Source organism: Somniosus microcephalus, chromosome 8 (assembly GCF_052327205.1).
Source record: "Somniosus microcephalus isolate GS21.2 chromosome 8, FLI_Smic_1.0, whole genome shotgun sequence".
NCBI classification, from domain to species: Eukaryota; Metazoa; Chordata; class Chondrichthyes; order Squaliformes; family Somniosidae; genus Somniosus; species Somniosus microcephalus.
The window spans coordinates 41,937,975-42,010,063 of NC_140994.1; the positions used below are offsets into that span (position 1 = coordinate 41,937,975).

At 47.9% G+C, this 72,089-nt stretch overlaps 1 long non-coding RNA gene across 1 annotated transcript; it reads right to left on the bottom strand.

The window, feature by feature from the left end:
* Positions 1-36,393: 36,393 nt before the first annotated feature.
* LOC147113480 (uncharacterized) lies at positions 36,394-59,418 on the bottom strand. Its single transcript, XR_015079218.1, has 3 exons — positions 59,331-59,418; positions 43,386-43,438; positions 36,394-39,010 (listed from the first exon to the last, which is right to left on the bottom strand). It is a non-coding gene; the product is annotated as an uncharacterized LOC147113480 (long non-coding RNA).
* Positions 59,419-72,089: the final 12,671 nt, after the last annotated feature.

The window sequence follows — 72,089 nt, forward strand, 5'->3', positions numbered from 1 at the left end:
AGATTAACGTCGTGGTCCTGCTGGTCGTGGCCGCAGATGGTGACGTTATCCAAATAGGGGAAGGTTGCCCGCAGCGCGTTCTGGTCAACCATTCGGTCCATCTCCCTTTGGAAGACCGAAACCCCGTTGGTGACGCCGAAGGGGACCCTAAGGAAGTGGTAGAGGCGGCCGTTTGCCTCGAAGGCAGTATACTGGCGGTCCTCATGGCGGATGGGCAGCTGGTGGTACGCTGACTTAAGGTCGATGGTGGAGAATACTTTGTATTGCGCAATCTGATTGACCATATCAGATATGCGAGGGAGGGGGTACGCGTCCAGCTGGGTGTACCGGTTTATGGTTTGGCTGTAGTCGATTACCATGCGGCGTTTTGCAGTGGTTTTAACGACTACAACCTGGGCTCGCCAGGGGCTAGTGCTACCTTCGATAATGCCCTCCTTCAAGAGCCGCTCCACCTCAGAGCTGATAAAAGCTCTGTCCCCGGCACTGTACCGCCTGCTTTTGGTAGCGATGGGTTTACAGTCGCGGGTGAGGTTAGCGAACAGGGGAGGGGGGGGGACTTTTAATGTGGAAAGGCTGCAGGTGGTTTGCAGCGGGCGATTTAAAAGTTGTTGGTTGCAGACTGTGAGTGGGGGGAGGGGTCCACCGTATGCTAGTGTGACACTCTTAAGGTGGCACTGAAAATCCAACCCTAGCAGGACGGCAGCGCAAAGACGGGGCAGGACTAGCAGTTTAAATTTTTGATATTCAGTGCCCCCTACTGACAGGGTCACCACACAGTAGCCGCTGATGTCCATTGACTGGGACTTGGACGCCATAGAAATGCGATGGTGCGTTGGCAGAATCGTGAGGGAGTGGCTACGTACCGTGTCGGGGTGGACGAAACTCTCTGTGCTCCCGCTGTCGATCAGGCAACTGGTGGCGCGGCCGTTTACCGCGATATCCATCATGGAGCTGGATAGATGGTGAGGGTGGCCTTGATCCAGCGTCACGGAGGCCAGTATGTGGCTTAGTGAGTCACTATAGTCATCCGCCGAGACGGTGGTCGGTTCCGGTGACGAAATGGCGGTTGAGTGCGTTGGATACGATGGCGGCGGATGCCATGCGGCCGGGGGTACACAAAATGGCGGATAAGATGGCTGCTCCCACGGCCCGCACGCTGCGCTGCTGGCTGGCTTCCCCTTGCAGGCGTTAGCGTAATGGCCTTTCTTCCCGCAGCCCGAGCAGGTAGCTGTCTTAGCTGGGCAGTGCGCTCTGGGATGTTTTAACTGGCCACAGAAATAGCATTTTTGGGCCTGGTTACTGGGCATCGAAGCAGTTCTTACCGGAGGCTGCTGTCTTGGTTGGGTCGCTGCAGCGGTTGGTGCCGGGGGCGGCGGTCCCGTGTCCCACGGTTTCGATTGCCATGTCTCGGCGCCGTTACGGGGGTATGCCTCGAGGTTTCGGTGGGCCTCCTCTAACGAGAGCGCAAGGGCAATGGTCGTCTTCAGGTCGGGTTCCTTGCTTTCTAGCAGTCTCTGCCGGGTGTGGTCTGACTGGAGGCCCCTGACGAAGGCATCACAGGCGAGTCCCTGCGCGTGCTCCACAGCCGTTACCGCTTTACAATCGCAGTCTCTGCAGAGTGCCAGTAGCGCCCGTGCAAATGCCCCTACCGATTCTCCCGGTTGCTGCCTGCGGGATCCCAAGAGGTGTCGGGCGTAAATTGTGTTCACTGGGCGCGTATATTGCCCTTTTAGTAGCTCGAGGGCCGCCACGTACGTATTAGAGTCCCGGATTAGCATATATACTTGATGGCTCACCTGGGCGGTCAAAATTTTCAGTTTGTGATCCTCCTCTGTAACCTGTGAGATTGCGAGGAAGGATTCAAAGCAGCTCAGCCAGTGTTCAAACTTGGCTGATGCACCCACATCTTGAGGGTCGAGGTCCAGGCGTGGTGGTCTGAGGGCTCTCAGCAATGTCTGCTGTATCCGTTGCTGTTGTTGCTCCTCAGGTGTCGCCATTTAACTTTTAGCTAATAAAATTGATACGCTTATCAATTACTTCATAAAAGGTGATGAGTCGAAGAAGAGATGATGAGTCGAAAGAAGAGATGAATAAGGCTTTTATTAGCTAAGAAGAGACCATGCTTCTTCGTGAGTGACTGAACAAGTCTGAACGAAACCCACACAGTGGTGGGTGGAGTCAGCTGAGGCATGCCTCCATACACAGCGCCACCCAGAGGTGGCAATATACAATACAGTGGTTTACCACACCCCTCTGCTTATTATTGAACATAAAAGCAACTGAACGCTGGTCAGTAAGCAGGGTAAATCGTTTTCCAGCCAGGTAGTGCCGCCAGTGGCGCACCGCCTCCACAATGGCCTGGGCCTCCTTTTCCACAGAGGAGTGTCTGAGTTCGGAGCCCTGGAGGGTTCGTGAAAAGAAGGCCACGGGTCTTCCCGCCTGGTTAAGGGTAGCGGCCAGGGCAAAGTCGGATGCATCGCTCTCCACCTGGAAGGGGATGGACTCGTCCACCGAGTGCATGGTGGCCTTGGCAATGTCATCTTTTATACGGTGAAAGGCTGAGCGGGCCTCCGCCGTCAGGGGAAAGGAAGTGGACTTGATAAGTGGACGGGCTTTGTCCGCATAATGAGGGACCCACTGGGCGTAATAGGAAAAGAAGCCCAGGCACCTTTTGAGGGCCTTGAGACAGTGGGGCAGGGGAAGTTCCATCAGGGGGCGCATCCGTTCAGGGTCAGGACCGATGACTCCGTGTTCCACCATGCAGCCAAGGATAGCGAGGCGGGTTGTGCGGAATATGCACTTTTCCTTGTTGTACGTGAGGTTTAGGAGTTGGGCCGTGCGAAGGAACTTATCAAGGTTGGCGTCATGGTCCTGCAGGTCATGGCCGCAGATGGTCATGTTGTCCAGGTAGGGAAACGTGGCCTGTAACGCATTCTCGTCGACCATCCAGTCCATCTCCCTCTGGAAGACGGAGACACCGTTGGTGACGCCGAAAGGAACCCTGAGGAAGTGAAAAAGACGGCCGTTTGCTTCGAAAGCTGTGTACTGGCGGTCCTCAGGGCGGATAGGGATTTGGTGGTATGCTGCCTTGAGGTCAATGGTCGAGAAAACGCGATATTGCGCTATCTTATTAACCATGTCGGCTATGCGGGGGACAGGGTATGCGTCCAACTGGGCGTACTTGTTGATTGTCTGGCTGTAGTCGATGATCAGGCGCTGCTTGTTGCCGGTCTTAACGACTACCACCTGAGCTCGCCAGGGGCTGGTACTACCCTCAATAATCCCCTCCTTCAGGAGTCGTGTCACCTCAGATCTTATAAAGGATCTGTCCCCGGTGCTGTATCGCCTGCTCTTTGTGGCGATAGGCTTGCAGTCGCAGGTGAGGTTAGTGAACAGCGGGGGGGGGGTGATTTTGAGGGTGGAGAGACTACAGGTGGGGCGCGGTGGGCAATTTAAAAACTGCTGGTTGCAGACAGTGAGTGGGGGAAAAGGTCCACCATATGTCAAGGTGACACTCTTAAAGTGACAATGAAAGTCCAACCCCAGCAGAACGGCAGCGCAGAGATGTGGCAGGACGAAGAGCTTTACATTTTTATAAACGGAGCCCCTCACCGAAAGGGTCACTACGCAGTAGCCGCCGACGTCTGCTGAGTGAGATTTTGAGGCCATGGAGATCCGATGGCGCGCTGGCAGGACCGAGAGGGAATAATGCCGTACCGTATCAGGGTGTATGAAGCTCTCCGTGCTCCCGGAATCAAAAAGGCAAGTTGTGGCACGGCCATTTACCTGGATGTCCATCGTGGACCTGGCTAGCTGATGGGGTCTGGATTGATCAAGCGTAATGGAGGCCGCTGTGGAGTCGGGAGCGTCGCTGTAAAACCCCGGTGAGGCGGTGGGTGAGTCGGGGGCCCGTTGGCAAAATGGCAGACAAAATGGCGGCGTCGGAGAAGAAGGATAAAATGGCGGCGCACATGACGATCCCGATCCCCACGAGGCTGGAGGAAGGCAAGATGGCCGCTCCCACGAATCGCAAGCGGCGCTGCTGAAGGTAGGGGTCTTCTGACTTCTGCAGACGCCAGCGTAGTGTCCCTTCTTACCGCAGGCAGAGCAGACAGCGTTTTTCGCTGGGCAGCGCGCCCTGGGGTGTTTGGTTTGGCCACAGAAATAACATTTCTGGCTCGGGCGGGACATCGCTGCAGCAGTTGGGGCCGGGGCCCGGGGCGGCGCCACATCCCAAGATGGCGGCGGCCGCGACATCCACGAGGCGGCCGCGCGGTCCGGGGAATAGGCCTCCATGTTCCGATGGGCTACGTCCAACGAAAGGGTGAGTGAAATCGCCTTCTTCAGGTCGAGCTCGCTACTTTCCAGCAGTCGCTGCCGTGTGTGAGTGGACCTGAGGCCCGCAACGAGGGCGTCCCGGATGAGCTCCTCCGTATGTTCCGTGGCTGATACTTGCTTGCATTCGCAGGCTCGGCCGAGTTCCTTCAGCGCCCGTATGTATGCTTCTGTGGGTTCCCCGGGCTGTTGTTTGCGGGACCCCAGGAGATGTCTTGCGTAAACATAGTTGACCGGGCGTGCATATTGTTCCTTTAAAATGTCGATAGCCCCCTGGTAGCTCGTAGCGTCCCGGATAAGGGCAAAAGCTCGGTGGTTTACTTTCGAATTCAGCACCCTGAGCTTGTCGGCGTCGGTGGCGACGGTCTCGCCGGATGCAGCCAGAAAAGACTCAAAACAGTTCAACCAGTGTGAGAACTTAGCAGGCGAGTCCGGTTCTTGCGGGTCGAGTTCCAGGCACTTGATCTTAAGTATCTGCAGCATCGTTATTTTTTTTTTTGTCAGTAGTTAATAAAATTGATGCGCTATCGATTCTAATAAAAGGCCGAGTAGAGTTCAGAACAACAGGCTTTTATTAACTACTGAATGCAACTACAAACAGATCAGGACTATGCCTCTAGTGGACGACCGAATGGCAGAGAGCTGCCGTGCAGCCGTCCTTATACCAGGTAGCCAAGGGCGGAGTTAGCTGAGGCATAGTCAGGTATAACAGTGAAACAAGAGTGAACGACAACAACAACAACAATAGTGAACACAGTGAACGACAGTGGTTTACCACAAGGATACAATAAAGTGGGACTCAAATTGATCATCAAAAAAGGAATCTGGGAACAGTCAGTGAAACTGAGACGTGAGGTTACCATGGTGTGGTGGGTTCACATTTACAGAATTTGCCAGAGTACTTGCACCCAGTCTCTGAATAAGTGCATCCATAGCTGGCGTGAGACAATCAGTTTCTAGAGGGCGGGAGTTCTGCATTCATGGGGGCCGATAGTATTGGTGCTCAGGCGCATTGAAATTATGCTGAACCTTTATAAAGCGCTGGTTAGGCCACAACTGGAGTATTGCATCCAGTTCTGGCCACCACACTTTAGGAAGGATGTGAAGGCCCTTGAGCGGGTGCACAGGAGATTTACTAGAATGGTTCCGGGGATGGGGGATCTTAGCTACAGGGACAGGTTGGATAAGCTGGATTTGTTTTCCTTAGGAGGTTGAGGGGTGATTTGATAGAGGTGTACAAGATCATGACGGGTTTGGATAGGCTAGATGGGGAAAGCCTGTTCCTACTACTTGATGGTCAAGGACCAGGGGACACAGATTTAAGGTTTTGGGCAAGAGATGCAGGGGGGACGTGAGGAAAAACTTTTTTACGCAACGAGTGGTGAGGACCTGGAACTTGCTGCCGACGGAAGTGGTGGAAGCGGACACACTTAGGGGGAAAAATTCAGTTGGTTGCGCCACCCATTAGCACCTTAAGAGGGCGCTAAGTAGGGCGCAAATCAACTAGCACCCGGGCGCGGCACTGCCCACACCTCCCGTGAAATTCAGCGGGAGGTTAGTGGTGGCGCTAACCATTGGCGCTGCGCCGCTGGCGATGACGTCATCGGTGTGCGCAGCGCCCCGCTCACGCCCCGGCCGTGATCTTCAGGAGTGCCCCCAGATTTACCGCTGGTCACTATGTCCAACAGGGTCAGGGTGGCGTACCTGTGGCCGGGGAGGCGCAAATTAAAGGCGAGGTGCGGGGCGGCCATTTTTGTTGTTGGCCGCCTGCCAGCACCTGCCTGCGCTCCCATCCCCGGCCTCCGGAACACCCACCCCCCCCCCCCCCGTGGCATGCCGGCTGCGCTCCAAGAGCCCGACACTTCTCTTGGGTGCCTGGCTCTTTCGCCTGCACTCCCGATCCCCGGGGGCCCAGCTGGGCCCCAGATCGCGTTGCACAAGGCCCCTCCCCTTTAAGAAGGGGAGGAAGGCCTGCAATACCGCAGCGCGACATGCCGCAGCGTGTGGCGCTGCGGCACGTTGCGCCACAATATTCACTCGCAGCGCCCCAAGAGGGATGTGGGGCGCCTCCAGTAGCGCCGCACTTCCCTTTGGGGCGCAACCACTCAATTTCTGGTGCGGGGGCGCGAATGTTTCCGGGGCACTACTTTTAGCGCCCTGGCAAGGCTGGCGCCTCAATTGGGGCGCTACTCAATTTTTAGCCCTATGACTTCCTGGAAATTGGGATTTTCGTATTAGTCCTTAGCATCAAAACAAGAGGCAGAAAAAATAAAAAGGGGTCTTTGTAACAAGATGGATTATTGGAAATAAGGTAGGAAAATGTGTTTTAGTTCCAGACGTATTAAGTAACTGACAGTCTTGGAGCTGAAAACAGATTTGAAAAGTTGAAGTGAAAGACAATAGAGCACCAGGAGTACTGGCACAAGTATGGAGGGTATCCAAAAGGAAAATCAAACTTTAATATAATGCAGAGATTGAATACATGATAAATAACACACATAGATGGATCGTCTCCTCACAAGGATGATGAATGTGAAGCAAACCCCAGAAGGATATAAGGGATAATGAATGCCAAAACCTTGAGCTTCAGGCTTCTTCTTCCATAACTCAGATCACAACACTTAAACAAAAAGGTTAAAAAACAATTACCCATTTCCTTAATCTGCTGCTCTATCTATTGGCACAAGTCAAAATATAATATTCAAAGTCTATCCCAGATCATTGTTGTCTAATACTTTGGTTATAAGTTAATAGTTTACATGTTGTTCCCACTGCAGACCCCCAAAAGATTGACATTTCTGTTCACAGTGCAGATATGAATTGGTTGCTATTCATTCAAAACAACATTAACTTCAGGATTAAGCTGAGCATTACAAATGCAGAATGTCTGCTATTATTTATAGTTTGGCTGTTTCTGCATTCTTCAAACATTAAACTGATGCAAAAATTAGGTTAGATGCTGGGGTTATATTACCATGTGTGCTCCCTGGCATAAAGCTCCACCTGGATGGTGCACAGAATGGAAGATCGGGGGTGAAGGATCGCACGGCCAAGGCCACGCTTCTCCAAAATAGAATTTTTCACACTGATTAAAAAAAAGTAAATAAAAAGACAAGAAACATTCCGAAGAAGTTAATCAAGTTATTTTGTTGTTGAAAGTATAGTGCGTCACTGTTAAAAAGACAATTGATATTCAGGAATGCAGAGCGCTATTGCAAGTCAAATGTGAAGAGTTGCTAAAACTGAACTGGCACACAACAGAAAAGTGTTGCATAAGAAAGCATTAGACCACTAAGGAAACGCCTCACACAATCCAAGGGCCACTGACAACGCCAACTCCCATCAGCCTGTTGCTGAATCTGCAAGTGATTAATAACATTCGCCGTCTTTTGTAATTATAAATACAAAAATATTAGAGCAATGTTTATGCAGCAATAATGTGCAGTAAAGTCTTGTAAATGCTCAGTTAATGGTGTCCTCCGTCCATAATTCTTTCCTCTACTACAAGAAAAATAAATGAAGTAATGGCACTCTGAGGGTGATTTCCCGACCAGGAACTCCTGGCAAGAAGCAGCTCTTGCAGGGAACACTGATCGGAAAAATGGGCCCACAGCTCTTTATTTCCCATCCACTAATCAAGGACCACTCCTCATCAGGAGTTCCTCATTGGGGAATCGGCCTTTCTCTCTTTACAACGATCAAAATATGGTTTTATGAGGTGAGATTTTATGAATTTGCACTTCTGTAGCCCAGCTTCAGGTTTCGAGAACAGATACCAAGAGTTGGGGTGTATGATTTTCCAGCCATTAATTAACAGGAAATTCATTTATTTTGACAATCAATCTGCTTATTTGACTACCTGACTTATATACATTACTTATTAACCGGTATCTTCTTTACTCTTCAGGCCATTCCTTTATTCTGATCACAAATACATTTTGTAACTTTGCAGTATGGCACCTCTTCCTCTTCAAGACAGAAATATGAAAACCTCGGGAATATTCTACAAGATGTGGTGCTCTTTAAGCCTTTGGGTCCTCTGGGTCCTTTCATGCTTACGGTAGTTTTCCTTTTGTCATGTCAAAATTAATTTTGTTTCATATGTTAAAAAAAAATGCTGCCAAAGCATATGTTCCTTTGGAGAAAGCTGCAGAAATGTTTATATTTCATAAAACTTGTTAAGAATCATTGATATTGTTTCATGGTGCAACATAATGGATCCATAAAGTAGAAAAACTTTGGCAGGAGTCCAGCTGAACACCTGGAGTGCCAGGTCCCAACCTTCCCCAGAGCTTCTTCTTTGGTGTTTTGGAAACACCGTATCCGCAGCCCTTCTGCTTCCCCCCCCACCCACCCCCCCCCCCACCACCGCCCCCCCCACCATCCTAAACATGGCCATGATTGTAAGAGGGCACAGGAGCTCTAAATATCAAACTTCCTGCACTTCAGGCTGTTAAATCTGTGAGTTGTTCAAGTAATTAATACTCAGACTTAATCAGTAACAATAAAACAGGTCTTTACTGGTTAGAGGTAGGGACTATACATAGGTCTTTACTTCATGCCCACAGGCGGGAACTGAGGGGAGATCAGTACCCACAGTACTATTTATACCCCTATGGCCAGGAGTGGTACTGCGTATCACTACGCCCAACAAGTAGTGCAGTCCTGTCCATAGGTTCAAAGTAGCACACATATTACATACACAACATTCCTCCCTTCCTAGCTTTACAGTCATCTCCCCATTTAACATAACGTAATAACATATATACATATATAACTTCAGGTTTACATAACAGAATAACATAGATACATAGATAACTTCATGTCAAAACAGATCACAGATTCAGTCTCTGCGGAAAACAGTTCACAGATTCAATCTCTGTGGTGGAGTCGGTTCACGTTGCTGGAGTGACTCATTCAATAGTCCTTCCATGGATTTAACAGTTTGAACTTCCGAACTGAATTGGCTCCGTTCGGAGGGACCACGTGTGTGATCTGGTAGAGGTAATAATGGTTCAGATGGGCCATCTTCTGTTTCGACTTTTCCTTTTCTGCTTCTTGGAGACTCTCTGGGCTCCACTGTCAGCTGCCAGCTGCATGCGCAGTTCCTCCTTCTCTCCCTCCTTTTTCCGTAGTAGAGCCACCTTCTCCCGATGTTCCGTAGACTTTCGGTGCTCCTCCATGATTTCTGTATGGTGGGAGTCGAAGTTACAAGTTGGGCAGGACAGGACATAGTAATATTCGGTGTCGTCCTGATCTAGGCCAGCGAGAGGGTCTTCTATTTCCTCCATACCCAGCTGGGCGTTAGCCAGCTTTTGTTCCAAGTCCAGACATCTTTCCTGAAGAGACTTCTTCATGCGTACCTCTTCATCCAGCTTTTTCTGGGCTTTCAGCAAGTCGTTTACTAATGACCTCATTTGAGATTTTACTACTTCAACTTCTTTTGGAGATTGATTGATCGGACTATTCAATCCCTCTACCGGAGCAGCTGTTTCAGCGGTCTGTTGTTCTACGTTGACGTGAGTCAGCGTACTTTTGGCATCCAAGGGCTGCTCTGTTGCAGTCATCTCAGTCTGTGTTGCCACCTCAGCTCTTCCAATAACCTTTGAGAGCTCCGAACCCCTTTCGTTTGAATATTGAAGTTCGTGTTCAAGTTTTCCCATTTCAGAGTCCTGTCCTTCAGCATATGCAGGAGTTGGCTGACCGTTAACTCCTCTGACATCAGACGTTTTGTGTGCTCCTGCTCCATTTTCTCCATCAGCTGCTTCTGTTGTCTTTCCAGATTCTCCAACTCTATATCAAAGAACTCTTTCGTTGCATTCAACTCTTGCTCACAACGGCGAAGCATTTGTTCTAATTGCTGTTGTAGTTTGAAATGGAGTTGAGTTCGAGCCCGGTGTCCCTCAGAAATGGGCACATCAGTAGACTTGCCAGACTCAGAATCCACAGTTAAACTATGTTGTTGTTGCTCAGTGGAATTCTGTGCTGAAACTTTGTCTTTTGCACCTGAGTTGGGCTTACCATCATCCGTTCCAGAGTCTGGGCCGACTATCTTCACCGAGTTCTCACTCGTTATTGTTTGTAGGAAATGCCAGTCCATATTCATTTTCCTAATCCACTCCCGTCCTAGTAGTGGAGGACCTCCTTCAGATATCACATATAAGTCCATTATTTGACTGTCTTCGCCCTTGTGGACCACTGCAACCTCTATTTTCCCGATGGGGTACACTCTTTGCCCCGTGTATGTTTCCAATATAATCCCCGTATCCTGTAGGGGAATATGTTGGAATAACTTTCCGTAATCTTTCTTATTTATGACCGTCAATGCCGATCCAGTGTCCAATTCCAGTTTTACTTGGACTCCTTCTATCTGAAGAGTGACCCAAATTGTCTGGAGGTCTGCACCCTTACCAGCATTGAGTACTCTTAAGCTAGCCAGTTCATTACTGCTAGCGTCTGAATCGGACTCCTGTTCGGTCACCTTGTGTACCTTTGCGTATTTTCCTTGCGGTGACTTCTTGTTGCTGGTCTTCTTCGCTGACCTGCATACTCTAGCTATATGTCCAAGCCTACCACAAGTTCTACATTCTTGGTTTTTAAACCAACACTGGTTCTGATCATGCGTTGTCTTTCCACAACGATAACATTTGCCAGAACTCACACCCAATTTGTGTGCACTGAGCTCCGGTGACCGTAGCTGCATTACTGCCGTGCCTCTCGCTGCGGCTTCGTGTGCTGCTGCCATAGTGACCGCCTTCTCAAGCGTCAGCTCATTCTCCTCGAGCAGTCGCTTTTGTGTATCCTGTTTAAATAAACCACACACAAATTTGTCTCGAAGTGCCTCTGTCAGTCCCGTTCCAAACTGGCAATATTTCGCTAATTTACGCAATTCCAGCAAATAATCAGCATTGCTTTCATGCTGTAGCTGCCTTCTGTCGTAAAATTTAAATCGTTCCGCTAGCATCAGCGGCGTGGGGTTTAGATGATCTTTCAGGACAGTAACAATCTCATCGAACGTCTTATCCGCCGGTTCATCTGGTGATAACAGGTGTTTCAATTGCCCGTATGTCTTCGCACCCATTAAATTTAATAATGTTAGTGCTTTATCAGCCTCATGAATTTTATTGGCCTTACAATAATTTTTAACTCGTTCAACATATATGGCCCAATCTTCGATGTCACTATCAAAGTTGCTAATATTCCCGTGTTTAGGCATTGTAGTACTTTATCAGATTTGCAATTTCTCAGATTTTTTTTTTTTTTTTACTGCTATCCAAGATGGCGGCTTCCCGCTCTTGCCGTCGTCCTCCGCCCACAAAATGGCGGTTTTCCCGCGCTTGGCGGTCTTCACCCGTCCCCCAACGCCGTCTCCCTTCAGCCCCCGAGTGCGGCCCTTATCTTCGCCGCGATCGCCCGAGTGCGGCCCTTATCAGCGGATGCGATCGCTGGATCGCGAAGCGGCTCTCGGCTCTTATCAGGAGATGCGATCGCTCTGTTGAAACGCCTCCCGCTCGAAGCGGCTCTCGCGCCCTATTCCTCCAGCTCCCCCAGCCCCGTTCGTGCGGCCAACGCGGTCGACTGCCTGTCGCGTCGCTGCCCGGCTCAGACAACGGCTTACCCACCACCAAGCTGGAGAAGAAGCTGACGGTCGCCGATGGAGGCTCCGAGGTCAGGATGTCTTCCAGTGGGGTGGAGAGGGTGGAAACCTCTCTGCAACGTCCTGGCTGTGGACGAAGCTGCCGTGGAGTGACTGCCGCAGGGTCCGAATCAGACTCGTCGCCAGTGTTAAATCTGTGAGTTGTTCAAGTAATTAATACTCAGACTTAATCAGTAACAATAAAACAGGTCTTTACTGGTTAGAGGTAGGGACTATACATAGGTCTTTACTTCATGCCCACAGGCGGGAACTGAGGGGAGATCAGTACCCACAGTACTATTTATACCCCTATGGCCAGGAGTGGTACTGCGTATCACTACGCCCAACAAGTAGTGCAGTCCTGTCCATAGGTTCAAAGTAGCACACATATTACATACACAACACAGGCCTTCCTAGGTTTATAGTCAGCGGAGGTCAGACCAGAGATAACTCACTCACCAAAGTGGAATTGGGGCCCACCTAGAGGTCCAAGCCAGAATCAAGGCCTGGACCCTCAAAAGGATAAAATAAAAAAATTATATTTCAACATAGCCCCTTGCCAAGGAGGCCGCTTGGGTTATACTAAAGTTGTTTCCAGCAGATTTCCCCTGGCCCCCCAAGGCAGGCTCTGTCTACCGTATTTTTCAGCATTGCCAATATGGCAGGTGGCCCTAGTGATGCGGGCATCCACCACCGGCAAGCTATTTAGTCAGCCTTTCCTGAACCTGGAAATTCCATCATTGTGGGGATCGCTGGCCCATGAATTTGTGAATCTACTCATTTTATGTGGGATATTCTGCCTAATGTTGAACTAAAAACTCATTAAGGGCCTGACATTCTTGTCTTCACTAATTTTAGTGAAAAGTAGAATTGAATGATAAGTGGTGTAATATCGGTAGACAGCATTAACGGACTAAGCACCCATGTTTATCGTTGCTCTAAGGATTCTTACCTTTCCAGAAGAGGAATAATAAAGGGTAGTGAAAAGTGAGGAAAATTAAGGTAGCTTTTGCTTGTGAAGCTCTAACAGCTTTTTAATGTTATTGATGATGAATTTGTACCATTTACTTAGGTGCAGCGTCAAATAAAAGTGTGAATATTTTACTCTAGGTCAGAGGTGGAGGTGGTGAGCTTAATTAAAGGGAAGCATTGGAAATATCAGCAGCTCAGTGAAAGAAATGAACAGTATCAAGGAGTTAACTGCCTGCGAGAATGGGTGTAGAAGTCATTAGTGAGTATATCAAAGTGGAGCAGGAAGAGAGGGTGGCTTAGGAATGCAGTGGGCATAGGAAGCATACAATTCACAGCGGGTACTACCCCATTCATCAGAGTCAGCTACCTGGGCATGACAGGAGATAGCTTAGGATCATCAGAGAGAATGTAACTGAGCTTTGCACCAATCCAATAAGACATGCTGGAATATCAATCATTGGCAATACATTACTAGTAATAGTGAAAGTTTCCACTGGGCTCACCTTTTATGCCGTTTGGATCTTTAATGTACTAACAGGGGATATCTCAATAGTCAGACAACAACAACTTGCATTGTTATAGCGTCTTCATGTAAAAAAAAATCCCAAGACCCTTCACAGAAGTGTAAGGAAAAAATAGATGCGAAGACACTTGCAGTTGGTTCAATTAGCATTTTTCATCCACTTGCTGTAACTGTAAACTGAACTGAGCTAGTATTAGAAAAACCTTGGCTTGTCAGTAACACTTTAACATCAAGAGTGATATTTCTAGTTGATAGTAAGTACTGGTATAAAAAGTACTGGCACTCTATATTCCTACCTGTTATAGAGTCATCAGAGGTTTCATGGCTTGATGGCAAGTTCCCCATAATCAAATGCTGAACAATGTTTTAGTTGGCTATAATCAGCTTACTCTATTCTGTGATCACTCAAATGAATGATCAGCAATAAACTGACCACACCTTGGACTACTAGGTCACTTTGACTTGGCTGACCAGAGCCTTCAAACTGGAAGCCAAATAAAAGCCACTGAACGTATTATCTAAATCAACAATACAGATGAATACCTGCTTCATTCCAAGTAATGCCCCAGACCATAATTGAAATTTCATGCAAAACAAAGAAGACTGCCACTTTTCAATAAATATGAATACAAAGTTTTTTATAACCAGCCAAATTCACAGAGTTCACTGGTTACACCTAGTACCATTAGTCATAGAGTCATACAGCACAGAAGGAGGCCTTTAGGCCCATCGAGTCTGTGCCGGCTCTCTGTACAGCAATCCAGTCAGTCCCATTCCCCCGCTCTATCCCCGTAGCTGTTGTGTATGTACCTTTAAGAGAATAACTGGTCTCAGACTGCAGTACCGGCAGTGACCACCCCTGTATAAAAGGCGCTAGAGAGCCTCTGTTGTTTAGTTTCGATATTGACTTCCACCAGTAAAGATCTGTTTGTTTTCACTCCTGCTGGTCCGTGTCTCAATCATTCACGGACTTAACACTGGCGTCGAGTAAGAAACGTACTTACCTGCAACTCGGCAGCAGCTCCGACGACGTTGTTGAAGGTCGGAGCCAGAAGAAAGAAAAAAAAAATTAGAGTCCATTGAAACTCGAGAAACGGGCGTCGACCGTCAATCATCGGGTTAAAAACTTGCAGGAGCGACTTTCCAGAGCCAGGCTGGGTTCCTCGGTCCATGGTTTCCCAGCTAATTGGGCTGGTGGCAGGTAGTGCTCTGATCCTTCCTGGGCTGCGACGGGCTGAAGCTCGATCGGGTGGCTTTTCAACGGGGCCGGGCAGCGAGTCAGGAAGCAAAGAGAGAGAGAGAGGGTGGAGCACACAGGGGGCGGCCGGTGTTTCGAAGCCGGGCAGTGTTCGGACCTCAGAAGAGGGAGGGAAGTGTCCCAGAGGGTCCGCTCCACGACGGGAAAATAATAAAAGAAAAAGATACGCGCAAGAAACCGTGGAAAGCAGCGCTAACAACAGCGGGGAAGAAGGCAAAGCGCGGGAGGCGCCATTTTGTTAAATCGGGGAAGAAGGCAAAGCGCGGGAGGCGCCATTTTAGATTTGCAAGATGCCGAAGACTGGCTGTATCACTGCTTTTGATAATACATTAGAGGACTGGACCATGTATGTGGAAAGAGTCGAGGTATATTTCGAGGCAAACGATAGAGCGGAGGGGAAAAAGGCATCGATATTGCTAAACTTAATGGGCGCTAGAACGCACGGCCTATTGCGGGACCTGATTACTCCAGCCAAACCGAAGGCGAAGAGTTTTAACGAAATTGTTGCTGTCCTACAGGAACACTTAAACCCTGCACCGCTGTTGATAGCAGAAAGATTTAAATTCCACAGGAGAACCCAGCACAAAGATGAGAGCAATGCTGAGTATCTTACGGAACTACGCAAGCTATCAAAGCACTGCCAGTTCGGAGCAGGACTGGCAGATACACTACGGGACAAATTTGTCTGTGGACTCCTGAGTGAAGGAACACAGAAGAAGTTACTCTCAGAAAAAGAGCAGACGCTAGATAAGGCTTTCAGCGTGGCAGTAACGTATGAAGCAGCAGCCAGGGGAGCTGCAGAAATTCAACAAAAACCACAGGAATACGGCACCCACGAAATGACACGGGGATTTGCAAAATGTTATCGCTGCGGCAGAACTAACCATGACCAGAAGGACTGCTGGTCCAAAGACAAAATATGCAGACAATGCGGGAAGATTGGACACATTACACGAGTTTGTAGGTCTGGGAAGAAGACCAGCGACAACAAAAAGGCTACTAAGGAACCGTACAAGAAAGTACAAAAGATGACGGACAGTAGTTCCGAAGACCAGATGAGCGATAGTGAATCCGGAAACAGGAGACTAAGCTGTCTCAAACTTCACAATGTAATCGCAAAAGAGGATCACCGAACCATTTGGGTCACTCTCACGATAGCAGGGTCCCAAGTTAAAATGGAATTGGATACAGGATCAGCGCTAACCGTCATGAATCGACGAGACTACGAGTGGCTATTTTCACACATACCCTTGAGAGAGACATCCATCATCTTGACGACGTATACGGGGCAAAAAGTATACCCCAGAGGAAAAATAAGGGTGCCTGTCGAATACAACGGCAAGAAAATACGGAAATTGTATCTCTACATACTGCCAAATGGTGGACCACCGTTATTGGGACGGGAATGGATCAGGAAGATAAACTTAGATTGGCACTCCATTCATGCAATGACGGTGGACGGTAAAAAAGATGAAGACGTCACTCCTGGACGATTGTCAACAATCTTAGCTAACGCCAAAGAGGTATTTCAACAAGAACTGGGCACGCTTAAAGGCGTAACCGCCTCGATAAAAATAGAAGAGAATGCAGTTCCCAAGTTTTTCAAAGCAAGACCGGTACCATATGCAATTCACCCAGCCGTCGAGGCAGAGTTGGAGAATCTGGAGAAGGCGGGCGTGTTGTCTAAGGTCGACTGGAGTGAGTGGGCGACACCCATCGTTCCTGTCATGAAGAAAACGTTAAGCAATAAGTCCGGAGAGCCAAGGAAGATTCGCATCTGTGGGGATTTCAAGGTGACGGTGAACCCTGTCCTTCACACAGTACAATATCCTCTTCCAAGGATAGAAGACATCTTCGCCTCACTGTCTGGAGGGAAGCGTTTTACAAAAATTGACCTAGCACAAGCATATTTGCAGATGGAGGTTGAAGAGTCCTCTAGGAAGTATCTCACGATAAACACTCACAAAGGTCTTTACCGGTATCATCGATTGGTATTCGGAGTAGCATCGGCTCCAGCGATATGGCAAAGAGCGATGGAACAAGTCCTGCAAGGGATTCCGGGGACTCAGTGTTACTTGGACGACATCCTTGTAACAGGTGAAGATGACAGTGAACACCTTAACAACCTAGAACAGGTGCTCACTAGACTACGGGAACATGGGCTGCGAGCCAACCGCCCCAAGTGTGAATTTTTTAAGAAACAGATATCGTATTGTGGCCACGTGATTGATGAAGGGGGGTTACATAAGTCCCCTGACAAAATTGAAGCGGTTGTTAAGGCCCCAGCGCCTGAAAATGTGTCGCAACTGAGGTCATTCCTCGGATTGGTGAATTACTATCATAAGTTTTTGCCGAATTTGTCGACAATTCTGCACCCACTGAACGCCCTGCTACGAACGGGGGTAGCATGGAAATGGAGCGATGATTGTAAGTGGGCCTTTCAGAAGAGTAAGGACTTAATCACTTCAAAGGAAGTATTGGCTCACTACAACCCAGCACTGCCAATCAGGCTGGCGTGTGATGCGTCTCCCTACGGCATTGGGGCGGTACTGTCACATAAATTCCTTGATGGTTTGGAGAGGCCGATAGCTTTTGCGTCACGCTCGTTAACTTCTGCCGAGCGTAACTACGCCCAGATTGACAGAGAGGCCCTCAGCCTAGTGTGGGGGGTGACGAAGTTCAATCACTATCTGCACGGTCAAAAATTTACTCTACTAACCGATCATCAACCTTTTGTCTCCATTTTCAACCCTCAGAAGGGCGTACTGATAATGACAGCACAACGGCTGCAGAGATGGTCCCTTTTCCTAGGGGCACACCAATATGACATCGAGTACAAAGGAACTAAACAGCATGGAAATGCTGATGGATTGTCACGTCTACCGTTGCCGACGGCGGAAGAAGAAGATCTTGCAGTGGATCCAATGGAGTTATTCCACTCGACCATAGTCGAATGTCTCCCTGTGACGAATGCAAACATAGAAAAGGAAACACGGAATGACCCGACACTATCACGGATCTATGATTTAACGGTGAAGGGATGGCCAGCACATGGCGAACCACTGCTGCCAGCATTCTCGCCGAGAAGAGAACAGCTGTCAGCGTGCAGAGGAACCTTGATGTGTGGATCCAGAGTAGTAATTCCACCTAAGTTGATGGATAGAGTGCTCAATGAGCTTCATGAGGGTCATCTGGGTGGGGTAAAAATGAAGAGCTTAGCCAGAGCATTTGTGTGGTGGCCGGGAATCGATAGAGAAATCGAAGAGATGACCAAAAGCTGTGCAGGATGCCAGAAGGTCCAAAACGCCCCACCACAAGCTCCTCTGCATCCATGGGAGTGGCCCTCATCTCCATGGCAAAGGGTGCACATTGATTTTGCTGGTCCCTTCATGGACTCGATGTTTTTAATTGCGGTGGATGCACATTCAAAGTGGCCAGAGGTAATAAAAATGTCCTCAACCACCACGGAAAAAACTATCACAGTTTTACGAACCATATTCGCCAGGAATGGGCTGCCTGAACAGATTTGCTCTGACAATGGACCACAGTTTGTGTCTGAAGAGTTCCGGAGGTTCTTAAAGACCAATGGTGTTAAGCATTACACATCTGCCCCATATCATCCAGCCACTAATGGATTGGCCGAGAGGTTTGTCCAAACATTCAAGAAGGCTATCAAGGCAATGTGTAATGAAGATATACCCCCACAACGCAAGGTGGACAACTTCTTGTTTGCCTACCGGAATGCGACACATGCGGTTACCAACCAAACTCCAGCCATGATGTTCTTCAATCGAAGACTACGATGCCGCTTGGATTTGGTTAAGCCAAACGTCCGAAGAGATGTGGAGAACAGGCAGTTTCAGAATATGAATGAAAGGCCGACCAGGAGTTTTAAGATAGGTCAACCAGTTTTGGCCCGGGACTACCGCACTGAGAAATGGCAGCCAGGAACGATTTGTACAGGACAAGGACCTCTCATGTATACCGTGGACGTTGGGGAGAGCATTGTAAGACGCCATGCTGACCAGATTCTAGAGTCACTGGAAAACGTCAACTCCACACCACGATCTGATACACCTGGTAATGAAATCGACATTCCAATTGCAGCTACCGCAGAACCGCTAATATTGGAAGCAGATGAACCAAACAACGACATTGATTCCGACTCAACATTGCCAGAAGAACCTGATACCCCAAAGAGGCGTTATCCAGACAGAATCAGGAAGCCTCCTCAAAGACTGAACTTATAATTGCTTAAACTTAACCAATGTACCTAGCAACAGTAATTGTGATTGTAATTCGTTATCATTAGTTGTTAAATGAATGTTATGTACTGTTTATCTAAAAGGGGAGGAATTGTTGTGTATGTACCTTTAAGAGAATAACTGGTCTCAGACTGCAGTACCGGCAGTGACCACCCCTGTATAAAAGGCGCTGTTGTTTAGTTTCGTTTTTGACTTCCACCAGTAAAGATCTGTTTGTTTTCACTCCTGCTGGTCCGTGTCTCAATCATTCACGGACTTAACAGTAGCCCTGCAAGTTTATTTCCCTCAAGTGTGTAGGGGGTGGCGGGTGGCGTGTGCGCCCAGTCAGTTATGCCCCTGACCACCTGTGAGCGGTTCAAATCGCTCCCACGCCCCTGGGTTCTAGACACCGGATTTAGGTACAGGCGGCGATACAGAAAACTCGAGTAGACAGGTGGTTTGGTGTAAGAAAACCAAGATTTTATTAAAACAGAAACAAAAACACAGTCTTATGAGAAAATTACTGGTAGAGAACAATTACAGGCATATAACAATGATTATATACTTATACAGGGAATGGGGAACGCACAGCACATCGAGGGAAAAACAACTACTTTAACAATCCCCTTATCCTTATCCCACCCCTATACCTAACTAGATTAAGTTATGAGGGGCCAGGAATTAATGCTCACCAATCCCAAGCAAAGCCTGTTGTTTTGGCAATTGCGATTTTGAGGTCTGGTCTCCTGTCCTTTGGGGTGCTCCGTCACCACGTGGTCTCAGGGCCCGATGCTGGAGCTGTTGCTGCGACACACCTTTCTTCTCCTCAGCTACCGTCGTCGTCTCGTCACGATGGGTTCTCTTCTTCTTCTCCCTCGGGCGGTCGGCGGCGGTAACGTTGCATCAGCGAGACGGTTGGCAGTCTTCACTGCTTAGATTTTACTACCCAAGCGTCAAACGTCGGTATACCTGCATTTAATGCCAGCTCATTCGCAGTGTTTAACTGGCCAACTTAGTCTCACTGTCCATATATTTTCTTCCCCCAAGTGCCAGCTTATAACTAGGCGCTCGGTCTTAATTAATGCGTCTTCTGCTGCCCTTCTCTGCTCTTGTCGGGTCTTTACCTTCTTCTTCATCTCGCCTTATCTCGTCTCATTTCATCTGCCCCTTTTGGTGGCCCGTGTGTCCTGTATGACTTTGGACTGGGGTCTCGTCCCCACCCGCGATTGGTATGGATGTCCTTGGTTGTGAAAACCCAATGCGGGGAGCGAGAAGAGAAACTGCCATGAGGCCAGGGCACGAGCACGAGCGGCAGCAGCCCAAGAGGCCGGAGCCACGAGAGCAGAGCAGGAGTAAGGGGCAAGAGAGAGAGATTGCTACAGAGGGCCTATAATTTTACCCGTTTCTTCAACTCCTTATCTGCGCGCCAAATCAGGTCAGTCCATTGTTTGATTTTTGGCGGGCTGTGATAAATGATTATACCAATCTAAACTAACTAGCTTTAGATGGCCATTTATCGCACCTAATGGCCCGATGTCCGGGCTGTATTGTCATTAATGCATTTTAATCGGCCTGTGCAGCCTTGATGGTTTCCATAAGCTGTTTCCGATTATTTATGCGGACAAATTAATGGCCTTGTGCTTAGGCCTAACTGGGTTGATCTGTTTTGATCTGACGTAATGTATATTCAATGTTTGCCTAGCTGTCTGGGTTTTCAAACACAAAAGTCCTTTTCACAGAAATGCATTTTAAGTTTCGATTTCCCAAAGCTGCTTGTTCTGTGCTGCAGAGTCCAAGCTTGTACAATCTTACAGGCTTTTGGTCACGAGGTGCGGACGGCAACTTTTGGGTACCCTTTTAAATTGTCCATTTTGCGAATCCTACAATTGACTATTCAGTCTCCCCTTGAAAACATTGAGTGTCTCCGCTTCCACCACTTCCATTGGCAGCGAATTCCAGGTCCTCACCACTCACTGCGTAAAAAGGTTTTCCCTCACGTCCCCCCTGTATCTCTTGCCCAAAACCTTAAATCTGTGTCCCCTAGTCTTTGTACCATCAACTAGTGGGAACAGCATTTCCCCGTCTAGCCTAGTCTGTATTCCAATATCCATGTCATTTATATATCAAAAAAAGCAGTGGTCCCAGCACTGACCCTTGAGGAACACCACTGTCTACCATCCTTCAGTCTGATAAACAGCCATTTACCACAACTGTTTTCTGTCCTTAAGCCAATTCCTTATCCAAGCTGCCACTGACCCACCTATTCCATGAGCCTCAATTTTGTTAACCAGCCTTCTATGTGGTACTTTGTCAAATGCCTTCCAAAAATCCATGTAGACAACATCCATTACATTCCCTTCATCAATCCTCCCTGTTACTTCATCAAAAAATTCAATTAGATTAGTCAAACACAATCTGCCTTTTACAAATCCATGTTGGCTCTCCTTAATTGGCTTAAACCTCACCAAGTGCCCCCAATTTTTTCCTTGATTATTGTTTCTAAAACTTTACCCACCACTGATGTTAAACTGACCAGCCGGTAGTTACTAGGATTGTCCTTACACCCTTTCTTGAACAATGGTGTCACATTTGCCACTTTCCAATCCTCAGGCACCTCCCCCGCATCTAGGGAAGATTGGAAAATTATGGCAAGCCCTTCCACTATCTCCTCCCTCAATTCCCTTAGCAACCTGGGATGCAAGCTATCTGGACCAGGCGACTTGTCCACTCTAAGCATACCCAGCCTTTCTAGTACATCCTGTCTATCAATTTTCACCCCTTCCATTGCTTCTACCTTTTCCACTTCTACGATATTTTGTCACCATCCACCGCCTTAGTAAACACCAATACAAAGTACTCATTGTGTATTGTAGCCTTGCCTTGTGCCTCTAAATATATATCACATTCTTTGTCCCTAATAGGCCCCACCCCGCCTCTTACTACCCGCTTACTGTTTACATGCCGGTAGAAGATTTCTGGGTTCCATTTTATGTTAACCGCCATTCTACTCTCATATTATCTCTTTGCCAATCTTATTTTCATCTTCACTTCCCCTCTCAACTGATTGTATTATCCTATGTCTGGCATTGATCAGTAAAAAGGATGGATGCCAATTATAAAAAGTTACTAATATGGAAAAAACTTCAAAATGAAAACAAGTGCAACTCATATTCCGTGCAGTTGTTCCTGGAGGACATTTTCTATTTTGGCAATATCTTCTCTCACTAAATCTTCTGAACCCAAGAGAAATCTGAAAGTGGACCTGCTACTGGCACTACATCTCACTTCTCATAGACAGAAACTCAATTTGAAATGAAGCCACTGTTTTCATGCATAACAGAAAAAGAACAGAAAACAGCTTGGATTTTCTGATCGAATCGAGTGTGGTTTGTGTCCGCCCAATATCATGAGCACTGACACTGCCGTCATTTTCAGGGTCAGTCTCATTCAAATATTATTACAAACCACCCGCCTGGAGAGAGCTGCTGCGGGATTTAAGGGCCTGCAGCAGTTTAAATTGCCAGACATTAGCAGATTCATTTTTGCTGTTCTAAAGCAAGTTCCCTTCCAAAAGGTGCAAGACAGATGGCCCCCGTCTTCTTGGATACACTTTTGGAAACTGTAAAAGATCAGGCAAAGGAGGAATGCTCTGTTTGACACAAGAGCTTCAGGCCTACAGGATAGCAGCAGAAGAAGTTGCATTTATATAGCGTACTTCACGTCCTTAAGATGTTCCAAAGAGTTACACAGCCAATTAATTTAACTTTGAAGCGTAGTCAATATTTTACTTGGGTAAACAACATATACCAACAAAAAGCTGCCCATGGGCAGTGGAAGCAAGAGGTTAGGGCCGTGACTAATAACTGCAACACTCCACGCATGCCCACATAAAATGTACAATGGCCTTACCAGGTCAGGTAAGCTAAGAAAAGCCAGCCACACCTTGCAATAATGCAGTATACTAAGCATGTGCACCATTTACAATGACTTCCCCCTCACACCGTATTAAAGTGCTTGAATTGCCCAGGAGTTGGCACCATGCCCTTTAATTCCAAGTCTTCACCTGCACGTGTCTTCCTCACGTCCTTATACGCTTTTATCCCACAAAAAGCTTTGTACAATATGTCATTACTTGTTGCACGCACCTGTCATCACCCTGGCTATGGGTAGCTGGCTGACACTGTAGGGGGTGGTGGTGGGTTTGGCGCGTGCGCCCAGTCAGTTATGCCCCTGACTGTTTGTGAGCGGTTCGAATCGCTCCCACGCCCCTGGGTTCTAGGCACCGGACTTAGGTACAGGCGGCGATACAGAAAAGATTCGAGTAGCCAGGTGGTTTGGATGTAAGCAAAACCAAGATTTTATTGAAATAGAAATTAACACAATCTTATGAGAAGTTACTAGTGTAAAATTATAGGCAAATACAAATAACTATACTTATACAGGGAATGGGGAACACACGGCACATCGAGGGAAAACAACTATCTTAACAATCCCCTTATCCTTATCCCACCCCCGACACCTAACTAGATTAAGCTATGAGGGGCCAGAATTTATGCTCACCAATCAAAGATCTGCTGAATTCAAAACAGCAGTGGGGTTCGGGGTTCGCTCTTTGTGCTCTCTGGAGCCTGCCGTCGTCATGTGGTCTCCAAGTGCTGAAAGGGCGTTGTCCAGGTACGAGTACCCCAAAGTTAAAGTCTCTGCTTGGGTACTTTACCTCGCAGGGATGATGGTTCCTCTTCCTCGGTCGGCAGTTGGAGTTTGCATGAAGATAGTCACAGGTCAGCTGGATTGAAGGCCCGATTATTCAAAGCTTTTTTTCAATCGTCTTCCCATTCATCTTCCCAATTCGTCTCGCCTCCTCGCGTCCCCACCTCGCCTGGCCTGGTTTGTCCGTGTCCGCCCGGTGCAATGCCGGGCATTCCTGATGGGATGGGAAAGGCAGAGGCAATGGCCAGGCAGTAAGCGCGGGACGGGGGAAGAGCAGCAGCCACGAGGGCGAGGGGCCGGAGCAGAAGCCACGAGCAAGGGCAGAGAGCAGAGAGAGAGATTGCTACCCGGGGCCTTCAGTTATACTCCTTCGGATGGCTCTTATCTGCGCGCCAAATCAGGTTAGTTCTTTGTCCCAATCTTAGCAGGCTAGTTTAAATAATGGTAGCAATCTAAACTAACTGTTTTTAGATGGCTGGTAATCGCATCTACTGGCCTGATTATCGACTTGTTTTGTTATTAATACATCTTAATGGGCCTGTCCAGCCTCGATGGCTTCCTTAAGCTGTTCTCGATTATTTATGCAAACTGCTTGATGGCCTTACGTAAAGGCCTAACTGGGTTTTAATCTGTCTCCGATCTGGCCTAATACATATTCAAAGTCCTGTCTGGTTTTCAAAATACAAAAGTCTCTCTTCACTGAAACTGCAGCTTTGGTTTTGATTTCTCCACAAGCTGCCTGTGCCGCAGAGTCCAAGCTTTTAAAATCTTACAGGCTTTCAGCCACGAGGCGCAGATGCCATCTTGGGTACCCTTTTTAAAATGTCCATGCAGGGTCCCTTTTATTAATAATAACCTTTGGGGAAATGTAGAAATTTTGCAAATCTTACACTCCCCCCGTGATACTAAAACTTGCTTGAAGTATCATTCTTACAAGGTGAGCAAAATTTTTCTGACACTCCATAGTCAACCTTCCCCTGTAATTACCTATCTAATATACCCACGACACATGCACTTCCCATTCCGCGAAAATGAAGTGTACATAAGCATACCTAGGATAAAATTACAGACTTTACACACATCCAAGCATGGAGGGGTCCAACACCCCTGCACCACTTGGTACACACACATCTTTATTAAACGCGTCGCAAAAAATAACAGAAAAATCTTTATTAAAAATAACAAACACAAAAAAACAACAATCTTTAACCAAAATACAAGGAAAAAGACTTAAACAGGCGTACCTCCCTCCACCTTTACATAATGTTCCTTCCAGATCCTCTGGTTTCGGAATTCTGACCACTGACCTTTTCCCTTACATTGAATGCAAACTAAATACAACACTATCCCTAACTGGCAAACCACGAGAATGTGGGAAGCCAGTCTGATCCATGAAGGGACCTCTATGTTATTGAAAATGTCCCACCAGGGTGGAATCACAATATCCAATATTTTAGTCCCTATCTCTACTGTTTTCTGCTCTAGCGTGTAAAACTGTTTCTGCGAGACTATAACGGCTTTGAGTATTTTGGTAAGGTATTCAGGGAGAGGGGGAATTTCATAGCCAAAGTGCGCTACGTACTTCTGCAAATTGGTAAAATTCTCCTTCACAGTGAGGTGAACAGTGGAGGGTTCAGGAATGGGGACAATTCACTCCTGGGCCACTTGAACTTCTGCTTTGGGTTTAAAACAGAAACTGCTGTCACTAACCGGACACCAGCTGTCCATGCTGGTAGTGGGACGTGCCGGTGGTGACACAATATGTCCCACCTCCTATATATGCTACCTGCGGGGGAACATGGCCTTGTGCCATTGCCTCCATGGTGCAATTTATAGGCTTCGCGCCAGCAGGTCTGAACCCACACTGCGGTTTTGAATAGGCATTCAAGTGCTGGGGACACAGGATTATGTGTGCTCCCCGGCTCCGGCACCCTGAGAGGTCAGTACCTGTCATAGCGTGCTCCCACTTTATGACGTAAGGCGGGACCGCCGTGAAACGAATGTGTGCACCCCCTTGAATTACTCCAATGTTCTTGACCCTGTATACCGGTGCGGGTCGGGCTGCCCTACCCATGACCGGCATTCTAACTACTACTCCCATGATTGTGTGGTTGGACCGCCCACTATCCACGGGGACTGGGTAGGCTTCGGAGGCAAGCCGGATTTGGCACGGGCTTAATGCATTCTCAAATGGGTGGAGGGCTGCGAGGTGCTTGTTGCTAATCCAGGAGGGGACTAAACCCTGTTTTAAATCCTCCAGATTACTGCGGCCCTCACCCAGTAACCACACCCCGTATAGCACGCACACCTCATTCTGCACAGCCTAGTCAGAAGCATTCCTGTCCTCCCTTATGAGAGCATTTACCGTCTTTGCGTGCTTTTCCAACTCGGCTATGATCTCCTTTAAATGGACCGTCATGGCCTGGTCCTCATGCAACTCCGAGCCCACTACCTTGTTCTCATCCAGTAATATTTACTTTAACTGTGTTTTTAAGCCATTTATCTGGGTCTGCAGCTCTATGTCAACTAAACTGTTGATGACAGAGGACCCAGTATTAAATGCAGTAAAAACATCATTCCATACTCCCCTTCTTTGCCTCCCTGCATTACCCAAAAACTCGCGGTGTGTGGTGTACAGTTCGGTTCTGTCCACGTGGACAAAATCGAACTCGTAAAACTTCTTGAACATGTCCTTTAATAGGGCCTGGTATAGCTGCTCTGTTTCTTTGGGACACCACTCCGGTAAATGTACCTCGGTGAGATTTAAAATCACGGAGGCTACCGCGTAGTGTACCCCCTGTACAGCATCTGATCGGTGGGGACTAGTACCAACCCATTCCCTGGTCCCTTGGTGGTGGTGGGGCAACCTTCCCTGGATAACCTCGCCGCCTGCGCCGTGGGCAGGGGCTTACGGGGACGGGTTACAAGCTCAATGGCATTGACTGGGATCGGGGAGTATGGGACCGCTCACACCTTCAGGCTGGTATCCCACTTCATCCCCTCCCCGGTGTCTTGCCACTGCCGATGGAAAACGATGGATATGCCTGCGGGGCAGACCTCCTCTGACCCCCACATACAGATATAAATCCCTTGGTCCAGTTCCCACCACTTGTCCCAACACACGCTTAATCCTCCATGAGTCCCTGTAATCGTCCGGTGGGTGTTGTTCCCCAACCGTTCCAACTCGACTTCAGGGTTCCTCATGTCCTTGCTCAGCTTTGAGCCACCACCACCTATCCAGAGGAATGTGTCCTTTGCACGTTAAACATATTCGTTTTCCAACGGTGACGCGGAACCTCGTGGTAACAACCCGTACCCTGGGGCACAGGAGGGAGGCCTCCCCGTACGTGAATCCAGTTTGGCTGGAGTACTGAGATGAATTGGACCCCAGCCATCCTGGCCACCTTCCCTCGTGGACGTAGACGGCGGTTTCCTCTGCATCCCGTTCACTGCTTCCATCGATCGCTATAGGTACCCTGTCACCCGAACACCCGTAGATGTGGGAGTCCTGGACGTCGCCTCATCTTCCCACGCTCATCCCAATCAGGGCGAATAGGATCACGATCCCCACCATCCTGAAAGTCTTTCTGCAAAAAGATACAAAAACATGCAGCCAGGTCCCCAAGAGATTCTCTGGCTTGGTGAAGCATGGTCGGGTCCCGCGACCTCGACCCAAATATACACACTCTTAGCAGATTACTTACTTAAAACTACCCATCACCTTATTTAACTTAAACTAAAACACCCAAACTTAAGCTAAATAATTAAACTTAACAATAACCAAAACTTAAACTAAAACTATATACATCCGCCACCCATCTCCGGGCGGCCAGGCTAAACCCTGGTTGGACTGCAGCTCACCGCTACCCCCGGCGTGACCGCACTGTCCTTCACTGTTGGTCCCTTGCAGCCCGTGGCTGCTGGCTGAGGACCTTTGTCCTTGGACCTCTCCCTGACTCGAGGGGTGGCCCTTGGTAATTAGAGGGCTGGTGACCATGGCTTTCTCGGCTGGGGCGTCCGTGGGGACCTTCTAGGGACCTTGGCGGGTGGGGCTTTCTTGGCCGATGGGCCTTTGACCCGAACCGCTGCTCCCTCAGGCTTGACCTCTCCCGAACCTGGGCTAGGGACAGGTAACTCTTCGCAGCCTGCTGCTGCGAGCTGAGAGTCTCCGCCCCCGGGTCACATGGCTGGGTCTGGGGCGGGGTTTTTGACCTCAGGTCCCTCCCTCTCTACACCTGGGTTAGGGGCGGGGTTTTCGCCCTCAGGTCGCTCCCCCTCGTCTGGATCCCAGAAGAGTGGGGGAGTGTCCCAATCGATGGGCGGGATGGCCCCTCCCTTCAAGCAAGCCACAGCGTCTGCCTGTGCAGTCTGTGAACTCGCTCCTGCTGCAGGCTGAGGATCTTTATCCTCAGACCTTACCCCAACTGGCTGTTTTCCCCTTTCAGGTGTAAACAGTTTACACTGGTTGATATAACCAGCAGCCTGTTTTAAAACCTCGTCCGCTGCCCTGAACGGGCCTTCTATGGACTCCCCGTTCTCTTCCCTTACCAGGACGGCCTTACAGACGGGATCTTGGGCCTGGACCTGCTTTAGGTCTGGGGTCAAAGCTACCTCCTGTGTGCCTCCCTTGTCCTGGACTGCGGCTACCGGGCCTGCTCTACAGGGATCCCATAACTCTCCTTCTCTAGCCCTCTGCTTGGCCACCTCATTGGCCCTTTGGTTACCCTCCCACGTAGTAGGGAGGGATCCTAAATCTATGGCCAAAAGTTTGGCCATTTCCCCAGCCTGCTCATTCCCTGTGGCTCCCATTGGGCTAAATGGGGCCTCGTTAGACCTGGGTGGATTGGTCGGGTCTTCCGAATGGACCACCGTGCTGGAAGCTCCAATGTCCACCGAATATCTCCCCTGCACCGTCTCCACCCATGTCTTAACACAGGGCCTGTCCCCCTCAGCGTTTTCAAGGGGACACAGGTCGACAGGCTGCGCTGGTTCTAGTCACGGCTGTGGGTGGGATGGGGCTGACGGGGTCAGAGTACCGGTAGCGACTGCTACTCTCCCCTGGCCAGTCAATAAGGACCTCACGGTGTCCAAAAATGACTCGACCTCTGCGGAAGGGATTCCTGTCCCCGCCTTTTGGGCTGGGGCTGTGGAATTCTTTCCCTTGTTATCTTTCCAAGGGTTTTTCCACTCCTTCCGCCAGTGACTGTCTTTCCCACACCCGTAACAATTCGTCTTTGTGTTGGTGGGGTTACTGCCTTCCTGATGCCACTCTTTCCTACCCGGTCCGGGTTTTACCTCATGCACCTGTCCCTTGGGTGGGTGTGCATCGGCTCCCCTACCGTTTTTATAGGCCAGAGTTAGCTGCCTAATCACCGTAAGTTCAGTGGTCTGGGGATTTTTGGGGTCGAACTAGGCTTCTGCCTTGGGCCGGACCTATGGCAGGCTGTTCGCCACCAGGCACCGGAGCCAATGGACCAGGAGATCCCCGTTCAGGAATGCTCGGTCCGGCATCCCCGGACAGGCCCTCTGGTACGCCGGCCACAGCCGGTCTGCAAAAGCCTGCGGGGTTTCCCCTGGGAGCTGGATCGTCTTCTCCACACAGGAGAAAGGACTTCCCTCATTCATCCCCATGGCCTCCAGAACCGCATCTCTAAGCTCCTCGTACCCGCTCTGCCCCCTTTTACACTCGTCAGAGAGGGATTGGAGGAGACTACTCTCCAGGGAGAATAGCAGCATCTTGGCCTTCTCAGCATCATTGCAGTCGTTGACGCTGGCTGCCTGCTCTACTTCCCTGAAGTGGATCGAGGGGTCTCCCTTTTCGGAGAGCCTCGGGATATGGTTGACCATAACCCTAAGCTGTTGGGTGTTAAAGGGTAATACGAACTGGTTTTGGAGGGGTCCCTCATTGTCGCCATTGGCGGGTGGGCTGAACCTCTGATGCTGCGCTGGGCACATCGGTCCCGGCTCCGACCTCTCGGGCGGGGTTTGCTCTACCTCCGCCTCCACCTCTGGCTCCACTCCTGGTTCCAGCCCCCCTTGCTGCCAAACCTCGCTGAAACTTGGCGCTACGGGTGGTGGTCGTGAGCTCTCCTCTCTCGCAGCCGGGTCGTCCCTAGGCACTACCGGTGACGTTGGGACTGTCCTCCCCTCATTCCCCATAAAATCTGCCTGACCTGCCTTTGGGCTTATGAGGCATACCATGCCTTTTGCCTTCTGGAGGGCCCGGCTCAGATTTTCTATCTTCTCTTTACAGGGGCCGTGCTCTGCCTCCTCAAAACCCTGCTCGCTCGCTAGCTTGTAAGCAGCCTTTACCTCCTGTACTTTCTCTTCCTGTTCCCTAATCTGCCTTGCCAAGCGGGCGTTTTTCTTCTGCAACCTTAACTCATTTCCCTTGGCCTCGGTGACTTGGCACCGTAGATATTCCAACTGGGCCTTGCGTTCTCCCACTAAATGCACTCTCTCCTGATTCAAAGCCTGCAAAGCTACTAATAATTTCTCCCCTGCGAGAGCCTTATCCTGAATCTCCAGGGCTGAATCCTTTAACTCGACTGCCTGTGCTGCAACGAGCCTGTCCAAAAGCTGGACCTGCTTTTTAAAACACATCAGCCAAACTGCCTTCTCTAAGGACTTCTTGTGTTCCTTTCCCTCTGTCCACTTAGCTGCTGCATCTACCGGATGTCCAGCCTTTAACAGAATGGTGATCCACTTCTTTGTGATATTCACCTTGCTAAACACATAATCAGAAATCCTTTCCTCCATCATGGTTTGCTCATCCGAACCATTGTCTACTGTACCGCAACCCTGTTGCCGGTGTCCTGCCGCGGTCGCCATTTCTGTAGGGGGTGGTGGTGGGGTTGGCGTGTGCGCCCAGTCAGTTATGCCCCTGACTGTTTGTGAGCGGTTCAAATCACTCCCACGCCCCTGGGTTCTAGACACCGGACTTAGGTACAGACGGTGATACAGAAAAGACTCGCGTAGACAGATGGTTTGGATGTAAGCAAAACCAAGATTTTATTGAAATAGAAATTAACACAATCTTATGAGAAGTTACTAGTGTAAAATTACAGGCAAATACAAATAACTATACTTATACAGGGAATGGGGAACACATGGCACATTGGGGGAAAACAACTATCTTAACAATCCCCTTATCCTTATCCCACCCCTATACCTAACTAGATTAAGCTATGAGGAGCCAGAATTCATGCTCACCAATCAAAGATCTGCTGAATTCAAAACAGCGGTGGGGTTTGGGGTTCGCTCTTTGTGCTCTCTGGAGCCTGCCGTTATCACGTGGTCTCCGAGTGCTGCAAGGGCGTTGTCCAGGTACGAGTACCCCAAAGTTAAAGTCTCTGCTTGGGTACTTTACCTCGCAGGGATGATGGTTCCTCTTCCTCGGTCGGCAGTTGGAGTTTGCATGAAGATAGTCACAGGTCAGCTGGATTGAAGGCCCGATTATTCAAAGCTTTTCTTCAATCGTCTTCCCATTCGTCTTCCCAATTAATCTCGCCTCCTCACCTCATCGCGTCCCACCTCACCTGGTCTGGTTTGTCCATGTCCAGGCGTTCCTGATGGGATGGGAAAGGCACGGGCAGTGGCCAGGCGGTAAGTGCGGGACGGGGGAAGAGCAGCAGCCATGAGGGCGAGGGGCCAGAGCAGAAGCCACAAGCAAGGGCAGAGAGCAGAGAGAGAGAGAGAGATTGCTACCCGGGACCTTCAGTTATACTCCTTCGGATGGCCCTTATCTGTGCGCCAAATCAGGTTAGTTCTTTGTCCCAATCTTGGCGGGCTAGTTTAAATAATGGTAGCAATCTAAACTAACTGATTTTAGATGGCTGGTAATCGCATCTACTGGCCTGATTATTGACTTGTTTTGTTATTAATCCATCTTAATGGGCCTGTCCAGCCTCAATGGCTTCCTTAGGCTGTTCCCGATTATTTATGCAAACTGCTTGATGGCCTTAAGTATAGGCATAACTGGGTTTTGATCTGTCTCCGATCTGGCCTAATACATATTCAAAGTCCTGTCTGGTTTTCAAAATACAAAAGTCTCTCTTCACAGAAACTGCAGCTTTGGTTTTGATTTCTCCACAAGCTGCCTGTGCCGCAGAGTCCAAGCTTTTAAGATCTTACAGGCTTTCGGCCACGAGGCACGGACGCCATCTTGGGTACCCTTTTTAAAAAGTCCACGCAGGGTCCCTTTTATTAATAATAACCTTTGGGGAAATGTAGAAATTTTGCAAATCTTACAACACCTAGGTTTCACTGCATGCCATGGTCACCAAAGGTAATTCCCCATTTATCCTTACTTTTCCAGGCCCATAATAGCAGAGAGAGATCTGCATCAGATGGCAAGACCACTGCAGACTCTGACCTCTCATCCCATCTGAGTAGGATGCACTCTACACTCTGTGGCAGGGGACCATAGAGGGTGTCCGAAACAGAGATGTAGGAGGGAATTTGGCATCTGAGGGTTCATGATGACACTCTGCTTCTCTTCTGTTTCTTCCCATATCCTCCTCATTAGCTATCACTCAACCATATCATGATACCCCCCATGTCACTCCTTCTACTGAAAGTGCCGTGTGAAATCTGCTCCTCAAGAAACCATTATAAACCTCTTCCTCCTTTTCTCCTCTGCAGGAAGAAAGTACAGGCTCCTCAGCATCTGGGGATGCCAGCAGGCCGATACCTGGGTTGTACAGCATGTCATGGTAACCAAAGATAAGTTTTAATTTTTCATTTTTTTTCCAAGGACAAGACAGCCCATAAATGTAACTCATTCGATCCCTGTCAAGCACCAGGAGATATATTCACCCCAGGGGAGCTATAGGATGAAGCAGAGGGAAGTACACTGTGTGGGACATAGAGCACAAGTGAGCAGGAGCATCTGCTGGTGACACGCGGCAAGGGAGAATGGCTGGAGGATTGGACGCAAGGTCCCCCTGTACACAAAAGAAGTTAGGCCAGCCATGGGCAAATAAAATTGAGATCCCCATAAACAAAAATTCCAAGTCTCCATACACATTAAATTGAAGCCCTCCACCTCTTTCCCACTGTCCTCCCCCATGCTTTACCTCCCAATCACCCCTCCCCAGAAGCTTGAAAACTATGAAGCTTCCGCCTCAGTTCTTTAAACTTCCTGGGCTGTGTATTGATTTCTTTGTGGGTTCAATGACGAGACATTTATGAAAGAGAATGTCTTTTAATCTAAAGTTTGTTCAACTCTGTTAACAGCATTACAGGAGACACCATGTTAGAGATCCATCTAAAACGAAACTAAAACTAAACTGCTTGTCTCTCACATGCCCTCTGCTGGTCAGGCATAAATAATCAATCAGGCAAATATGCTGGTAAGGCATCATAATCAAACAGGCAAATACCATCACTATTTGCTGATATCATTACATCTCCCTTTCTTAAAACAAAAGTATTTTACTTTTATCTAACAACATGTTTTCTTTGTATTACTCTGCATTTTAACTGTAACACTTAATGAACTTACATTATCATTATCATTATCAAGGTTTTTTAACCTTGTTTTGTGTGTTCACATGAAATATGTAAATACATTAGAACTTGAAGAAATAAGATAACATTACTTCCTTCTATAACAAGAGTCCTTAAATTTGCTCAATGAGTCTCTCAGGAGGCTTCACGTGTCTTGAGGATTTTCTGATTGATTATCCTTGAATCTGAGTTGTTGCCTCAGATGATGGTTTCTCAGCTGTGTGATCAGGTTGTTCAACAGTACCAGTCTCTTGACCTGCTGTATGATCAGGTTGTTCAACAGTATCAGTCTTTTGACCTGCTGTGGCTGGTCCCATGAGAAGATCTCGACGATTTCTTCACAGAACAGCACCCTCATCTGTTGGAATGGTGTATGATCTTGGTTGAACTTCACTCAGGACAGTTCCCTTCTGAGTCCATATGTTTGTTTTGTCTTTGAACCTTACTTGGTCACCAGTGTGGAGTTCAGGTAGGTTTTGTGTTCCTCTGTCATAGTAGTACTTTCTGTTGTTCTTTGAACTTCCTCACTTTCTCCCCCTCTTTTGTTTTCAGGAGGTTCTCCGGGATGGATAGGTTTGACCTTAGCCGACGTCCCATAAGGAGTTGGGCTGGTGACTTACCACACTCGAGCGGCGTTGTGCGGTATACAAGCATGCTCTGGTAGAAGTCAGTTCCACTGTCTTTTGCCTTGTACATCAGCCTTTTCACTATCTGGACCGATTTTTCCACTAGTCCATTGGACTGTGGAAAGTGAGGACTTGACGTTGTGTGGACAAAGTCCCACTCTTTGGCAAAGTGTCGGAAACTTGCATTGTAAAACTGGGGTCCGTTGTCTGTGAAGACCTCGCTTGCCACGCCATGTCTGGAGAATATGGCTTTCATACATCTTATCACAGCATCTGCAGTGGTGGTGTACAGTCTACAAACCTCTGGATACAGGGAGTAATAGTCTGTGACTACAAGATAGTCCTTCCCTTGACATACGAATAGGTCAGCGCCTACCTTCTGGTAAGGTCCGTCTGGCGCTGGGTGTGGCTTTAGTGGTTCTACCAGATTGCTTGCTCGATATTTCAGGCATATTGTGCAGTTTGACACCTCATTTGTCACATCTTGGTTGATTCGTGGCCAGTAAATCACCTCTCGTGCTCTTTTCTTACACTTTGATTCCCAGATGTCCTCCATGGATCCTTTTTAGCATCTCTTTTCTCAGACTCTTTGGGATAACTATTTTACTTCCTTTGTAGATTATGTCTTCGACCACTGATAGTTCCGCCCTGCAGTTCCAGTACTCTGCCATGTCAGGTGAGCAGTCTTGCTTCATGTTGGGCCATCCATCCAAGATGCTTTTCCTCAGTCATCTCATTGTTTCATCTTTGTTTGTCTCAGTCTTTATGAGCTCCATTTTTGCATCTGCTATGGGCAGTGCACTTGTGATCATGTCCACGTAGGCGTTCACTTTTTCATCCATTTTGGTGTTTGCGGGCTCACTTGGGTCAACAGCTCTGGACAACGTGTCTGCTGTATACATCAGCTTACCCGGTGTGTACGCAACATTCAGTGTATAGCGTTGCAGCCTGATCATCATTCTTTGTATTCTAAGCGGACAGCTATTTAGTGGCTTCTGGAACCATGCAATCAAGGGCTTATGGTCAGTCTCTACACTGATTGCTTGTCCTGCCACAAACTGGTGAAATCTTTCACAGGCGTATGTGATGCTGAGCAGCTCCTTTTCTATTTGAGCATATCGCGTCTCCGCGTCTGTCATGGAGCGCGATGCATATGCAATAGGTTGCCAGTAGTCATATTTTTGCAGAAGAACGGCACCGAGCCCACTCTGTGATGCATCTGATGATATCTTGATGGGTCTCGCTGGGTCATAAAACCTCAGAACTGGTTCCTCTGTGAGCAGTTTCTTTAGATCGCTCCATGACTTCTCATGCTCATGATTCCATTCCCATTCTATGTTCTTTTCGGTTAGTCGTCTCAGTGGCGCCATCTTTTCTGAGAGATTGGATATGAATTTACCCATGTAGTTGATCATTCCATTAAACTTCTGCACGTCCTTTTTGCATTGTGGCTTTGGCATATTCTCAATGGCGGACACCTTTCTGGGATCTGGTCTGATGCCCTCACTGCTAAGGATATCTCCCACAAATGTCAGTTCTGTCACCCCGAGCTGGCATTTCTCTCTATTCAGCTTCAGGTTTGTTTTCCTTGTTGCTCCAGCACTTTTTTCAGTCTCTCGTCATGCTCAGTTCTCGTGGTTCCCCATACTATGATGTCATCCATTGATGTATCAACTCCCTCCAGGTGCTCATAGATCATACGGATAGTTTTGTGATACACTTCAGGAGCTGAGGCAATGCCAAATGGTAACCTTAGGAATCTGTATCTGCCAAATGGACTGTTGAACGTGCACAGTCTTGAACTTGCCTCGTCCAGTTTCATCTGCCAAAATCCTGATGATGCATCTAACTTGCTGAAATACTTTGCATTTGCAAACTGTGACATGATTTCCTCACGTGTAGGAAGCTTGAAGTGCTCTCTCTTTATTGCTCTGTTTAGATCTCTTGGATCCAGGCAAATTCTGAGCTTTCCATTCTTTTTGTCTACAACGACGAGGGAACTCACCCACTCAGTTGGCTCATCTATCTTCTGAATCATGTTCAGGCTTTCCATCCTGTCCAACTCTGCCTTCAGTTGCTTTTGAAGAGCAAACGGAACTTTTCTGCATGGATGTATGACCGTTGGCATACTTTTATCTACTCTGATCGTGTGTTCTCCTGGAAGGCAGCCTAGACCCTGAAATAGGTCGTTGTACTCTTTCATGAGTTCATCATAGACTGTCTCTCCTTCGCTTTCCACAACGAGGACTCTCTTTACCAGGTTCAGTCTCTCACAGGCTATTAAACCTAGTATGACTTGCACATCCTTTGGCACCATGATTAATGCTAGCGTGTGCTCTCTGTCCTTGTGTGTCACTTTGACAATGCATTTTCCTTTCACTGGTATATTAGTACCTGAGTATCCTGTCACTTTCACTTTTATTCCATGTATCTTTGGTCTGGGTCTAATTTTCTTAAAATCAGTCTCTAATATCACATTAACTTGTGCTCCAGTATCCAATTTAAATGGAATATGTATGTCATTCACTTTTAGTGTCAACATCCAGTCTCTTTTTTCTTTTTTGTTTTCAGACACAACATCCACATTGAACTCCTCTATCTCGCTTTCATCTACTGCATGGACCTTGCTTTGTTGCGCTTGGTTCTTACAGCAACGGGCATAATGGTTGTTTTTGTTGCAACTATTGCATGTTTTACCATATGCTGGACACTTTTTTGGTGGATGCTGTGTATTGCATCGACTACATGACTTTCGATTGTCCCTTTCATTTTTGTTCGCTGGCCACGCCTCTTTTTCACATTGGCGCTCTTTTTGTTAAACGGTTTGTGTCCATTCATTCTCACTGCATCCACGTTGCAGCTACTGTCACTGAACAGCTCCTTTGCCTGCAACTTCACAGTCTCTGTAGCCCTACACAGTGCTATGGCTTTTCCCAGGTCTAGAGCTTGCTCTCTTAGCAGTCTTTCCACACACCAGTCTGTCTTTTATCAGCGAGTCTGTCAGTCCCCCAAATTCACACGTTTTGCTTCGGTTTCTCAGTTCAGTCACATACTGATCAATAATCTCTCCCATTTTCTGTACACATGTGAAAAATCTGTGCCTCTCAAACGTCATGTTACGTTTAGGTATGCAGTAGGCCTCAAACTGTTCCATTATTTTATCTAGCTTCATTTTGTCTCCATCAGCAGCGAATGTGAAGTTATTATACACCTCCAGCGCTTCATCACTCACGACATGTAAGAACACTGACGCTTTCATTTTATCACTTTTCTCGTCAGCTCCGATTGCCGCTAAATACAACTCCAAATGTTGTTTGAACCTCCTCCAATTTTCAGCCACATTACCTGTCAACTGAAGCTTCGCCGGTGGGTGTAAACCTTCCATTTTTCACTTCGTTAGCTATTCTCTAAAGGTAGGTAACGATGTTCTCTTTTGGCTTGCTAATATGTGGAGAGCTGATTTCACTTCAGATTTTTCCTCTTCATCTCTTTCAATCACTTCTGACACCATGTATTGATTTCTTTGTGGGTTCAATGACGAGACATTTATGAAAGAGAATGTCTTTTAATCTAAAGTTTGTTCAACTCTGTTAACAGCATTACAGGAGACACCATGTTAGAGATCCATCTAAAACGAAACTAAAACTAAACTGCTTGTCTCTCACATGCCCTCTGCTGGTCAGGCATAAATAATCAATCAGGCAAATATGCTGGTAAGGCATCATAATCAAACAGGCAAATACCATCACTATTTGCTGATATCATTACAGGCTGGAGGACTGATTGTTGCAAAAAGGCTGCTCTCTGCTTGGTATAGCTTCATCAATCAGGGAGCAGCCTTTTCTGGTCCTCCAGACCATGGAAGTTTAAAAAGCTAAAGCTGAACCCTATATAAAATCAATTTTGTGCCTTTAAAATGAGGAGAACCGTCAGGGGCTGTGGGAGCCAAATAAAAGGGGTTTATGGGCCAGATTGGGCCCATGGGCACCATGTTGGATACATTTGCTCGTGATAGCTTGAATGACAGAGACACCTTAAAATACTTAAGATAGTTTATAACATTTTGAAGACAAATGTTGCAATAATATACACAATCCCAGGTGTGAGGATCCAGGTTAAATTAGGATCATTCATCATTTTAAACATATTAGCAAATCTCATTTACTTGCTAACTGAAAATAATCAGCGAGGTCCAAAGAACACACTTTTGTTGATTACTAATTGTATTTCACCATTTTGAATATTTTGGCATTTATCAAATAGGCTTCACTATTGAGTTATTTTTATCCTAAATTGACCAAAAGTGTACAGGACACTGTAAATATTAATCCCAATGTGTTATAAATTGCCAAAATCCTGTGCCAGTTTTGAGTAACTAGTTACAATTTTTCAATGTATTCAGTCTACTCAGTACTCTTAACAGTTACAACCTGTCAATCTGAAGTATTTCCCCACACATGTTAAAAGACTAGCACCCAATGCCTGATGGCAGGAGTTTATAAACAATTGCACTTTAAGAACTTTGACCTATTTAAACTGAAATTACAATGCTTTTCCAAATTAAGGGGCAGCGCTACATTTCTGGTTGGCATTAATGCAGCTGTTACACTTCAGTAACTTATAGCAATAGAACCTCATGACTGAATAATCGTTCCCATTAATTGCCAGTGTAATCTTGCTGCTGTCGCAGAAGCAATTTTTGTCCACGTAAATGCTACGTTCACAGCAAGCAATGACATGGCAATACTGTCAAGTATCCTGTTCTTTGAAGTTTATTGAACACAAAGGTCACACAGGTTGTCCAATCTGGAGGGTCCACAATAACAAAGGTTATTTTATCAATATTTTATCACAGTAATAGGTAGTCCAATTACCTCACCACCATGGCCAACACAGGAGAACAATTTTCAGCACTGTCATAATGTTAAAGGTAAATCTGCTAATAATCCATTGTGGACTGCAGGGCTAAGGCTCTAAACTGTCACTGATGTGAACAGCAGCCAACTATTCCGGTTTCTCCAGGCAGCCATTGTTGGAACGCAAATCCTCTCCAGGCCCACTGATGTCTTTGAGTTCTCTGCATCCCTTCTCATGGTGATCTGCTTGGTTCAACCTATCTAAACTTTCTACTACCATATTTATGGAGACTATGCAGCCAAGTGGCTGCTCAATAAGGTCCAGGTGTTGTAGCATCTCCTGCCGAAAAGCAATGGTAAATATTTTTTTTACATAGATATATTTACAAAGATCTGCATTCTGTCACATTTTCAGGAAACACCATGCATGGCCTAAAGGGAAAACAAGTGTTGATTAGTGCCTGTCATACCTGTATCATTTGGGGCATGGGCTAGTGTCCTGCAGGGGGTTCATGTTCCCTTCATCCTCTTCCCACCAAGGCTTTAGTGTCAGCTTTAATTAGGACACATTAATGTGATGTGGAATTAAATCAATCTTGATCAAATTTACATAACCGAGAATTTGGTTTCACGTCGGATTCCGGAGTGAGGTGGGTGGCATGTCTGGACAGATGGCCAAAGATATTAGCACGAGACTCATTCCAAATTGGACCTTGGGCTCCATCTACACAAAACCGGTGAGCTGTGGACGCCAATCCGGTATTCCGACGTGGCCCTGGAAAATTCTACAAGTATGTCCTGGGAGGGGAGTAGGCAAACGGTGGGGTGGGTGGGGGGGTAGGGGGAGACCAAGCCAACAGTGGCCCACAGTAATGATGTAGAGCCAGGAGGAGCATTGCTGCTTCTCCTGGCTACACATTAATGTAAGGGAACCTTTCCATCACCGGCATCCAGCGCTCCCTTTAAGGACCGCTGGTTAGGCCGCAGTAAACGCAGAAAAACTGAGCGGAGCTTTCACGGTGCATGCTCCGGCCAGTTTATGCCAAATTTGGCAGCAGAGTTCCGAACCAGTTCTGAATCAGCATATTCAAGCAGCCCACCACCTGTCTTAGATGAGCACCACGAATACTTTGGCAGCAGTGCCCTTCCAGGGGAGATTGGCTGTGTGAGATTGCGCGCAAAAACTTGTCTCCCCAACTTTACTTTTTTTTTTAAATGAACAATGTGAATCAATTTCTCCCCTTATGTGCCATGTTAACTGCTGAAGCTGAATTTGTGCATTAACTTTTTACTCCCAACAACAAGTTTGGGAATGTGGGAAAATTGTCCTAATGCTTCATTAATGCTAACACAACAAATTGCTATGCATTAATGCAATCAGTTTGTGTGCTATCTCTAAATGCACAGTGCAAAGTAAGCCCTAAGCAATCACAATCAAAAATTCAATATGAATTGAAGCACACAGCCAAGTTGTAACAATGTTAGATTTGCGCGTACTTTGTGATTAGATCCAGCTTAGCCCTGAGAGCAGTAATATATTACAATTAAAGTGCAATGTAAGGCTGTTGCTGCTTAAATACTTTGTGCTTACAGGCACATTGACGCCACGCTGGGGATTCTTGGGCTGTCTACATTCCTGGACCAGCTAGGAATAGCTTTGTAAACTCTGCTTAAACATCACCATGTTGTCTGCTGGGGTAAGTCTGTACTGAGCAGACATTTAACAAGTACATTTTGCAAGACTTCCCTCCTGGCATAGATCAAAAAAATCAGGCACAGAAGTCAGTGTTCCCAATTCCCAGCACCCCAGATCTCCCAGTAATTATAATTAATCATTGTAAAATCGGGAGCACCATGAATTAGACACACTGACCTCTGTATCCAATATCTGGTATGTCTGGTTGTGTGAAGTTTTAGTTTAATTTTTTTAAATACAGTACTTCCTTTTTTCCCCCCCAAGTTTCTTCTTGTGTAATATCCCCCCAGTTTTGCTGGCTTCCCCTTGGCACCTCTGCTTTTGTGAGGACAGCTGGTTGACCGCAATCTAGATCCATGCCAATTACCTCAGCAGCCAATGCCAGGGACTGCGGGCATGCATTTTATGCTGGAGGTCAGCAGGAACAGGAATTCGCTCATACAGAAGGCAGCAGTTGGAATCACTTCAAGTAGCAGCAGGGTCTGGGGCTGCAGAAGGAAAGATGCCGAGCTGTGCCATCTGCTGCAAGGACACCTGTGGCTACCTTGCAGCATGGGGCAGGAATATCGACGTCAACTGTAGCCTGAAACTTGGTTACACTTCCTTGTGGGCAAGCTGCAATGCTGAGTTATGGGGAGAATGCCATGGAGTCTCCTCACCAGAAACTCATGCAGCACCACCTCAACGTCAGGAGCAATCAAACAGGTTATCGGGATCACTTGTTTGCACACTCATGCCTGCACCTAGGGTTTCCTAGCCCTTCATTTTTGATGCCCACCTCTTAATGTCCTGCTCTTTCAGCCTTGGCAAAAGCTCTTGATGGGTACAGATGTCTTTTATGGTTTCAGAAAGCTTACTGAATATTTGTCCATCTATTGTGACACTCCCCTCTAAGTGTCCTCATCTCTTTAAATTTCACTGACATGCTATTTTCCTCTCCTACCACCAGTGTCTTTCCTAGACTAGTCTCAATTTTCATCTGTAAATAATTATTCAAATCCTTCGACCAAGTGTGGCACCAAGGAGTCCTCGTAAAACTGAAGTTACTGGGGAAAATTTTCCACTGGTTGGAGTCATACCTAGCATAAAGGATGATGGTTGTGGTTGTTGGAGGTCAATCATCTCAGCCCCAGGACATCACTGCAGGAGTTCCTCAGGGTAGCATCCTACACCCAACGATCTTCAGCTGCGTCATCAATGACCTTCCCTCCATCATAAGGTCAGAAGTGGGCTGTTCGCTGATGATCATACAGTGTCCAGCTCCATTTGCAATTCCTCAGATCATGAAACAGGCCATGCCTGCATACAGCAGGACCTGGTCAATATCCAGGCATGGGCTGATAAATGGCAAGTAACATTCACACCACACAAGTGCCAGGCAATAACTATCACCAACAAGAGAGTGTCTAACCACCTCCCCTTGACATTCACTGGCATTACTATCACCGAGTCCCCCACCATCATTAACCTGGGGGCCCTCATTGACCAAATATAGCATCAAAAATCAGCATTTTGTTGGAGTTGCTATATCCCCAGGCTCCTAGAAAATGAAATTTGTGACGTTAATATTTGTATTCCCCCTTTCCTTTCATGTGCTTATGGAATGTTGTGTTAAGTTACAAGCTTGTATATTCAGTGCAACTGCACCATCTCTGTCCTGTCTCACTCACCTCCCATCCACAGTATGAATTTTTCGAGTGTTCATTTTTTCCCCTGGAAGTTCCAAGTTAAATGTTAAGAATTTGCTGGGACATCAGTGATTAATGGAAAGCAGAGTGTCATTGCATCATCAGTCCTGTCGTTATGAGGCACCTCTGTTTACAAACAGGGGATTGGTGTTGTTGCATCATCAGTCCTGTTGTTGTGAGGCACCTCTGTTTACAAACAGGGGATCAGTGTCATTGCATCATCAGTCCTGTCGTTATGAGGCACCTCTGTTTACAAACAGGGGATTGGTGTTGTTGCATCATCAGTCCTGTCGTTATGAGGCACCTCTGTTTACAACCAGGGGATCAGTGCCGTTGCGACATCAGTCCTGTCGTTGTGAGGCACCTGTTTACAAACAAGGGATCGGTGTCATTGCGTCATCAGTCCTGTCGTTGTGAGGCACCTCTGTTTACAACCAGGGGATCGGTGCCGTTGCGTCATCAGTCCTGTTGTTATGAGGCACCTCTGTTTACAAACAGGGGATCGGTGTCATTGCATCATCAGTCCTGTCGTTGTGAGGCACCTGTTTACAAACGGGATCAGTGTCATTGCATCATCAGTCCTGTTGTTATGAGGCACCTCTGTTTACAAACAGGGGATCGGTGTCGTTGCATCATCAGTCCTGTCGTTGTGAGGCACCTCTGATCCCCTGTTTGTAAACAGAGGTGCCTCACAACGACAGGACTGATGATGCAATGACACTGATCCCCTGTTTGTAAACAGTGTCATTGCATCATCAGTCCTGTCGTTGTGAGGCACCTCTGTTTACAAACAGGGGATCGGTGTCGTTGCATCATCAGTCCTGTCGTTGTGAGGCACCTCTGTTTACAAACAGGGGATCGGTGTCGTTGCATCATCAATCCTGTCGTTGTGAGGCACCTGCTTATAAACGGGGTCAGTGTCATTGCATCATCAGTCCTGTCATTGTGAGACACCTCTGTTTACAAACAGGGGATTGGTGTCGTTGCATCACCAATCATGTCTGACACTAGATTATTAAAGTTGCGACTAATGCACAATGGAGAATGCTGCTTTATACAAAGCATATCACTGAGTGGCCTTGGCAGCATAACTCAGGATCACTGCAGCCCATGACGCAAGCTGTCTGTTTGGTGTAAATGGTCTGTTTGGTTTATACAATATGCAGAGATACACACCAGGGATTGGGATAAATAACTGAATGCCACCAGCTGCATAACATATGCTCAGTGTGACATGGGGAGGTTATTCTCCAGAAATATTGATTCCTGATTATATATATATTTTTTTAAAACAGTGAGCTTAAAATAATGTTTCCCTTTTTTCACTTTACCAGCAAGGATTAGGCTGTAGAGATACACATCAAGTGCTGCCATGTGATGTGGTCTGAAATAAAAAAGAAATAAATCAGCAAAGAATGTAAAATATTTTATCCAAATTCTTTTTTAACAATAAACATATTAAAATAAAGGAGTTATAAGCAATTTAATAAGAAACTGCTTAGAGTATGATCCTAAGAAATTTAAAAAGAAGGCTGCTTAGATTACGATTCTGGATTCTACAGAGGACAAAGGTCCCAGGTTCAATCCCCTGTCTGTGCTAAGTGAGCTGATCTACGCCAGGATCACACTGGGGCCAATACAATTTGCCTTAGCTCCTAGTGCTTGGGAAAGGGAAAATTGAGCCTTTCTATACCATACTCCCTCAATCAGCACTCCAACCTGAACAGCCCACAGCTCGGATGACCTACTAAGGGTTAGTTACAGCACTTGCCTGCCCTTTAAAGAGGTAAACAGGTGATCGAGCACTACCATTGCAGGTTTTTCTGATTGTGCTTAAATTGTAATCCATCATAGCACCGAGAATGCACAATAGGGTAGGTTTTCTGAGTCCTCACTTAAGGTGAGGTACCTCACATGCTACAGACACAACTGGATAAATTAAGGGCGAGGACATCTGTTAGTGCACTGAAAGCAAGAAAAATAATTAGCTCTCAGTTAATGCACAATTAGAGCAAATGAAATCCCTTATTGTAAAAGTAAGCAGAGAGAGAAAGATAAACACACGCAGTACATTCTAAAGTCATATAATCCTCATAGCTGCCAGCCTTACATTCCACTACTGATGTAATGTAACATATGTCTGCACAGCTGTTCCAAGGGATTTGACCACATTATATTGACTTTTTATTTCTGTAGTTATGGTTTTGGCACACCCACTTTCACTTTGCCACACCCATCCTGGAGATTGTGTATTGGCCTCTTGCATTGTTCCACGGAAGCTCAACGTAAACTCAAGGAACAGCACCTCATCTTCCGATTAGGCACTTTACAGCCTTCCGGACTCAATATCGAGTTCAACAATTTCAGATCATAACCTCAGCCCCTATTACATTTTTACTTATATTTTTTTTCCACCCCTTTGTTTTGGGTTTTCCCTACCCCCCCTTTCCTTTTTTTTTTCCTCTCTCCCACATGGCAGCTGTCTCTCATTCTGCCAGAACATTTCATGCCTAATCCGAGCCGTCTTTTGTCTCCACTAGTCCTATTACCATCTCGTCTGGTTTTGAATACTTCTTAATGTCTCTTCACTTCTTTTGTTCTATCGCAGCCCTGCCTTTCGATCTATTTCATTTCCTTTCCAGTTTTGAAAAAGGGTTAGACCCGAAACGTCGACTAATTTCTCTCCACGGATGTTGCCTGGCCTGCTGAGTTTTTCCAGCATTTTCTGTTGTTATTTCGGATTTCCAGCATCTGCAGTATTTTGCTATCATAAAGAACCACTCGTTTGTATTGTACACCACTATAATATCCAATATTTTTACCCTCTATATTTTGCGAATTAATCCAATTTGCTACATGTCGTATTGAACCTCTCTGTTTCAACACATTGGCCTTGAAATTTGTCTGTCCAGCGCCCATTTTTCAGGTGCTAAAGGGCCTCCTAAGTCTCCAATATAGCGAGCAGGAAGCCGCCCGCCATATTGGTAAAGGCTAAAAAACCAGCACGCAATGCCCATACCTGAAACAGGCATTAGATCCTTTGCATATGCAAATATGGCACCTAATGCCTGTTTGAGGCCCCCACTGCACGACAGATTTGCCCTGCGGAAAACCAGGCCTACATGCGGTCTAACAGGCAATCCTTAAAAGGAACGACTGTTAGGCCACAACCAACAAGGTAAGTTTGTTAAAATATACTTACCTGAATGTGGTGCTGGGAGGAGCAGGCGTGAAGTAATGAGAGTCAATTTGGAGGGCCAAGCACATTTTATCTTTCCTGCCTCCTACCTTAGCACAGAATATTCCTTCAATTCCTTCCTCCCCTCCCTCCCACCGCCACCACCCGCCACCACCCCCCACCTCCCAGCCTCTGCACCTGCTGAATATCTGTTACATCTCCAGCTTTTTCCAGTTCTGATGAAGGGTCCCAGACCTGAAACGTTAACTCTGTTTCTCTCTCCATGGATGCTGCCTGGCCTGCTGAGTGTTTCCAGCATTTTCTGTTATTACAGTTCCTTCTTTACCTGTTACCTGGTTGTCCCTCATTGGCTGCTGATGTGTGCAGGCTGAATTGTGTTTATAAAGGCTACATTGTGATTTACACACACTTCACCCCTTTTACATGGGATGTACGCCAATGACAACTCCATTGCGTATGCAAATGAGCTGACCCAGGAACTCTTGTGTATATAGCACTCCAGGTCATTGGCAGGCACAAATCTTTCTTCATTGGGGTAACAGCGATACAACTCACCACATGGGAATTCGGGGCCCTTATTTTTTTATTTATTATATTTACAACACGTACCAAATGAGATAGTTAATGCTGTGGTTGAGCACATTAGAGCTGCGACAGCGTATGCTATGAAATGATAGACGATGGGTTCTTGTCAGTAAATCACCACAATACTAGTCCCTAATCTCAGCACTGTCACCATGGTGAAGTACAACTAATAGCCAGGTGTTTACCCACTGAGATAGGTGGAAATCAATAATTACTTTCGAATGCTCAGATCAATCTGTGCATCAAATTGCTCAGTGACATTTGCTGGAACAGGTCTCCTATCCTTGTCTTGGGAAGGGTGTGAAATATAAGGGAAAAAAAAGAGAGGCCAAGGTGAGAAAGTAATAAAAATGTGTCTTTTTTAAATAAACTGGAACTCCATTTTGAGCGCAAAACAGAGGATATGAGTTTAAATTCAAAACCTTTCAAACCAGCCTTCAGGCCTATAGTAATTTTTCTTCAAGCAGTTCCAGATAAAGCAACTAATATTGTGTTGATTATCGATATCAACCCCGATGGGAATGGCTCATGGGAGGAGTTAAAATCATCCAAATCCACAGTTGCGACCCTAAGACATTTTAACTTCACCGATTTTGAAGTTGGCCAAGGCTCCTATTGTAAGCAGACGGGAGCCTAATTTAATTCTAAAAGTCACAGCCCAATGATGCCATTGGTGCCACGGCCCCATTTTAAATTTGACGTTCGGGAGGCCCACGCGAGGCCAACCCCAAATTGCCAAACCATGGCAGGAGTCGCAAAGTGGCCAGAAGAGGCCAAGGTAAGTTCAAATAGATTTTACATTGATGTGGAATCTTTGTGGGCCAGGAGGAACAAGGTGTAAGGGGTCGTTTTAACGAGCTTATGGTGTGCTAGATCGGTTTTGATTTCGCACTGCTCGTGAGCGGTTCCGAAGCGCTCCCCCCTCACCGGTTCTAGACACTGGGCTTATTGCCAGACAACCTTGATGTGTGGCCCAACTTGTGACTCGGAAGACAAATGGATCAGGTGAGACAAGGTGAGTTTTAAATCAGAAATATCTTTATTTTTAAGGAGAATAAACACAGAGAATGCAAGAATCAATTTAGACAAAAATCATTAGCACGTCTCCCAATGGGAACTAAAATTTAACACACAAGGAATAACTTTGACTATCTTAAATCATACAACAATTCTTAATCAGCGGTATACTAAAACAGGGGTGGGAAAAGCGCACGGACACATCGAGGGATAAATCACACTCCTGAATTACAAAACCCTTAATGTTACAAACCCTCCCGTTGCTAAAATATACCTCAACTAGGTCAGCTAGGTAGAGTTGGGCCTTTATGCTCACCAGAATTTTAAAACCCTCCTGGACCTTGGTACTCCTTGTTACGTCCGGGATCTCCAATCTTCCTTATGGGACCGGCTCCTAGACCCGCTCTCCTGCACAAACTTGGAAGTCCTCTGAACTCCTCGAGCCGTCTCCTCTTCCGCACGGTCTTCAAACTCCTGATGGTATCTGGACTTGGACTTCACTGCTTCTGGTGAATCTTGTGGATCTGTCTGAGTCTGGCTGAATCTCTCTCCTGCACAATCTTGAAAGTCCTCCGAACTCCTCGAACCGTCTCCTCTCCACTCGGCCTTTGAACTCCTGATGGTCTTGGATCTGGACTGAACTTCTGAATCTGCTCTCCTGCACAATCTTGTGGGTCCTCCTCGCTCTGTCCTTGACCTCATGTCTGTGTGAATCTGTGATGGATCTGTCGGAATCTCACTGAATGAATGTCTTGCTGTCGATTTTCCCTCAACAGTTATACTGTTTATCATATCAATAGCAGTAAGTTCTGGAATCTCCTAATCGGTGATGACTCAGGCTGCTGTAAGATACTGCTGGTGTCACCTTTTGAACTGAGCCATGAGAACTGCCAACTCCATCTTGTGTTCTCACAATGTGGCCATTTCAGGGGTTTCACCAATCTAGACTGTATTTTCTGGATTTTGCAAATCCTACAAAGGGCCCAGCAAAGAATCCTTGGGCCTACCCAGCCCTGGCCTTGCCTGGGCTTGTAACCCCTCCCCTCAGCACTTACCTTACCCATCGGCGTCCAGCACCCACCCCAATATCCCACTACAGTCCTGATATAATTCCCACCAAGTTAAAATTGAGCCCACTGACTTTTTAGATTTCTACATATCTTAATACTCAACACAAATGCACTCCCTTTCCTCTACAGGTATATTATGAGAAAGCAAATTATTATTTAAATGGAGTGAGGCTACAAAATGCTACGGTACAAAGGGATCTGGGGTCCTAGTACATGAAACACAAAAAGTTAACATGCAGGTACAGCAAATAATTAGGAAGGCTAATGGAATGTTGGCCTTTATTGCAAGGGGTATGGAGTATAAAAGTAGGGAAGTTTTGATGCAACTTTACAGGGCGCTGGTGAGACTGCACCTGGAGTACTGCGTACAGTTTTGGGCTCCATATTTAAGGAAGGATATACTTGCACTGGAGGCAGTACAGAGAAGGTTCACTAGGTTGATTCCTGGGATGAAGGGGTTGACGTATGATGAAAGGTTGAGCAGGTTGGGCCTATACTCATTGGAGTTTAGAAGAATGAGAGGTGATCTTATTGAAACATATAAGATTCTGAGGGGGATTGACAGGGTGGATGCTGAGAGGATGTTTCCCCTAGTCAGGGTATCTAGAACTAGGGGGCATAGTTTCAGAATAAGGGGTCGCCCATTTAAGATGGAAATGAGGAGGAATTTCTTCTCTCAGTGGGTCGGGAGTCTCTGGAATTCTCTACCCCAGAGAGCTGTGGAGGCGGAGTCATTGAATATATTTAAGACGGAGATTGACAGACATTTGAACTACAAGGGAGTCAAGGGGTTTGGGGAGAGAGCGGGAAAGTGGTGTTGAGGCCAAGATTGGATCAGCCATGATCTTACTGAATGGCGGAGCAGGCTCGAGGGGCCGATTGGCCTACTCCTGTTCCTGTTTCTTATGTTCTTATGTTCTTATTAGCAGTATAGAGACATTTTTTGTCATTTCATTGTTACCTCTACTCTGATTTACAAATAAAAACAAAGGATATCAGCAGGCAGAATTGGAATCAAAGAGGTGAAAGGAAATAGAGAGCTATTTTCTTTAATTAAATACATTGGCCCTGAATTTGCCGTCAGCAACAAAGCAAAGTCGTTTGCTGCTGACCCCGAAGTATGCTTCGCACAAGGATCTCGTGATCCCCGTGTCGAGAACTTTGGGTTCTGACCTTGAAGTTAATTCAATTCAACGGAACTCAATGGGGATTCCCTTGTGCGAACTGCTGTGACGTCAACAGGCTGTCTAAGCAGCCAATCAAAAGGCAGAATGCTCAGACAGCGAACAAGGAAGTGAGTACGCCCTTAAAATTCTAACTGTTTTAAATGTTAGAGAGAGCAAAAGATTGGGGCTCTCACATGGGGAAAAGGCAAACCTGAAATAAAGATGCACAAACTTAAAACATTTAAAAAAAAATTTTGATAAGTTTCTTAAACATTTAAATTTTTTATTAAAAAGGACAAATATCACACTGCACAAGATTAAAATTAGTTTTCCAGGCCCTTAACCTTTGTTTAGCAGTCAATACGCTGTTAAAACCCTAGTTGGGCCTAACTTTCAGTGGGGAATTTAAGAATGTACTTACTGCAGAAGAGCCGAAGTTTTCATCAGTTTCAATGGTTTCACCGATTGCCGGCTCTGTGGGGGAGTCGGTGGGGCGGGGAGGCGGTGGGCACAGCACAGCCTGTTTCAGAGCTGTCATTGACAGGCTTCGGGATTTCCACCTGTGCTAGCACAGGCGCCAAATACCAACGTTGGTCAGTTTCAAAGGCAGTATGACGACGTAATCTGACAGTTCGCCGTCATACTGACCGCAAATTCAGGGCCAATATGTTAAAGCACATCTACTAAATTGCAGTCCAAAGCAGTTAGAATGGTGAATGTGTACAGATAAGCATGAAGTAAATGAATGGTTTGGTAACACCTTTTCTCCCGTGTTCTAATATACCAGAAATGACTGGTGTTGGTAAAGATCAAATTTTTTGAAGAATTATTTTAAATAATTAAGAAAGTTATCATTGTTTTGAAATGTGATAAGGTGTCAGATAAAAGCCTTTTAGGTCCTGATGGTTTATTTGGATTCACTGGGGGTGAAATTGGGTATCGCCCCATTTCGGGCACTAACTTTTGAAATTTTGAAAATTTAGCGCCAGGCGCTAAGGATTCTGAACTTCTACTAAATTGGGTGTTAGCGCCCCAGGAAGGAAGTGGGCCACTAAATCAAGTGCTAATGACCTCAGTGGGGCGCTACAGGGGCACTACCAGCAGAGCGCTAATGAATTTCAGGTGCAATGCATTCAGCAATGATCCTTCACACTGGTTCCTTCCATCATTGTGCAGATGCTCATTTTCAGCGTTGCTGGCTGTGAGGTGGCCTGCAAGCAAGTGAATCAATGGCTATGGCTGTTCCCACTCCCAGGGAGAGAGCTCGTCTGCTCACAGACGTGGTATTGGAGGCTGGAGTGGAGCGAAGGAGGGCAGTGCTGTTCCCAGCCACTGGAAGGAGGCCATCGCCTCAGGTGTTCAGGGCAATGTGGAGGGAAGTGGCCCAGGAGGTCTCGGCTAGTAGTGTGGTGGAACGCAACCTCACAGTGCCGCAAAAAATTCAACGACCTTACAAGGTGAGTACATGCTTCAACAGCTCCTACATACCAGCATCTGAACCTCAGTCTGTGCACACTGCACAAACAACCACACTGCCACCACTCACCCACCAAACATCTTCACCTACTCAAACTCACATCCACATCTCACGCCTTGCCTACAATCACAGCTATTCAACGACGGCAGGCATATCTCCAAAACACATAGCTGGACTCTGACTCAAACATATTCATTTCTCTTGCAGGCCAAGATGGCCCACAATAGGAGGGAGCAGCAGAGAACAGGCGGGGGTGATGCGCAGCTCCAGCAGACCTTCTCAGACCTTGAGGAGCGAGTGCTGCTACTCATTAGACAGCAGGTGGTGGGCGCCATGGCCGTCGGCAACATCGACATCATGGGGGCAAAAACGGTATCTTCAGCCCCTCTCCTTCTCTCATCCCAGTTCCCCCTCACACCGTAAACCTTTCTCACTTTCCACCTTGCGAGAATGTCTGCATTCCTTGCTCCATTCCTGCCCCCCTCTTAACGTGAGTGTTGTGCCTTTATGCTTTCAAATAATCAGCAACCAGACGACCAGCCTATCCTTGAGCCCCCCCACTGAGAGTGAGGAAGGAGAAGAGGAGGAGCAAAGCACCGCGTCACTGCATGTCTCACCCGCAGGCACCACCTCAGATACTGGCACTATGCAATCTTTAGAGGCAAGTTTAGTAGAGGGGTCTGCACTGGGTGATGCACCGGGGATGAGCGGGCTGCAGCAAGGCCAGGGGGAAAGGGTAGCTCAGAAGCCAGCTCCCCGGAGGGCGAGTTCGCGATCGAGTTCTGCTGCACAGGACTCAGGTGAGGACTTCAATGGGTAGGCATTCACAAGAAGGGTGATGGCCATGCACACCAAGATGATAGCCTCTCGGGCACCCTTGCCATTGCACCTATCAGCAATGGTAAGGAGCGTGGAGGAGTCCACCTCAAACATTGCACAGAGCTCTGCGCACACCATGGAGCCCATCATTTCCACTGTGCAGAGGATAGTGGACTCCCAGACAGACCATGCGGATCCAGACCTCATGACGCATGTCATGGGTGATGAGGTAGCTTCCACTGCAGCACAGGCGGAAGTGACGCAACCTCTTAGTGCTGTAATGCAGTCAGTTGCTGCTGCCATCGAGTCTCAAACTGCTCTCATGCAGTCTCAGCTTGATGCCATGGAAAATCTGATGGCTGCCATTGTCACTGGGTCCACCACAGTCCACCGGGGACCTCATGGTGTCACAGCAGGCCATCAATCTGTGCTCCAGTGGATTGGTAGGGATGTTGAGGTGCTGCCCCGGGGGAGTGGGAGTGGGTCAGTGGAGCAGGAACCTGCTGTCCTCTCAGGATGACAGCATTCCTGATCCCACCACGGCCACTTCGCCATTGCACTTGTCGCTGCCTGTGATCCAGCCAGCCCAGACTGCCGCCGCCCAGACTGAGGTCGTGCAGTGTACAGCCGGGCCTTCAAGGCCCAGAGTTGGTCAAGGGCGTCCTACAAGGCCATCTGTAGTCTCTGGTACTGACACTCAGCAGCCTTCCACCAGCCCTGCTGCAGCCACTGGGGAGACACCACGTAGGAGCACTAGATTAGGAAATGGGACTAGAAAGAGAGGAGGCAAGGGTTTGCACAAGGGTGATTAGTCAATATTGTTGTATATATGTGGTTAATGGTTTTTGATAAATGTATTACTGGAATGTTGCAGATTTGGTGCGGTGTCTCATTTCAGTTCTGGAATCACAAAGTGATGGAATGATGACGACGTGCTCAGCAACCAGAACGAGGACTCAAAGTCACTGGAAACAAAGTCTGATGAGGCGGTCACGGACCAACCTTGCAGAATGCCGATTGAGTGGCTGCCTCCTCCGTCGCTGCTGCTCGTCCTCCTGCTCCTCTTCTTCCTCCTCCTCCTCCTCGTCCTCATCCTCACCCTCCTCCTCCTGAGGTGGTGTGGCTATGCCTGGTGGCAATGGTTGTGCCCTCATAATGGCCAAGTTGTGCAGCATGCAGCAGACAACGACAAAAGGTGGCACCCACTCAGCCGAGTACCGGAGGGCTCCTCCCAAGCGGTCAAGGCAGCGGAACTGTTGCTTGAGCACTCCGATGGTCTGCTCAATGATGTTCCTGGTGGCAGCGTAGCTCTCATTATATGAGTGCTGGGCATGAGTGTTGGGGTTGCGGAGGGGAGTCATGAACCAGGTGGAGAGCGGATAGCCCTTGTCTCCTGGCAGCCAGCCTCAAGCTTCATGTGGTGGCTTGAACAGATCTGGCACACCGGTCTGGCGCAGGATGAAGGCATCGTGGCTGCTACCAGGGTCGCCGGCATTGACGGTCATGATTTGCCGTGTGTGGTCGCTCACCAACTGCACATTAAGTGAGTGGCAGCCTTTGTGATTATGAAATACCTCAGGATTGTTATGAGGTGCCCGCAAAGCAATGTGGGTGCAGTCAATGGCGCCCTGCACCATGGGGAAGCCCACTATCCTGGCGAGGCCACATGCACACTCACTGCTTCTCTCTGGTCATGGGGAAGGAAATGTAGTCCCTTCTCCTTCTGTACAGAGCATCTGTGACCTGGCGGATGGAGCAATGGACGGCAAACTGGGAAATGTTGGAGATGTCGCCTGTCGCACGCTGGAATGATCTGCTGGCGTGGAAATTGAGGGCGATGGTGACCTTGACTGCCACTGAGAGAGCTGTGGTGGTCCTGATCTCAGGCTCGATGTCTGGCTGCAGGAGGTGGCAGAGCTCTGTGACCACGTCCTTGCTGAAGCCTTCTCACACACTGGTCCTCAGTGAAATTCATGTAGGAGAACTGCTGCCGGAATAGCCTGGGTGGGTAAGGCCTCCTGTTGAGAGCCCTATTGGCCCTCCTACCTCTGGCCACATTTTGCACTTTTTCTCTGTGCCTCAGTTACCTCCGACATTGACGCTGGAGGGCGAGGTCCAGTGCCAGTACAGCCCCCATGAAAGGATACAAATATTGCACTTTCAAATCTTCCCTCAATGAAACTCAATAATCTTTATGTGCCAGAACACTCGTTAAAATGCAAAACACTGAAATCGGTCAAGAAGCCGCTGCCTATGTGAAATTAACAACGCAGCATTGTTGGCCGACGAAAACTACACCGGAAGTGGACGCTTTTAAATAGCGCTCCTCCAGGAACATCCGATTGAAAGCCACCTCCTCTACCTGTTGCTGTTAACGGCAGGCGCACAAGCAGGAGGTGAGAGGGAATTTTTCATCCGTGGCGCAACCGGGGCGCTGCGCACGGCAATGACATCACGATCTCCGGGCGCAGGAGATCGGGGCGCAATGTATTACCGCCGCCGCAAAACTCCCGCCAAACCCATTTGTGCCCCGTTAGCGCCACCCGGAGGCGCTAACTGGAAGCGCAAAGGAGCCCAATTTCTAGCCCACAGTATTTAAATGTTGTGTGATGAAGACAAATAAGTATAACGTTGAATTAAAATGGGATCAAGAGTTAATTCCAAGGAAGCTGAATAGGAAATGATAAGTCGGTAGTGGTGTAACAGACTGTGTCCCTGATTCCAGGTTAACTTCCATCGCACAACCCATTTTAGTATCTGCCATTGTGGGGAAGGGCTTTCTCTCATCATTAGCAATTTCAGATAGCATTAGGAAAATAGTATGAAGCAAGCACAAGTAGTTTAATAAAATACAAGAAAAATGGATCTGTCATGTAGAAGGAATAATAATGCCTAGTGTGCCGCCAAATGAGATATCTCACTTCAATCATGTTTGCTCGATTGAGTTGAGCAAACAGACCACCTGACATCAAATGATTGCTCTTGCCTTATCAATGACACAGCCAGGTCAACTTTTAATTTTCTGGGACACAACTGTGAAAAGGGGCATTATTTAGAGTCAGTTTTCAGCCAATCAATGACAGATTTGTGACAGCGTGATTCTCAGCTCCAGAATGAATGGTCGGAGTCACTGGAAAACAGATAAGTTTAATGGCAGGCGCACAATAAGACAAAAAGGTATATCAGTCTAAAAATAGAGTGTTAGAAAGAATATTAAAGTATAGTAAAATTAAGAGAGAGATGGGGGAAAGAAAGACAAGAGCATCAGTAAAGTGCTCAAAAAAAATTAAGAATTCTTAATGTACTTATTTCAGTGTAAAATGTTAATATTAATGTAATAGAATAGCTACTCCCAACACCTTAGTGGCGGTATTACTGTAACATTTGTTTGTTTCAGCATCAATGTGACTGAGCTAAAATCTTAAAACACTGGTTGCCACAGAGAGCCTGGAATTCCCTCTGGAGTAGTTTCCAGGATCGGGGTGCTCCATGAAATTCATACTCTTCACTTACATCCAAGGCACCATAGCGAAGATTCCAGGCTCTCTCCACTGCAGCTATCAGAACTTTCAGTTTGGGTGGTCTTAATCTTGTAGACGCGGGAGCCTGGTGAATAATATAGCTACCGTCCCACTGAACGTCTCACCTACTGGGAAAGTCACTTCCTGTTCTGTAAATCTAGGCTTTCTTAGTCACTTTCTTAGCCATTTTCTGTAAATGTGGAAAATTGATGCTGCCACAGGATAAGACTCATTATTTAATAAGTTGGTTCGAGTAATTTGGTTTAATGTGTTTTGGTTTGACACATAATTACCCTCAGCAGTAAATTACCATTCACAAACATTCTACTAGCATTTAATGATTTATGTACTTGGAAACCCAAATCTCTTTGCTCCTCTACAGTTCCTGGTTTCTCATCATTTAGAAAATACTCTGATTTATCTTTCTTGAGTCCAAAGTGGATGACCTTCCACGTGCCCACACTAAACTCCATTTGCCAGAGTTTTGCCCTCTCATTTAATCTGTCTATGTCCCTTTGCAACTTCCTGCTCCCATCTGCACTACTTACTGTCCCTCCTAACTTAGTGTCGTCTGCTGAAATTCCATTCCCAGGCACATCTCCAGTGTAAGTGCTGAAGGTTGACTGGAATATGGGGTGGAATCCAGCTCTGACATGATTCCACTCTGTTCAGAGGAGGCCGGGAAATTCTGATGGGAGGGAAAGGGCGCATCTTCTGCCTTTCTACCCTATGGTCAAGGGGGTATAACTCGGGGAGTTCCTGGTCTTCCCTGGGAAATTCAACCCAGTCTGCTTCATGACTGGCCCAATTGAGAGCAAGTATAAGTTTCATTATGGGCCTAGTAAAGACTCCAAAATGCAGGTGGCAGCAGCTAGTCAATCCCAGAGGGGATTAATTACCTTCCAGAGATTACCCAATAGCTCCTTTGCAAGCTGTAGAGTTGGGCTGCCCTGTTTCGGAGAAGGCCCTTCATAGACCCCCTATGCTGCGCCAGAGCGGCATGGCACCACTCCAAATTTCCAGCCCTTTGGGTCCGGAGCCACTGATACACACTTTCAAGCACTGGTGACCCACCCTAAGTATGATAATGGCCCCATCCCCACAATTTGGATATTGTGTCTACAGGGGTGGCAGGGTGGGGGGGTTCATGGGCAGCTGGCAGCTCCATTCTGCCAGCCGTGTGGGCACCCTGGAATCTCAGGCCCCGAAAGTTATCTGGTGATAGAAAATCGTTTCAATGCCTAGCTTCTCTTTATTTGGATTCATAATTGCATACAAATCTTAAATCCATAGCGATGGCATAATAGTGTTCTTGTCTCCTCACAAGCTGCACTGTGGCATAGCAGAAGGCGAATTACATTCCACAATTGCCAGAAAGTGGATTTTCAATGGCAATCATACTAGCAGGACAAGGTACTGAGCCCCAGAGAGAGAGAAACAGTCAGAGAATAAGTTATCTAGCGCAGTGTCATGTATCTCCAGGTGCAATTGCCATTGGCAAAATCCTGAGAGTGGACTGCCATCCCTGCCTCTTGCCCAGGGAATGGAGCCAAGGGTACGAAAAACAACCAGTCCTCCCAAAATTTTTCTAGTAAATTTGATATGATCTTAAGAGAACTCCATTGCATAAATGCAACTGTTCCTCAATGTTTATGGCTCTGATCCACACCAGTTGCAAAGATTAACATACTGTAGTGTGCCATTCATAGCTCCCACACAAACAAGTCCATTAGAACAAAGTGACAAAGTTGCAAGTAATAGTTAATTAGGTATTGCAAAGCAAGTCCTGCTTAATTTTCTCCGATGGGACTAACTCTGTTATTAAAATATATAATCTACTGTATAATTTATTTTCTATTTATCTCGAATATCCTTGTCTTACACAGAGTAATTCTGGCAGACATTCCTTACAGATTTGTAGTTTTAATTAATCGTGATTAAAATCAAGTAATTTAATTTGTTTCCCCGTTGCTCGCTTCACGCTTTCATTTGCTGCTCACTTGCACCTCATAGGATGGCAATGACAAAGGTTTGAATAGCATCCTTGCTTTGTCTATGACCAGAGATTCACATGTGCTACCAAACTGAGCAGATGTGGGGGGCGGGGGATTGAAATCACATCATTCACTGCCTGCTCAGAACATGGAAATTAGCTTAAGACAAAAAGCTATTCACCCACCTTAGAATGAACAGCTGCACTCAATTTAAATATAAATTGTTATATTAATTTAGCATGTTTTCTTAAAAGAGAATATGTTGGACATGGAGCTATAATTAGCAGAATGACTGAATAGTACCACCCTCTGGCCTCTGTAGCCCTTAGCAATTTGCCTCAATCTGCAGCCCCATACAGGGGATCACTGTCTGCAGTTGTTCATGCATGTAACACCCGTCTTTTGCTGCTTTTAGGCCTGAAGAGCAGAGTTCAACTTGGGTTTTTCACCCTTTTCCCACATTCCAAGGGCTCTTCTAACATGGCGTTATTGAATGACAGTGTGCACTGCACTGGGAGGGATTTGTTAAAGCTGTACTGTGGTGGTAATACAGGCATCCTGCTTCTGTGCAAAGTGGAAATTTACCTGATGTCTGATATTTCTGACTGGCTCAGTAGATGCATTTACAGAAATGATGGGCAATTTTTGAGCTGTACCCCAACTGTTTTATAGCAAGTATTATTTTTAATATGTTTCGTGCCTATTCAGAGGTAGTTTTAAAAAATGTTGTCCAGCGTATCCCAGCAAAGCGCTAACAAGTTGATCAAAACTGTACCATGCAGGAAGGATTTACATTCCATCAGATCTTCCTTTTCTTTCCAGTTATGTTTTTGGTCATTATTCTAGAAATATTTGATTTAATTTATTTAGAATACTTTATTGCTTTAAATGTTTAACAACTCTACAAGTCAATGTTTAGGTTCTTTCAGTTTATGGATTCACAGGTACTAAAATTGAGTTATTCAGGCTTAACATTGACTACAACAATACCAGTCTATGCACAAGTCTCCCCGGACGGCAATAGAACACAAATACATTTCTCGCACAAGTCTCCCAGATCAGGTACATGCCGAGCCCCACTGTTGTGCCACCAGGGATCAGAGAACCTCCTACAGATTATTTAACCATCAGACACAATAGGCTCATGATCAGATTTGTCATTCCATCTAAAGCAGAGATTGTTTGAAGGGAGACGAGACTGATTTTGTAATAGCCATTTAAAAGTAAACAAATCAGTGGTGAGCCTAGAATAAAATAGTAAAAATAATGATGCCTAGAACTGACTGATCAGCCCACTTGCTTCCGAATATTGACTGTTCTGCAAAATCTTACATTCATCTGACCATCTATTGTTGTATGATCACATTAACAAGAAAGCCAGGCTTGCAGTGGGACCACTTCAACTGGGTACAGCAGTTAGATGGATGGAGGGAGGGCAGAAATCACCACTTCTGATCATTATCCGGTGACCTCTGCTGGAAACGAGGGTGCGTGAGTGTTGTGTGGAGATAGGGCGGGGCGTGACCGTGATGTTCACTGCAGTCAGAAGCCAACATTCACTTCTGAGTCACACATGTGAAGAGTAACCTTTTGAACAAGGCACCGGAAAGGCAATGGTTGGAAACAAAGCATAAAATGAGTCGCTGCTTACAGGAAGAGATATATATATATATACACACACAGACACACACCACAACCCCACATGCATGCAAAGTCACCACATAAGTGCTGTTTACAGGAGGCCCACTAGAAAGGATTTTTCTTTATGTGCTGTAACTGCATAACCCAATGTTCTCAATGTTGCGCTCTATTTCTGTTCTCGACATGTAACTTTCTCAATTCTAAATGATTGTATTTTTTTAAATGAGCTCAGTTCTCAAAATGGATTGGATTACAGTTTTTCATAATAACATCTAATTTTAGCCGAGAACTGCATTAAACCCATGAGGAGCAAAATTTGCTCAGCTTAATAAGCCTATTAATCTTTCTGTGCCAGCAGAGCTGCTGCTGTGATGGCAGGAGGACCACAGACAACAATGGACGTTTTTTTTTTCTAAACCTGCAGGGACAGTCTCTAACAGTGGTAATGAACTCAAGATGTACAGTTAACAATGTTCCAATACACCAGTATCCATTTTAGCATTTGGCATTCTCCCAATCTGAAATCAATTATCATTTGCAAAGACTTATAACAGAATGCCTAGTTTCCTATCTTTAAAATGATATTAAATGAAAGGTCATAATGTGGGCCTTTGCCATTGGAGGGCAGAGCTCCACATCTGTGGGAACAAAGTCCAGGCGGAATAGTTGCTGCTGGGATATTTTTCTATGCATATCTCACAGCTCCACAATGCATGAAAATACTGGGGGTATTTCATGAAATTTTAAACCCTTATGGCTTTGTGCAGTTTTGACATTTTTAACTCACCTGCTTGGGTAATCAATAGGGTGTTGAGATACCGCGGCAAACGTGGGAGTCGAGACAGAGCTATTGAAAACACAACTGCTTTATTCTGACCACATGGTAAACAGGAACTAGAAAAGCCCGCACATCCACTTAAATACTTCCCAGACAGGAAGTGCTCCCGGCAGCCTGTCCCTGTGGGAAACAAGTTGCTGGAGGAAAGGGCCCCCGGCTGGGGGCTTCTGCTTAGACTGTCTGTGCCGCCGTGAGCGGATTATGTCCAGTGGTGGCGTGTCGCCACAGAGCTCCCCCCAGAATCCGCTTAGGAGGAGTGGACGAGTCGTGACGGTGGTCTAATGGTTCTGCCGCAGCGGCTCTGAGTGGTCGCCGGTCTGGTTGGTTGGGTCGGGCGGTTCGCCGCCGGCTGTGCTGGCTTGCCGGGGGGACGGCCTCTGGCTGGAGGCTGGGCCACGGGGACCTGTTCCCCTGGTTCTGTGTGTGCTGGTTTGAGCCGGTCGATGGAGACTGTCTCGACCCTGTCGCCGAGTCGCAGCTTGAATACCTTGTCCCCGGTTTGTAGTACCTCGTACGGACCGTCGTACGGGGGTCGCAGGGGCCCGCGGTGCGCGTCGTGTCGCACGAAGACGAAGCATGCCTGCTGTAAATTTGGCGGGACGTGAGGTGCGAGTTCGCCGTGTCGGTTGACCGGAAGTGGGGCGAACTGCTGAGCGGAAGAGAAAGAGTCGAGCCGCTGCTGTTCGGCCGACCAAGACTTGGTAGGCTCCGGAAGGAATTCGCCTGGGACGCGCAGCGGTTGTCCGTAGACTAACTCCGCTGCCGAGGACTGGAGGTCTTCCTTGACCGCGGTGCGTAGGCCGAGTAGCACCCACGGTAGGCGGTCAGTCCAGGTACTGTCCTGCAGGCCGGCGCGGAGTGAGGCCTTGAGTGACCTGTGGAAGCGTTCACAAAGTCCGTTGGCCTGCGGGTGGTACGCCGTGGTGCGGTGGAGCGTCACCCCGAGGTTGCGTGCTGTGGCCGTCCAGAGTTCGGAGGTGAACTGGGCGCCTCTGTCGGAGGTTATGTCGGCCGGTACGCCGAACCTCGCAACCCAGGTGTTAACGAACGCCCTGGCGATGTCGGCTGTGGTGGTGGAGGTCAGCGGCACTGCCTCAGGCCAGCGTGTGTAGCGGTCGACCATCGTGAGGAGATAAGTTTGGCCTTGCGATGGTGGCAGGGGACCGACGATGTCGACGTGTATGTGGTCGAAGCGGCGGCTGGGTACCTCGAAGTCTCCCAGGGGTGCTTTGGTGTGCAGCTGTTGCTGCTTAGCCCGTTGGCAGGCGAGGCAGGAGGTGGCCCAAGTCCGAACATCTCTGCTAAGGCCGCGCCAGACGAAGCGCTTGGAGAGGAGTTTGACGGATGCGCGGGAACCCGGGTGAGAGAGCCCGTGGAGCGCGTCGAAGACGCGGCGGCGCCAGGTCTCAGGGACGACCGGCCTGGGTTGGCCGAGTGAGACGTCGCACGTGACTGCCGTGGCTTCGGGCCCGTGCGCGACCTTGGCTAGGCGTAGCCCTGGCAGGCTGGTAGCCGCCGAGAGGAGGTCTGGGTCCGTGAGCTGGGCCGCTGCTAGTTGTGCGTAGTCAACCGCGAGGTGATTCGCACAGACGGCGGGACGGGAAAGGCAGTCGGCGACCACGTTGTCTCTACCGGAGACGTGCTGAATGTCCGTAGTAAACTCGGAGACGGCCGCGAGCTGGCGTTGCTGCCTAGCGGACCAGGGTTCGGTGTGCTTGGCCATCGCGTATGTGAGTGGCTTGTGGTCCACATACGCGGTGAAGGGGCGGCCTTCCAGGAGGAACCTGAAATGGCGGACCGACAGGTGGAGTGCGAGAAGCTCGCGGTCGAAAGTGGAGCATTTGACCTCCGGGGGGCGCAGTTGGCGGCTGTAGAAGGCAAGTGGCTGCCACGCGCCATTGACCCACTGCTCGAACACGGCCCCGACCGCGTGGTCGGAGGCGTCAGTGGTGAGCGCGACCCGGGCATCGGCCCTCGGGTGCACGAGCAGAGTGGCGTCGGCGAGCGCGTTTTTGGTGGCGTCGAAGGCGGCTGCCATGTCAGTGGTCCAGGCTACGTCCATCTTGCCGGATTTTCCTCGGAGGGAGTCGTATAGGGGCTTCATAAGGGCTGCGGCTCTGGGGATGAACCTGTTGTAGAAGTTCACCATCCCGAGGAACTCCTGGAGGCCCTTGATGGTTGTGGGGCGGGGGAATTGCTGGACGGCCTGCACCTTGTTGGGCAGGGAGACGGCCCCAGCAGGGGTGATGTGGTGACCGAGAAAATCGATCTCGGTTAGGCCGAATTGGCACTTCGCCGGGCTGAGGATGAGCCCGTGTTGGGCTAGGCGCCCGAACAGGATGCGAAGGTGTTCGAGGTGTTCCTGTTTGGAGGAGCTGGCCACGAGAATGTTGTCTAGATAGACGAATAGGAAGTTCAGGTCCCGGAGGACTGAGTCCATAAGGCGCTGGAAAACCTGTGCTGCATTCTTGAGGCCGAAGGGCATCCTCAGGAACGCGAACAGGCCGAATGGGGTGATGACGGCCGTTTTGGGGATGTCCGCGGGGTGTACGGGGACTTGGTGGTAACCGCGCACCAGGTCGACTTTGGAAAAGACGGTTCGTCCGGCCAGTCGGGCCGAGAAGTCCTGGATGTGTGGCACCGGGTACCGATCGGGGGTGGTGGCGTCGTTGAGGCAGCGGTAGTCCCCGCAAGGGCGCCAGCCTCCGCCGGGCTTGGGGGCGATGTGGAGGGGCAAGGCCCAAGGGCTGCTGGAGCGGCGGATGATGCCGAGTTGTTCCATGTTGGTAAACTCGGCCCGCGCGATTTCCAGCTTGGCCGGGTTGAGTCTGCGGGCGTGGGCAGAAACTGGGGGGCCGGTGGTGGGGATATAGTGTTCCACACCGTGCTTGGCGGCTTTGGCCGAAAAGGTCGGGTTAGTGAGGGCGGGAAGCTCAGCTAGGAGTGCCGAGTAGTCGTCCGTGGCTCTGGCGAGGCAGTAGGTCGTCGGGCCAGCCAAACGGGCCGGGGTAAAGGCGCCGGGGATGGGGGCCATAGTGTTGATGTCGACGAGGCGGTGCCTCGGAATGTCGACAAGGAGGCCGTGGGCGCGTAGGAAGTCGGCGCCAATGAGTGGGCAGAGGATCTTGGCTGTCAGGAACTCCCAGCGGTAGCGGCGGCCCGCGAGGTCGAGCGTGACCATGCGGGTGCCATATGTGCGGATTTCAGAGCCGTTGGCTGCAGCCAGTGTGATACCCCGTGTGCCGCGTTGGATCTCGAGGGCGGAGGCGGGGGTGATGCTGTGCTGGGCCCCTGTGTCGCACAGAAATCGGCGGTTGGTTCTGTCGTCAGTGACGTACAGTAGGGGCTCCTTCTGCCCCGCGGCCATCGCGGGGGCCGGTGCGGGGGGGGGTTTGAAGGAACACGGTGGCGTGCAGCGTTGAGCCCTAGCGCCAAAACGGGTGTGGTAGTAGCAGTGACCCGGAGTGGTAGGGCGGTCGGGCCTAGCGGCCCGGGAAGACCACGTGGTCGTTGCCGTGAGGTCGGGCGCGACGTCGCGAGCGGCCTGTGCAGAGAGCAGCCGGTCGGCCTTTTCGGCTATCTCATTCAGGTCCGTGGAGTCAGACTCCACAAGGAGCGGGCGGATGCTGGCAGGGAGCTGCCGAATGAAAAGCGTGCAAAAAAGGGCGCTGGGATTTTTGTCGTCGGAGAGGGACAGCATGTGGGAAAGCAGGTCTGATGGTGAAGCGTCACCAAGGCCGGGGAGGTCCAGGAGTTGGCAGTGGCGCTGGTAAGAGGACGTTTGAAATTTTTTAAGTAGCGCAGCCTTCAGATGCTCGTACTTGCCCTCCGTTGGTGGATTCTGCAGCGCTGCCCAAACCTTGGGGACTGTAGCGTAGGTGAGCGAGGCGACGAGGTAGTCGTACTTCGTGGCGTCGACTGTAATGCCTTTCAGCCGGAATCTGGACTCAGCTTGAACGAACCAGGCTTCGGCGAGGTTCTCCCAAATGTCAGGTAATTTAACCGTGACTACGTTTCACAGTATCACAGTATCACAGAATCTACAGTGCAGATAGAGGCCATTTCGGCCCATCGAGCCTGCACCGACACATATCCCACCCTATCCCCGTAACCCCACGTATTTAATCCCCTAACACTAAGGGTCAATTTATCATAGCCAAATCAACCTAACCTGCACATCTTTGGACTGTGGGAGGAAACCAGAGCACCCGGAGGAAACCCACGCAAACACGGGGAGAATGTGCAAACTCCACACAGACAGTCGCCCGAGGCCAGATTTGAACCCGGGTCCCTGGCGCTGTGAGGCAACAGTGCTAACCACTATGCCACCGTGCTATGCTAGCTTAGGATTCGTCCTGAGCGTCGGGGTCACCAGTGTTGAGATACCACGGCAAACGTGGGAGACGAGACAGAGCTATTGAAAACACAACTGCTTTATTCTGACCACATGGCAAACAGGAACTAGAAAAGCCCGCACATCCACTTAAATACTTCCCAGACAGGAAGTGCTCCCGGCAGCCTGTCCCTGCGGGAAACAAGTTGCTGGAGGAAAGGGCCCCCGGCTGGGGGCTTCTGCTTAGACTGTCTGTGCCGCCGTGAGCGGATTATGTCCAGTGGTGGCGTGTCGCCACAAGGGGCCTATTAAAGATCTACCTATCATCCCAAGCAAAGTTCCCGAATGGAGGAATTGTTATAAATAGCTCAGAAAGAAAGAAAGAAAGAATCCAGGTCTTCAAGTTCAATAGATACAACTAACATCTTAGTCAAAATGAAATATGAACTAACAAGTAGAAATGAACTCATAAACAAAGATGTTCTACTTTTTGGGAAGGACTGAATACTGGATAACATACAATCAGTGTTGTAAACTAACACACCGGCCGCTAAATGCGGCTCCGTAGAATCCTATTTTCAGTGCTACGGGTGCCGTTTTGAGTCCAAAATGGTGCCCGCGCTGCGCACGCACACTTCTGGTGCTGGATGCCATCTTGGTGAGGCCGTTAGCGCAGGCGCTGGGAGCATGTGCTGGAAGTATGCAGAATAGGCAGATCGTGATGTCAATTAGTGTGCAATGCTGATTTGACGCCAGCGCTGCCATTTTTGACTTCAACGCTCCAGCTAACGCCTTCTCTTAAACACGCACAGCTGAAAATGCGCTCAGCAGCAGGAAGGGCCTACCACCAGCGCTGTTTAAAGGGAAAGTCAACTGCTTTCAGGTTAGTTGCTGATTGGTTTCTTCTGGCTCTAGGTGAGTTTATAGAAGTGTTTGGTGGTTTGTTATCTTACTTGAAGTTGTTGAAGTGTCCAGGGAGTGGTGTGGCAGGTTACTTCAAGGTTTCTGCTCAGACCAGTTGCTCCCAGACATGGGTGCAGTTTCTACCCACCTTGGCCTGCAGCATGACAGGGAGAATGAGCAGAGGTGACACAGAAGAGAACAAGCTGCTTGAAGAGGGAGAAGGAGGAGGGGGTGAAGGGCTCTCAGTAGGAGGTCATATCCACCCAGGGTCTTCAGGGAGCTCAGCAAGGAACAGTGAATGTGACGTCTCCACTTCACTAAGGAGGTGCTCACTGAAATCTGCCACCTGTTGCAGGTTCGAACTGCAGCCTCAGAACCTGGCGAGGACAGCATTGCCAGTGGCTGTGAAGGTGAGCTTGGCGTCGGGCTGCTTCCAGGCTGGAGAAGGTGATATTTCCAACATCTCCCAGTTTGCCATGCACTGTTGCATAAGGAAGGACACTGAGGCTCTGTATTCAAAGAGAGCTAAATACATTTCATTCTCGCTTGCCAGGCGGAACAAGCACACGGCTTCACCAGGATAGCAGGCTTCCCCGTGGTGCAGGGTGCAATTGACTGCACACACGCGCTTTGCAGGTGCCGCATGTGAGTTCGGAGATGTACCGCAACTGGAAGGGACTCCAGTCCCTCAATGTCCAGCTGGTGTGCGACCATCCTTAGCGCATCATGCAAGTCAATGCTCGGTAACCTGGCAGCAGTCGTAATGCCTTCATTCTGTGGCAGCCCACTGTACCTTCCGCATTTGAGCCACCATGACAAGCCAGAGGGTGGCTACTGGGCGGCAAGAGCTATTCGCTGACCACCTGGCTCATGACTCCGGTGCACAAGCACACGGGGGGCAGCATGCATATAACGAAAGCCATGCTGCCACATGGAATCTGATAGAACAAAAGAAAGAAAGACTTGCATTTATATAGCGACTTTCGTGACCACCGGGCGTCGCAAAGCGCTTTACAGTCAATGAAGTACGATGTGAAGTGTGGTCACTGTTGTAATGTAGGAAACATGGCAGCCAATTTGCACACAGCAAGCTCCCACAAACAGCAATGTGATAATGACCAGATAATCTGTTTTAGTGATGTTGATTGAGGGATAAATATTGGCCCCAGGATACCGGGGATAACTTCTTTGAAATAGTGCCATAGGATCTTTTACGTCCGCCTGAGAGAGCAGACGGGGCCTCGGTTTAACATCTCATCCGAAAGACGGCACTTCCGACAGTGCAGCACTCCCTCAGTACTGCACTGGAAATTTTTGTGCTCAAGTCTCTGGAGTGGGACTTGAACCCACAACCTTCTGCTTCAGAGGCGAGAGTGCTACCCACCATTGGCATGCTTAAACAATGCTTCCACTGCCTGGACCATTCTGGAGGAGCCCTGCAGTACTAATCAGAGCGTGTCTCAAGATTCGTAGTGGTCTGCTGCAACCTTGCCACCGTGAGGGCACAGGCCTTGCCACCATATATACGGCAAAGAGCTGAGGAGGAGGAGGAAGAGGAGGAGGAAGAGGAGGAAGAGGAGGAAGAGGAAGAGGAGGAGGAGGAGGAGGAGGAAGGGAGGAGGCAACCAACACAGTCCCTTTCTGGCGGGGCTATCCATGATCAACTCATTTAACTTATGTACCAGTGAACGCAACCCCAATTCCCCATTCACCAACAGTCCCACACCTTGCCTTCCCTCTGTTACTGACTACCACAGCATCTTCTTGGCCACAATGCTACAACAAAAGCCACCACAAAACAAACATTCCAAACCAACTTTATCCATCAATCTATCCAATATTACATACCAAAGTCAACTAATCACCCTTGTGCATTCCCTTAGTGCCTGTCTTCTGTGTGCCTTTGCCCGCCCTAGTGCTCCTACGTAGTGCTACCCCAGTGGCTGCAGTATGGCTGGTGGAAGGCTACTGACTTTCAGTAGGGGAGACTGCAGATGGTCCTGGAGGAAGACCTCAAGCAGCTCTGGGCCTAGAAGGCCCGGATTCTGACTGCACCACATCAGCATAGGCGGCAGCTGGCTGACACGCAAAAGCAAGGGCACAGGCAGAGTGGCAGTGGTGGGAGCACGAATGCTGTCATCCTGAGAGAGGACAGCAGTTCGTGCTCCAGTCCGGAACCACACACACGTGCACAGCAGGCCTACAATGAGAGCCATTCCCTCGGGGCAGCACCTCTCCCCTCAACAATCCTAGTAATCTGTTGGAGGACAGATTGCTGGACTGCTGTGACATCCTGCCAGGTTAAAATCGTCCCTATAGTCTGCCAGGTCTATGGCATCAAGTAGCTCTGCACAAAACTGCTCCAAAATTATTAATTTTTAAAAAAATGTCATATGGATATTTTACACGTTCATTTGTTGATATACACTAGCACTGAAATTTCAAACCTTTTAAAAATAATAATTGTTACTGTTCTTCTTTGTACCAATCTCAACCATAATGGAAGCCCTGTTAACTTCAAACACGAGGGTAAAAAGAAAATTAGTTTCGTTATGGTACAGTCAGTATAAAATCAGGCCCCTAGGCTATTATATAGTATTCCAAGATGTGAAAAAACAGCACTCAGAGGCTTAATGCTTTCACAGTCAGAGATAAAAGTCTAGCTACAGTTCCTGTCTCGTCGTATGTTTACAACAGCTTAACAAAACTAGTGAACCATCAATTCTACTTCTGTACAGAAAACATCTTCATTGTCAGTCATGTCATTTAAACAGAAACTAAACCAAGACGGTGCTCAAAGATAATTACTGTTATGAAGTGTAATAAAGAAATCATTTACAATGCTGCTTCCAAAATGATTTCCCTTTAGTGTGCCGATCTGGCGGCCTGCATGTGTCAGAACTGAAATGACTCGGCCTGAAGCAGATTGAGAAGTATTGATGAGTGTATCAGAGTCAGCACACAGCTGCCTGGTCAGATAGTGGTCTGCCTTTTTCAATTTGCCACCACATTAATCTCTGCTTGAACTCTCTAAACATCGTGTTCTGGTGCATTTACTTAACACTCGTTCATATGATGGAATGGTGACAAGGAACTAAAAGAGGAGAAAAAATAGCATGATACTTAGAAATAGAAGAAATACATCTTTAAAAACAAAAGCACTGATTTATCCTACACTGCAAGACACCAAAATAGACAGACTGGTGTATACTGTTGCTTCAACTGGTTGCCATAACAGTTGCTGCAATCAATTAATAAGTCTTTATTAAGTTGCAGTAAAAATGAGATTTTGGAAAGAAAGTGGGTGGGAAATTAGTAATTTGTCATTTCCGTGCTAATTGGTGATTAACCGTGGATTTCTACAAGTTTTTGGAAGAATTTATTCCTGATGGTACACATACAATTTTTCTGTTTCTGTGAACGTGAGCATTCTCTCCCACACACTGGGGCAGCACAAATTTTCTAAATGTGCTGCGAACTGCAATCAGGAGGCAGTCAAACTCCTGAATTGTTGAGTAAGGAAAAGTCATTTGAAAGGCCAGGAGCTGCAAGCTTTGTGCAAGGACTCAGAAAGGTTATATATATTGAAAGGACCGACAGCCATCTACACACACCAAAAAATTGCCAACTCAAGCTGCCAACATTCAAACATCACCTAATTGATTTGAGCATTGGGAAAGCCAGACGTTCTGCAGTATTGTGTTCCCCTCTCACATTGCTGCTGTTGGTCAGTGGCAAAATGGAAAGGAGACATTGGCCTCGATTTTGCCATTGGGGCCGGGCTGGGGCGTGTCAGGTGGTTTTTGTGTCAGGACCCCGACTCCGATGTGAAGTGGGAAAAAAGTGGGATTTTCCCCTAATTGGATAATTGATTTCCAGCATGTGGAAACCCCTGGCTCAATGAGTCTTTTCATACAGAAAGTCGCCTCCGATGACATCATCAATGCAGCTGGATTTAAGGCCTGCAAGCAGCCTTGCTTCTTCTGGAGACTTTAAACTTTATGCCCATTGTTGTGATCACTTCATTCAGCAACTATGTCCAGCAGTAGGCCAAAGTGTGTTCCAAGGTTCGATGAGGCCTCCCTCCAAGCTCTGGTGGAGGGCGCAAGATCAAATAAGGAGGTGCTCTTCCCTTCCTCAGGGAGGAAAAAGCCTCCCCAGCACACTAAAGCTGTGTGGATGCAAGTGGCCCAGGAGGTCAACTCAATCTCTATGTGCCGCAGAACCTGGCTGCAGTGCAGGAAGAGGTTTCATGACATTCTCCGTACAGGAAAAGTGAGTATGACTTTCCCATCACCCTCAATCTGATCCCCATCGCCTCTCCTCACCAGCACTCTGCTTTGCCAACCTCTTCCTCCACATCCCACTTGACACTGACATCCCTGCCCCCTTACCCATTCCCTCTCTCTCTATGGTCACATTCACTTAACTATTTGACCGTGCAGCCCTCACTCTCTATCACTGTGATGCAATGACAACAACTTACAACACACAGGGAGGGTCCTTTGTCTCCTTCTAAGCATCTATGCTATGGATTCTCTACACTCACTCCTTCATTCTCACTCAAACTCCACTTGTGTCATTCATTGCAGGAAAAGAGAGCCCACAATAAGAGGGAAAAAGCAAGGATAGGAGGAGGGCCACCCTCAGTAGCCCAGCTCACCCACTCAGAGGAGGCGGCCCTGGAAATCACCGGTGTCGAGGAAGATTCGCAAGCGGGTGCATCACAGCAAGCTGGTGACGGAATAGTTTGGCATCTCTCTCATTGACATTGCATGAGTCACTGATAATGATTCTGATGCTCTAACAGATTGACTTATGATCATCTGCACAATTCAATGTGCATGCAACCTTTACCTCACATCTCTAACTCTTTCCTTTACTCTCCCACAGGACCATCGACAGTCTCCGTCCCCGCTGTCCAGGAGGAACAGCCTGAGCTTCAAGACTCCTCAGAGGAAGCTGCAACCTCTGAGGGCACAGCTTCACCAGAATTAAGCGCACCCAGCACCAGCGCAGACACTCACACCTCGGTGGGATCTTCGGGAGATAGAGTAGTGTTGTCATCTGGTGTATCACAGCTCACAAGTGAGCATCAGCAGATGGTGGAGACAGCGAACAGCAGTGGAGACTCCTCATCGGAGGGCGCAGGACTCTCCCAGCTCGGCTCAGCTGCATGTGGACCCTGTGCCTCCGGGTCCATCCAGAAGGAGAGCAGTGCTGGAACTCCAGGAAAAGGTGCAGGAGTCTCTGGCAGGTTTTGTCTCCAGGGTCGCTGCGAGTGTGGAGCGAATGGAGGAGTCCATCGTGAACATGAGCAGAGCCTTTGTGGAGGCATTGCCACATGAACGCATCACCATGGAAAGGATGGCAACCTCCGTGGAAAGGATGGCTATGGTAGAGGAGAGGATGGCTATGGCCATAGAGGAGCTAAGTCGCCAGAGTGTTGAAAACATGGTCATTGTTCAAAATAGACTGGCATCTCTTGAGGAGCGATGGTCAGCTATTGAGCATAGAAACCAGGCCTTCATGGAAGTCCTCTGGAGTAGGACTTCCAGTGCAGAAACGGGTCCTCATGGCCCCCCTGAAGTGCAGCAAAGTGCTGTCAAGACACGTGCTAGCTCTGAAGTGGGGCTGACCCATGAGAGGGATGTTAGTGGTAGACGAAAAGGACATGGGGGTTCCTCTCCAAGCACTCACACGACCATGCCACTGCAAAGCCCTCAGTCAGAGCCCCACCAGAGTCCTCACCCAACTGAGATGGGCGTCTCATCCCCTGCACAGCCGCAGGAGCAGCAGATTGTTGCAGAGCCCTCACAGGTTCGCAACCCCAGAGGACAGCCACCAAAGGTATCGAGACAGGAGCAGCAAAAAAGTGAGCAAGGGGCCTCCACATCTGCTGAAGCCACAGGGGAAGCACCACATAGAAGCACGCGTAAGAGGAAGATAAAGCACAAGTAGTCACAAGGGTATTCACTTGGGTGTTATGTTGTGTTTATTTTGGAAATGCCATCAGTTGCTTGTTGTGATAAAACATTCTGCTGGAAAACTGTTGAAGTTGTGGCCTGTGTCATTTCACAAATGGGACTTCCACATTGAGGGCTTAGAGCGACTTGCAATTGTCAGTATGGTGGTCAGAGTGATAGGAATCCGCAGGTTCTTGTTCATTGTCGATGCTCTGGTGGGAACACAGGAACAGGAGTAGGCCATTCAACACCTCAAGCCTGTTCCTCTATTCAATCAGATCATGGCTGATCGGCCACTCAACTCCATTTATTCGCCTTTGGCCCATATTTTGATACCCTTACCTAATAAAAATCTGTCAATCGCAGTCTTAAAAATTTCAATTGACCACTCTCTTTCTCAATATATCTTTAAAAACATTTACTGTTAGGTTTGATACCTCTTGCAGGTTTTTGTTCACTTTCCTTTTTACACCTGTTATTACTTTCTTTGTGGAGTGGTCCTTTGGCATAGCGGTAGCATCCCCACCGCTGGGCCAGAAGGCGTAGGGTTTCGAACCCCACTCCAGACAGTCCCGGCAAGTGGAGTCGGAGCTCCGGCTCTAAATTCTGGGTTGACATCCAGCGGGATACTTGCGTCCGTGGGTGTGGGTGGCCCCCCCCATCGTATGGGTTGTGGGAGCCCGTAAAACCCTCCCGCCATAGGACTAACCACCCTAATGGCTGGTACGAAGATGGTTACGGTCACGGAAGGAGTGTTAATCGCGGCCAGAAATCCTTCCACCACTTCATACAGTTCCCCAAAGGGAACAGTGTGAAGACACGTATGACGATGACTTTCTTTGTATCCCTTTGTTGTTTTTTATAACTCTTCCAGTTTGCTAGATTTCCACTTTTCCTTGCATTTATGTAAATCTCTTGTATTTTAGCTTAATACTGTCTCTTACCTCATTTGTTGACTATGGTTGCTTAACTGCACAAGTGGAGCTTTTTCCTTTAGATCCATGTATTGGTTTTGTATCGCACTGAAAACTTCTCACTGTTTGTCTGTAGGTTTGTGGCCTTGAAAATATGGTACCCGTACAACTTGGCATCACCAATAACTCTATCCTACTTGCTGGTCCTTGTCTGCTAACTCCGATGATAATGGAACACAGATTGCAGTCTCCATTGTTGTGAATTTCCTGACTAAATAATTGATTGGAAATTTTGCCGCAGTTGATAGTCTGCCTGTGCTCCAATGTACATTTCTTACGGGTGTGATTAGCACATCATATGTGTGAAAAAAAACAAGATGGCCCCTGGGCTGGCAGCTCCCCAGGGAGCTCCTTTGCCATCCTTGGCCATTCGTTGCCATCCTTTGCTCTTTTCTCCCCCAGTCTCCTCTCTTCTGCTGTTTAAGTTCCCCTGGCTCTAATAGTGGGTGCATTTTATCCCTAACTGCGAGTTCAAGCTGCAATGTTAAAGTTACCTGAGCCCACTGCCCATCCCCCGACCATGTCTGTTCTT